Genomic DNA, 71,753 nt, shown 5'->3' on the forward strand with positions numbered 1-71,753 from the left:
GGGAGATGGACTGCTTCATCACAATTGTCACCCATAGTTGGAGACGAAGATGAGATCAGAGGGTCCTCTGCGTCGCAGAAGGGGAAGGAGTACCAGCAAGCTCCAGCAGATGATGGTGGAGTTACTGGGTAATGAACCAACATATCGGTCCCTCAGCTGGTATTGCTGCGACAGCATCGTGGTAAAGTTGATGGACAAAAAGGATTCCTCTGGCTTCTCACCTAAGTATTACTCTACACTAGCAGATGCAAGCCACTGGGAGGAACAATACTGCAGGCCAAGGAAGTAGAGGTGACATTACTGGAGTCTACAGAAATCTATGGTGCCAAGGACTCAGCCATCACCTGTATGAAAAGACGGGGTAAGGAACTCAGAAGGCCTTTGGGGGCAGCACGAGGGTCTCCAGTTCTGCACTGTATTCTGGACAGAAGAGTCAACCTCAGGGCGTTCATGAGGTCGCCTGGTAATGGGTCCTGTGGCCATTCAGAATGAGTCTAAACACTGTGGGCTTCTGGTCAGTGTTAGATTTAATGTTTTATGCTGGGGTCCCTTAGCTTTCAAGTTGAAAGGCAGAGAAATGATCCAGCAGTGCTCTCCTCAGGGGGCGTCCCTGCTCCGTGTGGTACTTTGGGGCTACTGGGGCAAGCTAAGGACTACCCACCACTCTCTCCTGCATGGCATACTTCACCCATTGATGCTGTCTTATTGAAGTAATGTACACAAAAATGTCACACACCATTGTACTTATTAAGCCAATTAAGAGTCTAATAACGATGCTGGATGGTAGTGACATATGCCTTTAATCCCAGAACTCAAGATGCAGAAGCAGGTGGATTTCTGTTTGTTCAATGCCAGTCTGTTTTAAGAAAGTGAGTTCATGACAGCCAAAGCTGTTACACAGAGAAACCTTGTCTCAAAAAAAAGAAGAAAATAATAAGAAAAAATTGTATAAGAAGCCATTTATTTTTGTCTAGCAACCAAGATCAGGCTAATGCCTCAGAAAGACTCTTGGTACAGAAGCTTGGGGGGTACAGAGGTTTTAAAGGCTAAAGACCACACAGACCGTAATTACATCTATCTTAGATGAGGGTCAGGGTAACTTTGCAACATTTGTTTTGTCAGAACATAGTATTGATAACAGATATCATAGTATTTATATTCAGTTATCTTAGTTTATGTTTAGTTTGTACAAACATTAATTATTTGGGTTATACATCTCCTGTAGACAGAAGTTTCTGTCCCGCCCAGTCCTGCAGTCATTCAGTCCCTAAGAAACACACAGAGGCTTATATTAATTATAAGCTGTTTGGACTATTAGTTCAGGCTTACCATTAACTAGCTCTTAAAACTTAAATTATCCATAATTCTTATCTATGTTTAGCCGTGTGGCTTGGTATCTTTTCTCAGTAAGGCATTTTCATCTTGCTTCCTCTGTGTCTGGCTGATGACTATGTCTCTGCCTTTCCTCTGCCCAGAATTCTCCTAGTCTGATCGCCCTGCCTATACTTCTTGCCTGGCTCCTGGTCAATCAGCATTTTATTAAACCAATATGAGTGACAAATCTTTACAGTGTACAAGAGCATTATCACTCGGCAAGTACCACAGTCAGACTTATGGAAAATCCCAAATGAGTTGCCAAGACTGACATGGCTGTTTGGGATGGGGTGGAGTAGAGTGTTGAGACATGTCCAAGCAGTCACAAAAATAGAACCAGGACAAGATGGTGTGACCTTCGTCACTTTGTTTCCCCCATTTATTTTATTTACTTTCAAACTGGCTAGAGGGTAAATATTGGGTCCTGAGGATAAGTAGCTTAGTTGAGTCAATCTTTGTCTTATAATTTTTAAAAAGCAATTTATTAAACTGGCCTCACAGCAAGTCCTACACAAAGGAAGACTATAGCGCTAGCGAGAGCAGTGAGGAGGGTTGTGAGTCATGGGTTCCAATCAATCTGGAGTACCAGGAGTTATTTGACTCATGCACCTATTGTCTTCTATCTAGGTTATCCCTAATCTTTTGTGAAGTCTCTTACATAAGTCCTGATTTGTTAGCATAGAAGCAACAAGCTTCACATAGATCCCACACCACCCCATCTCTTGGCATAAAGATCAAGTCTAAACCTTCCTAGTTTGGGTTTTAATTTTGTTTTTTATTTTGTTTTGTTTTTCCAGTCAAGGTCTCTCTTTGTCGCCCTAGCTGCCCTAGAACACACTATGTAGACCTAGCTGGCTTCAAACTGCCTTTGCCTCCCAAGTGCTGGGATTAAAGGCATATGCCACCCCTTAGTTCTTGCTGGTTTGGGAAGACTACTTCTGCCAAGGACTCTACTTGGGCATGAAGTGAGTATCAACAGAAAACCAAAGATGTCTAATGTCTACATTCATCTGTTTTAGGCCCTCTTCTCCTCTGATTTGGGCCAGAGTGTGTAAGGCAGAGGTTCTTGCCACTTCCGTCCCTACCAATCCTGGGAAGAGGAATGGGGTGGCCCTCCTATGCTTCCAGTAGGGTTGCCTGAAAGGGAATAAAAAAAAAAAACTGGTCCCTTCTAATCCAGAATGCATAATGGTGGTTTCTGGATGAAGACAGGCACAGCAGTTGGAGATCACAGCTGTAGGGTTCTGTTTCCTGACAGAGTAAGAAGAACAGGCCTTTAAAGAGATGCAGCAATCTTAAGCCATTTCAGATTGGATGTAATTTAGGAGGTCGTGGTCAGACACTGCAGGAATCCAAGTAGGGGTGGAGTTAGTTACCATAATCCCAGGAGTTGCTAAACCTGGGTCTGCAGATGCAGAGGATTTAGGCTCCTGTTAGACAGGGATGGTGGGAAGGCAACTAGAGACTTATCCAATTGAGATATCTAACCAAGAGGGCATAGAAGATAAGGTTTTGTGTGCTCTGTAAGATAAGACAACATCCCTTGGCCATTTGCCCCCTGTAGGAGGGTCTCCACATTGTGAGGGACTGTCACTGTCAGACCCTAGCCTAAAGTGAACTTTTCAGTGTCCCTTACTAGTGCAATGGTTTCAGCTATGGCTTTCAAATAGAATGGTCAGTCTAAAGCCACCAGATCCAAACACTTATATGCTATGAGCCTCCATCAAGGTCCCAGGATCTGAGCTGACACCCTTTGTGAGCCCTTGAGTCTCATGAATGAAAAGGTGAGACAGTTGGGGGACATCTCATAGAATGAACCCTGGGGCTAGGGCTAGGATCTGCTTTATTTCTTAAAAACGCAGCTCCTCTGCCTGCCTCTGTCCAGTTTAAAGACTTTAAAGTCTCCTGTGACAGAACAAAGAGGCTGGCTATTTGGACAAACTCTGGAATCCAGAGTTGGAGCCTGCTGGCTCCAGAAATTCCTATACCTGCTAGTTAGTTTGGGATGTAGAGAACTAGAGGATGTCTTCCTTCTGGGTGGCACCGAGTGTTCACCTACCTTGCACAAGCTTGTGCCCCAGATAAGAAACTTCCATCTGGCAAAGCTGGGAATTCTTCACAGAGACTCAATGGCCTAATGTCTAGAGCAGCTGGAGCAGGTTTCTCTCAAACAGGTGGTTGTGTTAGTTACTACCAGAAAGGAATCTTCTGCATACTGGAAAGAGTGGAGCCAGGGTGGGACACTCTGCACCCTATCAAGTCTTTCTGAAACATTTCCCCCCAAAGAGCATACAGGAAGTTTTAAACCCTTGGGGTAGTTGCGTCAGGTTAGCTGACTTACCTCACAGGACATTGGGTATGTTCAAATGCAAATATGGGCTGGTTCACCAGCACCAGGAAAATGGAAAACAAAATATCCTTAATGTCCAGTCCTGTAGAGACCTGGTGATCTGATGGGAGGAGACTGAGCAAAGTTTATGGGTTTGGAATAGTAGGATGAATGGTCTTAGTCTGTTTACTAACCTCCCAGAGATCCTGGACTGGGAGGTCCCAACTTAAGGAGCAGGAAAGGCGTATTTCAGGTTGGCTGGCATAGGGAAGGATGTTTGTTTCCAACAACCTTCTGATAGGAGGAGCAGTTCCTGGTCTAGCCTTTTGGTTCACGAAGTATTGCAGGATGCTTAGGAGTGTAACTGTAGTCAAAAGACTTGCCACAATGGATGGGTGGTGTGCCACCAAGCCCAGAGGATTTGTCTCCGTCCATACCATAGGAAACTGTCGTTGCAGGTTCCAGAGCAGGCTTCCAGGACCTGTGTTTGCCTCTGCTGCGGAGTCTGGAAGGACTAGGAGATATTCTTCAGATAGAAAGGCAGTTAAGCTGGTAGATAGGTGCAAAGGAAATTCTAGTCTCCTGGAGAGTAAAGGTGATGGTTCTACTTATTTTTTTTTTAAATCTCGGGCTAGAGAGATGGCTCAGAAGTTAAGAGCATTGACTGCTCTTCCAAAGGTCCTGAGTTCAATTCCTAGCAACCACATGGTGGCTCCCAGCCATCTATAATGAGATCTGGTTCCCTCTTCTGGTTTGCAAACATACATGGAAGAAATGTTGTATACATAATAATTTTTTTTAAAAAAAAAATCTCTACCCAGAAGGGGAAAGGGACCATCTGGAACCACTACAAAGAAGTGTCTCTTGTTTGTGGCCCAAACTAACTGTCCTTTCAGGTGTAAGGTGGTAGTTCCTAACTGTGCCAGTGGCTCCCTGAAACACTTTCTTTTTATTTGTAAATGGCCGCATCAGAGTTCTTAAAAACAGAAGCCTCTGTCCCTGTATCTACCAAGAACTTAACTGGAGAACCGCCTACTGATGCTTCAACCAAGGGCTCTGGAGGCCTAAGAGAACAGAGCCCTGGTTCCTTCATTCTGATTTGTTGTCCAGCTCCCTTTTGAGATCAGGAAGGTCAGTGCTTTCTTAGGTTTGGAATGGCTCAGATATTGGTTCCTCCAGTGTCCCTTTTCCTTACATGGATCCCTTTCCAGTGCAGGGTTCCCTATTTTCCCCACTTTTTGTTTTGGGGTGTGTCTCTTCTCTGGGTAAGAGCAGTTTGGAGCTCATAGTGTGTTGGCTGGAATGCAGCCATCATGATTTTTTTCTGTCTATGTGTGACTTGATCAGTGGTCATAGCTACTTGTTTTTGTCTCTCAGTATCTCAGTTACAGAAAACCCTTTTGGCCACCTCTGTGAGCTAGGAGGTATTCATTTCAGCTAAGCCCTCTAACTTTTGTAGCAGGTATCAGGAGCAGACTGAGTTACAAAAACCAAATTTAATACCCTGCTATTCTCTGGAGTCAGTGGGTGAAAAGGCGTGAAAATTAATACCCTGCTATTCTCTGGAGTCAGTGGGTGAAAGCCTTCCTGTAATCACTGGAGAAACACCCCCAGGAGATTCCTCCAGTCCACGGAGAATCTCAGTTGCCTTAGACAAATTAGTGGGTGTTCGATCTGAACCCCAAATTCCAGACATAAGATAGCAGCAAAAAGGGATCAAGTCTTGAGAACTGGTGGACATCTTGTAAGTGTTGCAGCTCGGATGGAAAGGTATCCCTGGCCGTCGGGAACCAAGCAATACCATAAAGTCACTGCAAGCATTACCGCTTTGCACCTACGGAAGAGTTATAGCTCTATGCTGCCCTGGCAAAAGTCGTTACAGCTGACACTCCAGGGAGCGTGGCATCACACAACAAACTTCACTCAAGAGATTTATTGGAAGGGAACAATCCAGGAGGGGGGCTGCCTCTGCTATCATGAGAACCAGCAGAAATCTGAACAGAATACAGGGTTTATATGGGGAGGGGAGGCGGCAGAGTTTTCTAGGGTGGTTTGGGATTGGTGAATTTTTTGTGGTCTGTTTCTGGGGCAAGCTCAGGGATTGGTGGTATTCTTTGCCTTGTACCTGGTCTTGGGGTCAAGTCAGGGCCAGGTTGTTCTTTCTCTAGGCATTTTACCCTACGCATATTAGGGTCCCAATCAGGGCATTTGGTTGGTGAGGCTTCTTCAAAACTGTACAGCCTCTCAGCTCCCATCAGTACCAGCAGCCAAGGACAAAAGGCCTTCTATGCCTCTGCCCCTCGTTTGAGGTCCACTGAAGTCAATAGAGTCAATCACCCTAGGTGAGGTAGTGGAAAAAGAGAACAAATTCTAGGAGAAAAGTCAGGGCTTGGGATTTTTTTTTTTTTCAGAGAAAGAAGGGTCGAGGGTTTTGTAGTTATATAGATCTAAAGGAAAAAGGAGACAGATTAGGAAGGGCCATTGCCTCCCTCTCAGTCCCCTCTCTCCTTGAATTTTCCTCTGACTCAGGAAGGAGAGGGCTTCTCCCAATGGAAAGACAAAGGCTGGGTCTAAGGCCTCTAGAGCACAAAGGGACTTCAAGCAGAAGGCCACTGAGGATGAAGTGGAGGAAATGGGGTGTCTTCATCAGAAGGGATAGTGATGGTCGTAGAGAAGAGGTGGAGGAGAAAGGGAGTGGGGGTACAAGAAAGGAGGTGGGGAAGAGGATAGAGGGCGTAGCGGAAATAGAAATGAACAAACTGTGTAGTAAATATAACAATAGGATCTGGCGATTAGATGGTGAGAACCAATAGTTGGTTATATTGATTCTGGCAGATGCAAAAGATGCATTCGCAGGAAATGCACCCACTGAGGTGGGGCTGTTTAGCCATGTTAAATTGGAAGTGGGTAGGTTAGTTCCACAGCAGAAGTGGCTTAACCATGATCCCTTGAGAAACCAACTTTTTTTTAAATAAATGCTGAAGTTTTTTTTTTTTTCTTGCAAAGAACTTACTGCTCAAGTGTGTGGAAACGGGCTCAATATTTTGAATCCTGCTCATATGAGTTTTTAGGATTGCAAATAGTCTCTTGATACAAGACCATGGGAATGAATGAGTGTACAACCAGGATCCTGATCTAAAACTACAGCTTTCATACAGCTTGAAGACAAAGGATGAGTTTGCAGAAGGCAAAACCATGGCTAAATACCATATACGCATGCCTACAGTAAAGAAATTTGGGCTGAAGCTGCACAGAGGTGACTGTACAGACAAGGCGCATAGACAGCCACCGAGCTCGCCTCTCCCAGGTCCCACTTTCGGGTAACTGTGGAACCTAACCACAGACGATGCACCCTTTTCTCTCGCGAGAGAGAGGAATCCCGCTTTGCCGCTGAGCCACGCGTGGTCCCACCTGTCAAGAAACGGGGCGGGGGTCCTGCCTGCGCGCAGGAGCTTCTGGGAGTCGTAGTTTCTGGTCTTGCCCCGCAGAATATCACGCATGCGCGACTCGGAACTAACCCGAGAAGTTCGTAGCCTTTTGTCAGGCCCGGGATGGGAGGTGAGTTGCTTGGTGGGATGCTACTGTCCTCTGTTTGCCTCGGCGGTGGTCCAGTGGTGGATCCACGTCCGATAGAACTGGACTTCACAGTTCTTGAGCTTCGTCCCCTCCCCGCCCCATGCGCCGGCCGGCATCGCTCGCTACTGATCCCCGGGTGCAGACAGGAGCAGCGGGAGGTGCTGGGTGCGAGGCGCGGTTGTCTGTACCCTGTGCCACCTCTCAGGTGCTTGGTCCCGCAAGAACAGCTCCAGGCTCCAGGAATAGGCATGCGAGGACCCTATTCAGGATGCTTTCCCTGGTTTCCAGATCCCAACGTGATCCGAGCGACGCTCTCTGCAGAGCCTCAGAGGGAAGAAGCTCTTCGAGGCTCCGTTGATGCCTGATTGTGAGAACCAGAGACGAGTGAAGCTTGGGGACATTGAAGAGGTGGTGATCGTGGAGATGGATTTGGTTGAAGTGCCCCAGAAAAGAGGTAGAGTTGCTCATGGATTGGTACTGAATCGTGGAAAAAAAGAAAGTTGAATTCTTCCCTTTGAAGGGAAAGCCCACCTTTGCCTCGAGTTAGGTGGTTCTTTGAAAAAGAGGGCGGCTTGTCAACACTGTCTCGAGGATTAGTGGGCTCTGAGAAGTTGCCGCAGTTGTGAGGGTCAGTCCCCATCCACTTAATGGGTGCACAATAGAATGCACTGGGGACAGTGGGGACATTATCGAACTTTAGGCACAAGTTCTTCTAAATTACTGTCCCATCCTGGTTTCCATCATGGATACAAAAATTCAGCTTTGTAATTAACAAAAATATTTTCCACACCAGTTATCCCACTTTATCCACACAGTTAACCGTACGCTCTCACAGATAACTCAGAAAGTGTTTGACAGGCACAGAAGTATGGGGCTGGCATCAACACTACTAGACCAGTGTATCTTGAACTTTAGTCTATGACCTTCTGTGCCAGAATTCCCTTCAAGGGTGCTTGTCGGATTTTGAGATGTCACCTCAAACTCAACCAATCATAATTTAGAGGTGAGATTTAGCAGTCTCCATCTTAAGTAAGTTTTAAGAGAATTAAAAAAAAAAAAAAACATGATTCTGCTTCGAAGATTTTAAGTAGAGTGTGATGGGAACTTACTTATTCTACTTTGTAGTCCAGAGAGTTCTGGTTTCTGGGATGTATAGAGCAACTGGATTTAAGCGCAGAGAAGCCTAGTCCCTGGGCATACCCCACTGTACTGCAAAGTAACAGTTTGTTTGGATCCCTGCAGTCTTTGTTAGCAGGGAGTGCATGTGGTGTGATGAAGGGGATCTTAGATTGTAGTCTAGGTAACGAGATGGGTCTAGACCCTGTCACTGCTGCCTGCTTGCCCTTAGCTCTGTCTTCCCAGGACTCCCTTCTTCCCCACGAGAAGAGTGCAGAAGGAGAAGTGGACGCTCTGAGACTCACAGCCAAGTCCCAGGTGAGTCTCCACGGGTTAAGAGTCAGCTCCATCTTGATTCTCAGAGTACAGGTGCACTCCCCTTTTGATGTGGGATTTCTTTGTCCACAAAGCCCATCTAGAGACCTGAGTTCTAATTCCAAGAGACTAATGCACTCAGTAGGAAACACTTCCTGCTTGCTCATAGGTGCCTCTCTTCTCCATCTCCATTGTCTCTCTAAGGCAGGTGGGCCACATTTCTCCCCGCTTCCCCGCTATGCTAATTTCTATATTTGGTCATGTGGAAAGCTATTTTAAGGGAACAGTACACACATTTCTGTATGGGAAACAGCACACATGTGACGGTAAGTGGGAACTTAGGAAATATGTTAAATGCTGAAGTGATTAGAATAATAATACATACTTAATAATAATACATACTCAGTTGAAACTTATACTGGAAGAAGAAAGGCTCTGAAGACTTCAAAGCTCAGGGTTAGGAAACGGTCCTCCCTGGGGAGGAATCTGGAGCATTAGGTCTAGTTTCCTCCCGCTTTGAAGGAGTAGGTCTCCCGCTTCCTATTATTATTGTGTCCCTCCCACAAAGAGCAAGTGTGTCAAGGGAGAACTACAGGATACACAGTGGGTGGTGGTTACACTAATTACTGTGCTCATTTTGCATTATTCTACAGCCCAGAGATTCCTCTCAGCCTCTGCTGGATGCTAATGCTTATAGAAATGACCTGTGGCCCTGTTTATACGTTTCTCAGCTGCCCTGTGAGTCTCGCAGACTTTACCAACCCAAGAGACTTCAGTGGAGGCAGCAGATTCTCATCTTAAACTGGCTTGTGCAAAGAGAGGTCTTTATTGACCAACACAACTGAGTGCAAGGAAAGGAAAGGATTTAGGCTATAACACGGAGAGCTGGCTTGTCCATTTTGTTAACCTCTCTCGAAAACTCTACAGGGTTTGCTCTTCAACAGGCTTTTCTTCTGGTGCCCTCATCAGACAGGCGTAGGCTTGCATCGTCAGGGTCGAAGGCTAGCTGTTCCCCTAGTGCTGGGATGAGTTCTAGCAGCGTAGGTCTTTCCTACACCATTGCTGGCCTTGGCCAGAAGAAATTGTGGAGTATACCAGTGCACACATAAGTAGACACATTCCAGCCCTGACTCCAACAGATCGGTTCTACCCTGCTCGCCACAGGGTTGAGGGGCTCAGCACAGAGACAGATACGAAAAGAAGGGCGGACAGGTGATGCGTTTCATTATCTTGATACTAGATTAAAGACTGTTGTATCATCAGAGTGGGTTGTCTTTTATGGTTATTTTTTAAGACTTTCTTTTTTATTTTTACTATATTTTATTTAATGCTAATATTGGAACTTTTGTGTTCAGATCTGGGTTGATTAAGTTTTTTAAAACTTTTCTTACTAGGTTTAGAAAATATGTATATTAGTTTTAGCTTAATGAGTAGCACAGAATATAGAAATATATAGTTATGATAACTCTCCTCCCCAAATCAGCCCCTCACCTCTTTCTACAGAAAATCTCTGTGTGATGTGTATTTTTCTATATTTTGCTGAGTTTAGAGTACTGACTCCAGAGGACTCGGGGTGCACTGTATTTTCCCCCTTTCCCTCCCTGTTTCCACCCGTGCGGTGTTCTGGGTAACCTACTTTGTAAATGGGATTTACCGCTCTTAACAATATTAATAGCTTTTAGCAAGATCCTTTTATAAGGAATTTTGCTCCCCTCAGTCAGTATGCAGTGCTGTTTTTCCTGCTGAGCTTTTCCTGTCTTACATAAAACCGTTTTCATTTTTGCTGTTCTGGTTTGTTTTGTTTTGTTTTGTTTTTCCATTGAACTGACGAGTGGTTAATTTCCACTGAGTGTAGTGAGGTGTTGCGGGCTGCGTTCCCACCGCCCGGCTCCCAGCCACCGGCTAGCTTATACCCCGAAACAACAACACACAAATTGTACTCTTTTAAATACTGCCTGGCCCATATTAGTTTCAGCCTCTTTTTGTCTAATTCTCACATCTCTTGCTTTAACCCATATCTAATAATCTGTGTAACACCATGAATGGTGTCTTACCGGGAAATATTCAGCATCTCTGACCTGGCGGCTGGCTTCATCGCATCTCTCTCTGAGAGGAGAGGCAAGGCAGTCTGCCTAACTTAGGAGAGGCGTGGCATCTGACTGAGCCTTCTACCTCAACTGAGTGTTGAGCTCTGTGTACCTAGATTCTAGGATCAAGATCACTTTTTTTATGAAGTCTTTTCTATTTTGTGGCTGTTTGGGGCGGGGGGAGGGGGTCGGGTTTGCCTGTTATGTCCTTTTCAAACATGATTCCTTTATTTCTAAAATCTCGGATTATTTTTGAAAACTTTACTTTGAGAAAAACCTAGAAAAGGTTACAAACAACAAATAACATGGAGATCTCTCATCTCCATTTCATCCAAGCTCCAGAAGTTAACATTTTACTCTTGTATTGATCTCGTTTCTGGAATTGAGACATCAATGTTGGCATAATACAGTGACCTTTGGCCTTTCCCAGATTTCCCAGCTGTCTTATTTTTCTGTATATAAAAGTTCTGCTTCTGTCTTTTAATTCTCTTTCTGAGTTTGTTCGTGTTCTTTATTATGATTTGCATGCTGTTCTCATGTATTTACATATTTTGAAACCACAGGAAACATGTTTAAAATCTAAGACATTTCAGGAGTGCTGTGCATCCCCAGAGTTTCTAGCCATTTAGCATTGGACTTTGCATTTTGTTTCTTTATTTTTTATGTTCCAATAGAGTTTTACAATTTTCATCAGGCATAGCTTTATTCCTATTTGGGAATTTACTAAAATCTACTTTGTTGGTGTTTGCAAATGCTTCATGGATGTTTAAATAGAAGGTGCCTTATGTCCAATTAAGCATTTGTTACACATTCATTTCAGCAAACCTGGAATGTTGTTCCCATTCTCTGTGGCTTTGCTTCAAGGGGCACACTCAATTCCAATATGTAGCCATCACTCTCCCCTTTTTTTGTAATGTCACGGAGATGTAATCTTATGACATTTTTATAACTACTTTTGAATTACATCTGTAACCTTAATCAGTTTATCACATTTCCTAATTGAATGTCCTTTATCTTGAATTAATTGCAAATTTAGCTGGATTTGCTGTTCACTGCCAGTTTTTTTTTTCATTCTCTGACCTCTCTGTTTGCAACCTCTGTATTGTAATTCTTCCGAAGATTATGCCATGTTTTGTGTTTATTAAAGACATAGGGGAAGTATGCAGATATTCTTTTTTTTCTCAGTGCTTATAGCCTAATTTTGACAGGAAAATGTCTCTCAGTGGTGGAAACGGTCTTGTTTCTACTGAGTCTCACGGGGTGCCTGGTATTCAGTGAAAGTGCACAGACTGGGATCTCAGCACCCTTAGAAAGCCCCTCACTTGTCTCAGTGAGCGTATCTTGTCCATCAGGGACAGAATGAAAGGAAGGGGCTCTGTTTAGTCAGCCTTCTCTAGAAGAACAGAACTGATAGAGTGAATATATATAAGGGGGATTTGTTAGCGTGGCTTACAGACTGGTCCAGCTAGTCCAACAATGGCTTCCTCCTGACAGAAAGTCCAAGAATCCAGTAGTTCTTCAGTCCATGAAGATTGGCGTCTCAGCTGGTCTTCAGTAGATGTCAGGGTCCCAAAGAAGTGGACTCTACTACCAGTGAAGGAATGCCTCAGCAGCAGGCCATTTAGCTTGCTGGTGAGAATGAGGACAAGCAGGCGAGAAGCAGAAGCCTCCTTCTCCCTTGTTCTTATGTCGGCCGCCACGAGAAAGCGTGGTCCAGATTTAGGGTGGATCTTCTGACCTGAGAGATCTGGACGTAAGGTGGGGCTTCCTACATCACATGATCCAGTTAACTAAGAATCCCTCACAGGTGTGCCCAGCTGCTTGGGTTTATAGTTAACTCTAGCTGTAGTCAAGTTGACAAGCAAGGAGAGCCATCACAGGTATCAACCACAAGGTGATGAACAAAAGTCTATTTGTGTCTTAGGAAACCATGACATTCAAGGATGTGGCCATGGACTTTACGCCAGAGGAGTGGGGGAAACTGGATCCTGCACACAGGGACGTGATGCTGGAGAACTACAGGAACCTGGTCTCGCTTTGTAAGAACAGCTTCTTCCCGTGGCTCTGAAATCCGCTCATGGGGCTGACATGACTTCGTGAAAATGAAATGCTTTAACGAGCCTTTGGTTTTCATTTAGAAGTCATAAAGTGTTTCTTTTTGGCATAGAGGAAGAAAGTGTATTGTTTTGCTGGAGGCTGAGAATTGAATCTGAGCCTTGCGGAGGCTGAGCGTGCCCACTGCCACTGAGCTTTGTCCCACCCCATTCCTGTCCTAGGTCGTTGATGAGATGTTTGGGCTTCTTATTTGTCAAGATTCAGTGGCAGCCTAATGTACACTGGCTTCACTGGGAGGAACTTAGGGAAACAAAGGTGTCAGTGGGATTTGATTTGTTTGTTTAAAGTCAACTAGCTTGTCTTTGCGGTTGTATCTATTAATTTAGGATACCCCTATGTGGCCGAGATGGCATCAGCAGCTGGGGGCGGAGGGTGGGGGGGACGGTTATGTTATTCTTCCAGTTAGAGAGCTGAGCAAAGTTATACTTTGATTTTGAAAATCCAACTAATGGGCATATATCCATCAGATAAACAGCATAGGGCAAAGAGGCGGTGCTTGTGGCCCATTTTGAATTACAGGCTGTGGTGGCCAATGTCAAACCCTATGTACTAAATCAAAATTTTAGTAATTGAAAAAGAAAGAAAAAAGACTATTAAAAACCTGGGGGGGGGGGGAGGGCTGGAGAGATGGCTCAGAGGTTAAGAGCATTGCCTGCTCTTCCAAAGGTCCTGAGTTCAATTCCCAGCAACCACATGATGGCTCACAACCATCTGTAATGGGGTCTGGTGCCCTCTTCTGGCCAGCAGGCATACACACAGACAGAATATTGTATCCATAATAAATAAATAATTATTTTTTTAAAAAAAGATAAAAACTGTAGTTCAACAGCCACAATTTTGGGGTGCTGCTAAAGTCCCATATTATACATATTCTTTTCTGAAGTGAAGATTAATCTGCAGTGTTGATCTATGACCCCCCCGCAAACAATAAGGAAATTGAGAGACTTTCTGTTCCTTTACCACAGACGAATTTGCCTTTATAAACTCAGTTTAACTTTGCACCAGTCTTAGACTCTTGCAGATATTCTAAGCCCCGTTGAGAGGTCCTTCCTCCCTCACTCCAGATGCGGCATCTTGTCCAGATGAAGGCATGGAACTAAATTCCAGCAGACATCTCTGTACCCACCATATTTCATTCAATTTACTCTCTTCCTCTCCTTTCTAATAAACAGGGCTTCCCGTCTCGAAGCCTGATAACTGTAATTTGGATGATGGAGCAGAACTATTGAAGCTCGAGCAAAAGCCTCCCAAAGGCCGTCACTCAGGTAGGTGAGCCCACAGGGCGCCTCAGTCCCGCAGAAGAGCAACCGAATAGCACTTTGCAGAGCTTGAGAGTGAGTATTAGAGATGCCTACGCACCTTGATTTTCAAAATATTTTAAAATTTGAAGCTTTTAAATATGTAAGTCAAAATAAAATAATACAGCCCCCACCAAAATGAAAATTGTTTTCACTTTCCATTCTTTTCTTCTTTCCTTTTTATTTCAGCAGTAAAATGCATAAAAGCATTATAATGTTTATGTGAATCTTTACAAGTTGAACACATTCACGTCAAGAAAACACTAATCGCCTGAGAAGTGCCATGTGCCCAATGTGTCATCACCATTCTCCCTCGGGTGGCCTTCTCCCAACGTGTAACACCGTAGTTAGTTTTGATTGTTATGGGACCTCATTTAAATGGAATCACCGTACATTCTTTTGAGACGGGCTTCCTTCTCTGAGCTTTCACAGTGAGATCCATCCATGTTGTGGCATGCTGAGATGAGTTTGTTCTCAGTGCTGGGTAGCCTTTCGTTATTGCAGTTTGCCCATTCTTCTAAAGACAGGTATTTGGATAGTGTGCAGTTTCGGTTGTATGAAAACTGCTTCTGTATACATTCTTTCACATGTCTTTTTGTGAACACATATATGTGTTTTGGTGTGTGTGTAATATAGATATTGCCAAAGAGGGTTTACAAAAATCTTTCCAGTTATATTTCCATTGAGAGAAGTTACAATCTCTAGTTTTTCCGTGCACTTACCAACACTTAATATTATCTGTATTTATTCTAGCCATTCCTGAGGCTATGTGATGTCTTTTGCTTTTAAAAAAAAATAAAAAATTTTAGAGATTCAGATAAAGTCCTCTCATCGCCTCATTTTCTAGAAGTAACCACTTTGTCTTGAAGTTGGTGTGACTCTTCTTGTATTTGCATGTACAGGTACATATATGCACACACGCATGAACATTAAAATGTGTATATTTTTACAATTTTTCTTCTGTAATCTATTTGGAAGCTCCAGCATTTCACTTTGTTAACAATATATATTAGTATGTCGTGAATTGTATATATTTCTTTTAAATAGCTTGGCGTAGGTGCGTCGTGTGAATAAACTGGGCAGTTAGTCTCTCCCTTTGGCCCTTGCAGAGTTGCATGACCGTTATTCCTCGTGTTCCTCTTGAGAGCTGACATTAAAGTAGATGTCCACTTTGGGGCCTTCTTAACAAGCCCCAAATTTAGGATATTAAACTTTTAAATTTTAAATTTTAAGGTCAGATTTACTGATTTCTATTTTTCAGTTATGGGGTTGGAGCCCAAAGCCTTGTGGAGGCTAGGCAAGCATCACCATAGGGGCTAGAACGATGGCTCAGCAGCTGAAGTAGGGACCGCTCTTGTTGAGGACCTGGGCAGGATTTTCAGCACCCATCAGGCAGCTGGCAACCGCCTATTACTCCAGCTCCAGGAGATCAAAAGCCTCTGGCCACTGTGGGCATCCAACTCACACATACACGCCACATATATACACACATACATAATTAAAGATAAATTTTTTAAAAATGTTTATTTTTACTTAATGTGTATGAGTGTGGGCCTGGCTAGAGTGTTGGATCCCCTCGTACTGGAGTTATAGCGTGTTAGGAGCCTCCTGTGGGTGTTGGGAACTGAACCTGGGTCTTCTACCACAGCAGCAAGTGCCCTTAACCACTGAGTCCTCTCCAGCCCCAGCAGTTACTAATTCTTTGTTTTATAGACAGGGTTTCTATGTGTAATCGTTCTGTCTTAGAACTCACATTGTAGACCAGGTTGGCCTTGGACTCAAAAAAATCCGCCTGCCTCTGCCCTCTGAGTGCTGGGATTAAAGGCGTGTCCCACCACACCTGGCTAAATCCTCACTAATTTTAAGTTTGTTTTTCGTGACTTGTCATACCAGTGTCAGAAAGATACTCTGAATTTTATTATAAAATAATCAAGTTTTATTGTGCAGGTATTTATTTTTGTAAATGATGTGAAGTGGATTTTTTTCATGCTTACAGCCTATAGTCCAGCATCATTGATTGAGTAATCATTTATCAGCGATTTGTAATGCTACCTTTTGGTAAACCTAATTGTAGTCAGATGTTCCTTTGAGCCACCAGCTCACAAATAATGACATGGAGACTTATTATTAATTATGAAAGCTTGGCCTTAGCTTAGGCTTTTACCCAATTAATGCTTATGACTTAAATTAACCTGTTTTATTAATCGACATTCTGCCACATGACTCTGTTACTTCCCCGCTGTACCATACATCCAACTTCGTCAGTGTCTTGCTGGCCAAGATTCACCCATCATTCCTCTCTCTCCCAGGAAATCCCACCTATTCTCTCAACTAACTACTGGCCATTCCGCTCTTTGTTAAACCAATCACCGTGACATATTGTTGGGAGCTGTGAACCCCCAGATCCTGAATTTCTTGTAAACAACTTGTTTTTCACTGCTCTGAGTGCCTGCAGCTGCTCTGAGCACGAGACCCTCAGGAGTTCCTGATGGCGGGGGAATGGTTTCTGGTGCGTTTGTCTGGGGCGTGGCTAGCCCTATATAAGCTGCCCCTGGACACAATAAAGGGGGCATTCTTGGGGCATTCCTGTTTCAAGGATGACCTGTATCCCTGTCTGTGTGTGTGTGTGTGTTTGTGTGTCTCAAATCTCCAGCCCCTTGCCCAGTTCACTAACTGTATGGAGGCGCATAGAGCGCAGACAGGCGTCGTGCACTACAACACATCGTCACACAGTGTAAGGGAATATTCCACAACACCCAGTTCCCTTATATATGTTTGAATTTCTTTCTAGGCTAATTTGTCAGTATGGTCCAGTATCATACTGTTCTAATCACTCTACTGAATAGTGTTTATGATAGCATAGTATTATACTATTATGCTACATATCATTAAATGAACATATATTTAATTATACATATCTTTGTATGTGGTTTCCTAGATGTTGTGATAGAAGGTATTCTATAACGTGGTTTTTACTCTCCATATCTAATGTACTCATTGCCTGCTCCTTATGGACACATTTTTCATCATTTTCCCTCTTATATTTCTGATCATCTTTCCCCCATCTGATTCTCATGGATAAAGTCTATTAACTTTCATATTTATTTCCCTCATTTTTCAAAAACCATTCAATAAGAGTGTCAGCTCTACTAATTCCACACAAGCATTCTTTCGTCTTCATTAATTCTCACCTGTTATAGACCTGTGTTTTTGTTAAGCCCAGAAAACACAGAAAATTTGCATTTGCAATGTCTTTTCAGATGTGGAAATTAGACCTGAAAGCAAGGATTCAACTTCAGTGCAAGAGTTTTCCACAGAAGAATCAAACCAGGTTACAAGAGCAGAAAAACGGACAGGAAATACCGTTTCTGACTGCAGCTTGGAAACAGCTCGTGATGGAGAACACTGGGTAGAGCGTCAGCAAGGAAGCCAGAAAAAGCACTTACGACAAATGTTCGCTCACCTGAACTCACTCCCTGTGGAAAAGCATCGCGAACAGGATGTCTACTGGGGAAATGACAGTCAGAAGTCTCTCCTGATTGCCGAGGAGAGAGTTCCCCAAGGGCCCTATGACTTTCAGACACTTAGGAAAAGACTGAGGCAGAAATCGAGCTTAATGAAAAAGCAGAGAGCTTCTAAGGAGAAAAAGCCTCATAAATGCAGTGACTGTGGTGAGCTCTTCACGTACCACTCCGTCCTCATTCGACACCAGCGCGTTCACACTGGGGAGAAACCCTACACCTGCGGTGAATGTGCCAAGTCCTTTAGCCACAGAGCCAATCTAACTAAGCACCAGAGAACTCACTCCAGAATTCTCTTCGAGTGCCGTGAATGCAAGAAAACCTTCCTGGAAAGCTCATCCCTCGCTGTCCATCAGCGAGTTCACGTTGGTGAAAGACCGTACGAGTGCAGCGAGTGCGGGAAAGGTTTTAACCGGAGCACACACCTCGCCCAGCATCAGCTGATTCACACTGGGGTGAAGCCTTATGAATGTAACGAATGCGATAAAGCTTTCATTCATTCGTCGGCACTCATCAAACATCAAAGAACTCATACTGGAGAGAAGCCCTATAAGTGTCAGGAGTGTGGGAAAGCCTTTAGTCATTGCTCATCCCTTACGAAGCACCAGAGAGTTCACACGGGAGAAAAGCCCTATGAGTGTAGCGAGTGTGGGAAAACGTTCAGTCAGAGCACGCACCTCGTTCAGCACCAGAGAATTCACACTGGAGAGAAGCCCTATGAATGTCATGAATGTGGGAAAACCTTTAGCCGGAGCTCAAATTTTGCTAAGCATCAAAGAATTCATGTTGGAAAGAAGCCCTACAAGTGTGGAGAGTGCGGGAAAGCCTTCATTCACTCGTCAGCTCTGATTCAACACCAGAGAACTCACACTGGAGAGAGACCATTCAGATGTAACGAATGTGGGAAGAGCTTTAAGTGCAGTTCATCCCTCATACGACATCAAAGAATTCACACTGAAGAGCAACCCTGAAAACTTACTGTCTGTTAAGAAATGTAAGTCGGCTTTATCACTGAGTTTAATATTTGAATATTTAAGTAGAAGGTTCATAATAAGACCCTTGGGAACTTTTGTATATGTAAATGATTTCACATGTCCAGTGTATAAATTTGAACATCAGATAATGAAAACCTCTGGATCCAGGTCTCAAATTTTTTTATTCCCAGTTTTCCAAATACCCAATATTTTAAAAATTCTGGCTATAGATCTCAAATTTTTTATTTCCAAAATTTCAAATACCCTGTTCTTTTTTGATTCAAGACATGTTTGGGAGACAATAATGATGTGGTCCTTAGAAAGAGCAGGGCCTGCTGGAGCCTTTCATTTAGTAAGGAAATCTTATTTTGTAGATTAGGCTTGAGACTTAACAGCCTTATCCTTGGGAAGACACAGTCATTGCTCTGAACTCGGAGAGACACATGCTATAGTTTTCTTAAGAGAGTAATTTCTGTGTTAGAAAGGAAAGGTTGAGAGGTGAAAGTTGCTTAGGATTCCACCCCTTACAAAATGCTGTCTAATTTGATGAACATAACTAAAATGTTTTATAATCGGTTCTAAGTTAGGTTTACATGAAGAATATTGGCCATTGATTCTCATGAATCACAGTGTTATCGCTTTGTTTTGAAGATTCGTTTTCTAGTTCCCTTTGAGTTACCCTAAAGTACTTAATGGATCAGACTCTTCACTCTTGTTTGCCAGAATCCTCTCTGCCCATCTTGGCACTGATGGGGCACTCGTTTTTTATAATCAGATCATCAGGGAGAGTTCGTTCCTCTACCTTATTTAGCTTTCTGTGAACTATGCTCTGTCACTTTTAGAAAACTCCCTCAAGTGTATTGTAATTTGAATATATCTGAAAAGTTGATAGGGGTCAATGCATTATTTTATTTGGGGTCCCAGTCAAGAAGAGAGCTGAAGGAACTGTGAGGCTCCGTGGCGTACTTTCCTGTCAAGTATGGGAAAAGCTCACAGGCCAAGCCTGAAGTGACTGACCTGAAGATAAACATCTTTCTTCCTTCCACTTATCTGGAGTTCATGTTTTACTCGCGTTCTTTTGTTATTCTTCCATACATTGGTTGGTCTTTATTCCTGACCTCTTAAGTAAACATGGCATGACATCGTATTGATCTGTTAGTATGACAGAGGTGACCAAAAGCCAGTGAGAGGATGGGAAACAAACGAAAGCTCAAATAAGTGTTTAGTAAAACAATAACACAATATCAGTTTTTCATTATTCTAGTCTGTATTGCAAGTTATATAAGAAGAAAATATAGAAAAACTATAGGAAAAAAGTAGTCACTGTATCTTAGTGTCTCATCTCTTGGGTCCTCCCCTTCCAGTCCATGCTCTTGCCTCCCCACTATTATGCATTTCACTACACTTTGCATATTATGACTAAGAGAAGCTAGGGGCTACTTTCAAGAAGTGGTAGTAGCGGAAAGAACTGTCTGATGGGTGAATGGAGTATAAATTCGGTAGTGACGGAAATCTCGGGAAGTACGGGGAAAGGGCTCTTCATAAAGACATTTTGGAATGAACAGAAACTCACTTGAGGAGGGTAAGTTGGGTGGAAAGGCTTAGTGTCTGTCTTAGGGTTTCTACTGCTGTGATAAAACACCATGACCAAAAGCAACTTGGGGAGGAAAGGGTTTATTTGGTTTCACTGCCACATCATAGTAGTATCATTGAAGGAAGTCAGGACAGGAGCTCAAAAACAGTAGGATCCTGGAGGCGGGAGCTGATGCAGTTGTCATGGAGGGGGATGCTTACTGGCTTGCTCTCATGGCTTTCTTTGCTCAACCTGCTTTCTTATAGAACCCAGAACCTCCTGTCCAGGGATGGCACCAACCACAGAGAGCTGTGCCCTCCCCCATCGATCACTAATTAAGAAACTTTCTTACAGCTGGATCTTATGGAGGCATTTTCTCAGTTGAGGTTCCCTCCTTTCAGATGACCCTAACTTGTGTCAAGTTGACATAAAACCAGCCAGTGCAGGGTCTGAAGTCAGGAGAATGGCTGACTCAGGAAAGATGCTTGACTCTTTTGTTACTTTAGTTGGTATAGTATCTATAAGAGCACGATTTAGAAAACTAGGTCTGGAATTCTTGACAGAGCCTAGCCACCGCCTATTTTAATAAATCATATTGATTTCTATAAATCAAATTCATTTCTATAAGTCATTCATGTCTATAAATCAAATTCAACTACACTCAGTGTTTCCATGTTGTCTGGCTGCTTTTGTGTGAGACGTCAGAATGGAGTGGCTGCTCAGAGGTTGTCCGCTGTCGCCAATTTCATAAACATGAGGTGCTATAGACAACAGATCTGTACCTTATGACCCAAGAGAAAATTCAAACCCAGGCTTGAAACTTTGTACCAGAGACCAAGGCACCAGCATGTTTGGGTCTGGTGAGGGGCTACTTCCTTGTTCACAGAAGGCACCTCATCCTCACAGGATGAGGGAAGAATTGTTGTCTCCAGCTGCTTCTAAGAATACCGATTCTCTTAACAAGAACTCTGCTGCCATGATCCAGTCATCTCCCAGAGCTAAAATACCAACATTTGAGTTGTGGAAGCACATATTTTGTCCACAGCGGATCATTTCCGAAATCTTGGAGCATTTGCTGTTTGACTCTTTACAAAAATGTTTCCTAGCCCTATACTAGCTCACCCGTGTCAGGGAGTCAGGTAGAGAGTTAAAACCAATAAGAAATCAGATGAAGTAGAGAAGTCGTAATGGTGGCAAATTTGCCCTTCACTCAGGAATGAAGACATTCTACATACCCCCCTAGGCCAGACCAATAAGAGTAGAACAAATGAACACACCCATTGCAACTGCCCAGGAGCTCAGCAGCCCTATCTAGTTGATTTGTACAGGATATTGAGAACAGTAAAATGGGGAAGTAAATGCATTGAAATATTCCCAATCTTAGGATGTTACTATATATCGCTAACAGAATTTTTCCATTATTAAGACATTTTCGGTATCCTCAAAGCGTAAATGAAACAATTCAATGGGTGGCCAAAGTCTGACTAGTGAGATAAGACCAATGTGAGCCTTTCAAAGTCGAGTCTGATTTCTCCCATTCTCAGTTAGCAAATGTGTGATCTCAAAAAACTATATTACATAAACAAGATGACGGTACTTATAAAGGGCCTAGTACACATTAAGTAACTAGACAACCCCACCACCATGTCCTCCCAGTTGCTCATGTGTGCTATCAAGCCCTTTCATTCTTTATTTACATAAACACGACTTATTACATATTTTAAGTACATTTTTTAATGAAGTAGCTGTGTATCAGTCAGAACGAATTGCTTAGTACATCTCATGACTCTTGGTTTGCTGACTTAGGTGTGCCCATGCTGCTCTCTGACCCATCTTACAGTGATGCTTCAATAGCTCTGGTTTTGCTTCCATTCTTGATTTTCTTGAGACATTGCAGAAACCGCCATCTTCCCTTTTGAATATCATTAAGCGGGATCCATCTTATGTTTCCATGGGCTCAAGTGTGCAGCTTAAATCACACTTAGGGGTCTGCTTTAAGTTAGTTCCTTGGAGAACTCTGGTCCTTCGTATTTCAGTGTTTGCCCCTTTTATGCCTTATATTCAGTCTAACTACATATTTGTATTCGAATATGCATCTTGGAAGTTTTATTTATTTCATTTTCAATGTCTTGATACTTATAAACTGAATTTGACTGTTCTAATGCCTGTTGATAAACATGCTGTTTCTATACGTATCGTCAGAAGCTTGTATACGATATTTTAAAGTTTATGTTAAAATGTAAAGGAAGGCCAAGCATAAACATTTTCATATCATTCAAGAAACCAGTTACATTGTTTATTTGAACTTCACAACTTCCGGGGGAATCAAATCAGGATACCCCTCAGCAAGCCATACGTCTGCAAGAAGATCACGGGGTAAAGGAAAGGAGTTTCTACCAAACAGATACAGTGCCACTCACCTAGCGTGAGTAAAGGAAAGGAGAGAGGAGTTTTCTGGAAACCATAGCTACAGTAGGCTTTGCACGGTAAAACCAATTTAGGGAATCAGGCAATCGATGGCCTGACGTCAGTCCCAGCACTCAAACACGTAAAATGTCAACTATGACAGTATACCCGTGTCACCCCAGTGCTGGGGAGACAGGCTGGATAGTTCCTGGGGGGCTGTTGGCTAGCCAGCCCACCCAAATCAGTGAACTCCAGGCTCAGCAAGAGAAAGCCTATCTCAAAAATTAAGGTGGAGAATGACTGAGGAGGACACTTGGCATTGCTCTCTGGCCACCAGCACACATAGATCCGTGCCCACGCCTGTGCCTGAACACACCCAAGGTTTAGTGTTACGGTTTTAATTACATCTAACTTGAGGAAGCTAATGTCACCAATTCAGAATATAAAACTTATCGCATAAAATCACCAGCTGTAACTGGAAGGCCAGGAAGGCTGAGTCTGATGAAGCAGGACTTGGCTGATATACTCCTCCTAGACAAACAGGTGGAGAGAGCAGCCGATCCTGGAGAAAACCACAGGGTTGACCTACGACCCAACATTTTCCAGCACTCTCGGTACTGTTCTTTTTAAATTAAACATCAGTTGAAGAGAAGTGGGTATGCTCTTGCAACACTGTAAAAAAAAAAAAAACTATACATATTTGTCAGGTAACTAGTGTGGTTATCAAGTCTTTCAGAGTTGTTATTTTTTTTCATATGTATTTTTCACTTTTAACAAAACAGAAACTCTCAAGGTGGGAGCTCTATGCCCATGTTTTCTCATTTTCTCTTCTGTCTTAGACTCTACTGCTGTGATAAAACATGACCAAAAGCAACGTGGAGAGGAAAGGGTTTATGTCGGCCTTGGTGTACCAATCACACTCTATCAGAAAGAGAGATCAGATTAGGAACTCAAGGAAGGAACCTGAAGGCAGGAACTGATGCAGAGGCCATGGAGGAGTACTGCTTACTGGCTTCCTCCCCATGCTTTCTTTGCTCGGCCTTCTTTCTTGTGCTGCTCAGGACCACCCACTCCGGGGTGGCACCACTCCCTGTGGGGTGGGCCCACAAGCCATTAGTCAAGAAAATATTCCACAGACCACTCTGGAGGCATTTTCTCAGTTGATTTTCCCTCTTCCCAATGACACTAGCCTGCATCAAGTTGACATTAAAATTAGCCACAATACCTTCTTTATTTAATTCCTTTAAGGATTTACCTGGATCATTTGGAGCCACAGGAGCTACCCTTACCATAAGTTTTATTGGCAAGATGTGGGGAGGGTCTATTCCCTTGTGGTCATACATATAACATGGTATTCATAGGCTTCTGTATAATTTGATTGCTGTTGTCAAGTAATTAGATATTTTCACCATATGATGCCTTTATTCTGAGATAATCTGCCTTAAGATTATGCTGATTTATATCCACCCACTTGGGACTCAGCCTTTTGGTGTGGGTCCAGGATTCCCATAATTTTTCCCTGCTGCCCCTTTCAGCTTTTCCTGCAGGCCCATCTCCATTCCTATGTGACTCTCACTCAACTGCAGAACCACACTCTGCCAGGGACTCACAAGTGCCTGGGACCCAGACAGGTGACCTTTGCCATCCTTCCTCTTCTCCATTCTAGTCTCTCTGGACTTAGCATTCTCCCTACCTGAAGTCTGCCCACCTGAGCCCCTCTTCCTAGCTCCATCCCCTTGGACCCTGGCCTCTTGATGCAGACCCAGGGTCTCTCTAGTCCTTCCCTGACACCCCTTTCAGCCTTTCCTCTTAGCCCATTTCCATTCTTTTGTAATGTACATAACGGCTCTTTACCAGAGAACCCACAGCCCCCACACTTGCCTAGGACCCAGAGTGGACAGCAGCAACCAAATAGCAGAACACCCACCTAACAAAGAAAAGACTAGATATCTACATCAAGAAATACTTCAGACATAACTCCACATGCCTAGATGCCAACGCAAAAACAATACCATGAACAACCAATACAATACGCCTCCTCCAGGCTGAAAAGAGGAGGACCCAGAGGACCAGGTTCAATTCCCAGCACCCACATGGCAATTTACAAATGTAACTCCAGTTCTGGGGGCTCTGAAACCTTTACACTAATGCACATAAAATAAATAGGTTAGGCAATATACCTCCCTCAGTGGCCAGCAATATATTGTAATATCCTGAAGAAAGTAATTTAGCTAAGCAATAGACAAGGACTTCAGAGTATCAATTATGAATACATTGAAGGACCTCAAAGAAGGGATAAATAAATGCCTGAATGAAGAACATTAAAACACAAAGATTTCAATGAAATAATGAAAAAAATTTAAGACATGAAAGTAGAATTCCACAAATTAAAATCCTTAAAGAAGACACAACTGAAATAAAACTGGAAATGAAAAATGCAGAAGTCAAATAAAAATCAAGAAGTAAGGCTCACTGGCAGATTAAAAGACAGGCAAGAGAAAATTTCTGGTCTTGAAGACAAAGTAAAAGGAATGGATAGCTCAGTCAAAGAAAGTGTTATATGTAGAAAAAAAAATCCAGGCACAAAACATCCAGCAAATCTGGGACACTATGAAAAAAAACCTGCAAATAATATCTATAGAGAAAGAAGCAGCCCAGCCCAAAGGCACAGAAAATATATTTAACAAAACCAAGAAAATGTCTCCAATCCCAGGAAAGAGATGCTTTCCAAAGTATAAGAGGCTTATAGAACACCAAATAGATGGGACCAAAAAGAAATTTCTACAAAGCAATATATTACTAAATATACAGAACAAAGACTATTAAGAGCTTCAAGAGAAATGACCAACTCACATGAAAATTCAAGCAACACAACTTTTCAGTGGAGACTCTGAAAACCAGAAGGGTCTGGATGCTCTGAGAAACCACAGATGCCATCTCAGACTAATATACCCAGCCAAACTATCAATCACAACTGATGGAGAGAAAAAAAACTTTCATAGCTGTGTGGTAGCAGCACACGCCCTTAATCCCAGCACCCAGGAGGCAGAGGTAGGTGGATATCTGAGTTTGAGGCCAGCCTGGTCTACAGAGTTCCAGGACAGCCAGGGCTGTTACACAGAGAAACATCTTCAGAGAGTAGTGCTTGCTAAACAATAGCTGCTTGTAGAAGAATTTAAATAGATCTGCAACTGTACTCCGCACAAAAGCAACTACAAATGTCTCAAGAGCCTCAACATAGTACCAGATACCCTGAATCTGGTAGGAGAGAAATAGGGAATAGGCTTGAGCTAACTGGCACAGCAGGAATTTCTGAACAGGATACCAATAATCACAGTCATTAACGGTTAATAAATGGGACCTCATAAAGCTAAAAACAAGTCTGTACAGCAAAGGATACGATCATCTGGACAAAGAGGCAGCCTGAAGAATTGGAAAAACCTTACCAATTTATACATCAGATATTTAGCATTGAGAATATATAAAGAATTTTTTTAAAAAAAATCAGGCAAATTTTAAAATGGGGTGTAGAACTAGACAGTTCTCTAAAGACTGAAACATAAATGGCTGAGTGTGATAGTTTGGGTAAGAATGGCCCACATAGGCTCTTGTATTTGAAGAGTTGGCCACCAGTTGTTGAAACTGGAAAGGATTAGGAGGTGGGACCTTGATGGAGGAGGTTTGTCATTGGATTGTGCTTTGAGATTTCATCATTCATGAGATTCTCAGTTCTCTCTCTCTCTCTCTCTCTCTCTCTCTCTCTCTCTCTCTCTCTCTCTCTCTCTCTCTGCCTCCTACTTGTAGATCAAACATAAACTCACAGCTGTCCTCACCACCACCTCTTTGCTCATGCGCTCTAACCCCTGAAACTGTAAACCCACTTTATTTTTTTTTAATGTAAGTTACCGCGGTCCTGCTGTCTTATCACGGCAGTAGAAAGTAATACTAAGAAACACCTTAAAATTTTTAACATCCTTCGCTATCAGAGAAATGCAAATGAAAACTGCTTGGAGATTTAATCTTACCCCAATCAGAACGGCCAAGATCAATTAAACGGATGACAGCTCGTGCCGGTGAATATGTGTGGAAAATGAGACACCTTTTACTGCTTTTGTGGGAGTGCAAACTGGTGCAGTTACTATGAAAGTCAGTGCAGAGGTTCCACAAAAAGCTGAAAATTGTTCTATCACAAGGTCCATCTATGCTATGCTTGGGCATATGCCCAAGGGATGTTACATGTTACTCCAGAGGTACTTGCTCATCCATGTTCGTGACTGGTCTACTCATAACAGGCAGAAGTTTGAAAGAGCCCAGATGTCCATCAACTAAAGAGTGGATAATGAAAAGGTGGCACACTGATGTAGTGGAATATTATCCAGTCATGGAGAAAAATGAAATTATAAATTTTCAGGTAAATTAATGGAGCTAAAACCAACCATCCTGAGTGAGATAACCCAGACCCAAAAGGACAAATATTTCATGTTTTCTCTGATATATGTGTGTTAGCTTTTAAGCTTTAGATATATGTGTTTCAGTCCAAATAACTGCAGTTTAGGTAGATAGTAAGGAAAAGAGGAAAGAAGAGATCTTCCAAAGAAGGGGAAATATGGTGTTATAAAGAGATAACAGGGAAATAAATAGGAGGATAAAATGGGAAGGGGGATGGACAGGCAGGTAAATGAGGGAATATGGTGAGGGATAGATAACATTAAAGGCCTTTTGAAAAGCCATATGGAAACCTACCACTGTGTAAGTTTCCTAAAATATATGTATTATATATGAAAGAAATTTAGATGGAGTGGCCATATCATAGAGAGACAGTGTCTCGGGTGGACATTTTATGACACCAAGTAAAACCTCCAGTGCTAGGAATGAGGTACATCTTGTTGAGTCATTGGCCAGAAGGATGCTTTAGACAACCCCAAACATTATTGAACATGAAGATATGAAGCCGGTACCCAATTAGAAGAAGATTTACCTCTACTGTTCATGATGCTAGAAGGTACTTGGCTTGCTACAGGAGGGGAAAAGTTATCATCAATATCATCCAGCTACAAACTCTGTGACCTATAACAATGAACTACCTGGAAGATTTACTGGTGCAATGGTGGCACAAATGTTATAAGAATAACCAACTACTTTTTTTTAATGGCCAGCTTCATGAGATTGAACCCATACCTGACACTGATAAAAAGTGACCAAGAACTTGAGACTAGATGGGGCATGGGTGCTAGGAGAAAACCTATTATCATTCTGCTAAAGGAACATAGCAATAAAATAACTCCTAATAACATAAGAGCTATCCCCATAGATCAAAACATCACTCCCCTCATCAGAGAAGCTTTTTCTTACAGCAGTTGGTAATTAACAGAGATCCACAGCTGAACAACATATAGAGAGTGAGAGACTTTGGAGCCCTCAGCCTTACTCAGAATGTGTTTGATTTTCCTTCTTATTGAGGGGAATCTGATTGAGAGAGAGAGCATATGAAGTTGGGTGGGAGGATCTGGAAGGAGTTGAGGAACAGGAAGGAATATGATCAAATGTATTGTATGACAAAGCTTTGAATTGTGCTAACTATGCATCATGTGCACAGATCTTACTTCCCTCCCATCTTCTCAGCTTGCCCACAATGTGTTATTGACATATCAGAAAAGTTCATGTCTGTGAAAGAGGCAAATCTGTGAACCCAGAGATTCGGGCATTGTTAAATCAGGGACTGTTTACTCTCTGCTATTGTTTCCTCTGTATTGGTTATATTTCCCTCAGTCTCAATAGCAGGTATTATGGGAAAGTTTTCCATAACTCCCTGTATCAATGAGAATCCATTCTAGAGAGAGCCACATATATGTCATGAACTGCCAGGGAACAAATCTCCACCAAGTGCTGAGCAGGCCTGGGAGTCTGGAAAGATTTCTGAAGCTCACAATCCCCTTAACTCACCGAGGCCTAGAGGAGCAAGTAAGTCTAACTTCGGGGCAGGACAGGAGCTGCCCTCAGCCCAACTGAGTCCACCACCAAAGAACAACTCGGGAATCTACAGACACAGCTCCAGAGAAAGGGATAAGGAACCCTGGAATTGAGAAACTGGCCCTACTCATCATCCTCCCACTCCCAATATTGCCCGTGGAACAAAAGCTCTATCTGAACCCTGGCAAGAAGGCAGCAGAATGTGGAATGTGGAACAGCACCTGGATCCAAGCAACAGAGCACAAGCTAAACAAACCGTGGGTCTGGCAGCAGAAGTGAGGTGGAAGAGTCAAGCTAAGAGAGTCTCAGCATCTCTCACTCTGGCCTTAGCAGGAAGGTGCTATCCGGGTCTTTGGAAGTTTGCGGCAGAACTTTATACAGTATCCTGACACACAAAACTAAGGAGAACACAGTGTGAGCTCTCTCAATGATGAAGCATTGACTGAATCCACAATACCTTTTCTTTCATTGGTGTGCACACACATATGTATGTGTTTTACAGAGTGTCCAGCTGGGCTGGCCTTGAACTCCCGGAGACCCATCTGCCTTTGACTCCTAAGTACTGGGATGTATTCTAAGGCATGCGGTGCAATACCTGTCCTTAAAAACTTCATTTTCATTTTTTTGTTGTTTTGTATATACCTTTTTGCATTTTTCATTCTTTTCTCAGTATGTATGCTTTCACACTTTAAGTGTTTAACTTGCGTCCTGCTAGAAAAGTCTCTGTCCTCTCCAAGGCTAATTAATATCCAATATCCTCCCTGTTGTTTCTTTCCACCAACCCCATATAAACACTCTCCTCATGCTCAGCTGTGACTCCCTCCCACATTCCCCTGTCAAAACACTGATGTTCCTAGCTCAGGAAAAAAGAAGAAAAAGCAAACTATAAACTATATTTTGGGCAACTGGGTTTCCTGTCTCCAAACCTTCTAAGGGACACAGTACAAAAGCATAGTGTTTCCTCTTGCAGCTAACACTGGGACTCCAGCCAAAATGACAGTTACTGTGACAGCCGCTTTTCTGATGCACACAAATCCAGGTGAAGCCACCGGGGCGACTCACACATCAAACAACAGGAAAGGGGAGACCTGGAATACGTGTACCCTCCAACAGTTGTGCAAAACATAAGAAACAAAAACCATAAGACTCAGCAAGGGCTCTCTGGGGAGATTAAGGCACTTTCAGGATGTGGGGTGGGCGTTGAGAGATTTAGCTTTTTTCCACGTTCTCTTCACTCTCTTGTAATCAGCCAGCTTTGGGCTCTAGCTCCCTTCTGCCCTACCTTCCTCTCCATTATAGAATCTCTCTCCGCAAATGTAAGACAAAATATTTTAATCCTTCCACGGGTTTCTTTTGCTCATGTGTTTTATTACAGCAACTGCTGCTGGGAGACAGTCTCCTTGACCAAGAACTCCTTCTGGGGTTATCCACCTCTGATACTGGATTGTTGCCCAACCATTTTTATGAGTCATAGAAGTACCCCTTTCTACTCATGCAGGGCGCTGTCATTTAAACTTTTATCTGCTGTCTTTACTGTTTCTCCCAATGTTTTTACATCTCTAAGATGCTCGGGGGTTAGCATTATGGAAAGAAACCTATTTATAGAGAGTTGGCAGCTTCTCTGCGGGCTCACCATAATCCACATCAGTGTCAGTTGATCTTAGCTACAGAGATACTAAAAAAGAAACATCAGCAAGATCCAATGCAGTATGTGTAAGCATTATAGCTCTAGTGGAAAGGGATCCTGGCAGCCGGGAGCCAAGAAATGCCACAATGTTACACTGCACAACAAACCTCGCACAAGAGATTTATTGGGAGGGAAAAACCCAGGAGGGTGGCTGCCTCTGCTTGGGTGATAAACAGCAGCAAACTGACAGTTTCTTGGGAAGGGGGTGGAGCTTTCCAGAGTGAAGACCGGTGGGATCTCTCGGCCATAGATTGGGCTCTTCACTCTGTAGGATGGGGGCAGGGTCCAGCAGTTAGGGCAGTTAGAGTATTCTGTGTGTGGAACCTGGCAGTTAGCGGTCCTGGGGGGAGGGGCCTGGCCACTCCCGTGCCTTGAGGGGCTTACAGTATAGAACTACCCACATCACTTTTCTCAGTTGTTCCATCAAAAGAGCAATGTCAGGTACAGTGACACAGTTGGCGGCTATTACCTCCTCATCTGGCATGCTTTAATCCACGGATAGCTCCCTTTTATCCACCTGGCTGCATCCTTATCAGCTAATATTTCTGTGGACTCACTGTGCACTTCCCACCCCAGTCAGTCTCTGAGTCGGTCTTGCTGAAGTCTAAGGGCTATGCTCCAGCCAGCTTGCCGGCCGCAGAGCCAGTTCCTTAGGTGTGGCAGGCTCCAGACTAGCGCCGTGGCTCTCACCTCTCTGTTGAGCACATCTAGCTGCTGAAAGGTCTCAGAATAGCCAGACAATCCCCACCCCTACTGGGGGATATCTGTACACTGTGTGAAGATGTATTGCTGTGATTGGTATAATAAAAAAAAAAAAGCTGAATGGCCAATAGCTAGGCAGGAGGTATGAGCGGGACTTCTGGAAACAGAGAGAGACACAGGGAAGAAGAAAGGCCGAGTTGCCAGCCAGAGTCAAAGAGGAAGCAGGAAGTGCGAGACGGAAGAAAAGTAATGAATACCAGGTTGCAGGACATAGATTAATATAAGTGGGCTAGTTTGAGTTGTAAGAGCTAGTTGAGAACAAGCCTAAGCTAAAGGCCAAACTTTCATACTTAATAATAAGTCTCCATGTCATTATTTGTGAGCTGGCGGTCTAAAGAAAAGTCAGACCACATACCCCAGTACCCACCTCTAGGACCTGAGTAACCTTTTCTTTTTTAAACTTGTATTGCTTTATCAGTTATGTCCCCTGTGGACTTCTCAGGCTTTAAAACTTCCAGAAGCTCACAAGCACATCATTGGGCTTTCTGGGTTTCCCCTATGAATGCTAAGGTGACACAAATCTTGCTACATTTGCCATCAGGTAACCTAGAAGGTTGCCCTTCTCTTATCTCCTCTAAATTGTTTTATGGTTTTTGTAAGTCCAATTTAGAAGCCAGCATAGATCACTTAGATCCACCAAAGCCCATCCTACAGAATAAAGATAGTATATCCCACCACAGGCCTTAACAAAACCAATAAAGTCTCATACTATGTCCAAGGTCCCTGACCTCTTAAATCTCTGGTGAACATAAGCCTGATGAACATTCTGCTACAAGTAGAGATGCAGTTTTCCCAACACCATTTATTGTAGAGGCTATCCTTTCTCCAATATGTATCTTTGGCATGTATATGATTTATCATAGAGAAAAGTCCATGGGCTGTGAAAAAAATGTATATTCTGAGGTATTTGGATGGAATGTTCCATAGATGTCTGTTAGGTTCAGTTGATCTATAATGTCATTAAATTCCAATATTTCTCTGTTTTCTGTCTGGGTAGTTTGTCAGTTTTTGAGAGTGGGGTACTGTGTCACCTATTGCTCTTATTAATCTTTGACTTTACCTCTGTTATTTATTTCGTGAAGCTCGGTGCAGCTGTTTGTGGCAGATAGGTTTAGCATAGTAATGTCCTCTTGATGGACTGTCCTTAATCAGTATGAGGTGACCTTTACCTCTTCTCACAATTTTGATTTGAAGTCTGTTTTGGCAGATATTAGAACAATTGCCCCTCCTTATTTTCCAGTTCATGTGTGTGGAATACCTTTTTCCCATCCTTCCACACGAAGGAAATCTACCTCTTTTATGGTGAGGTAGGTTTATTAGAATCAACAAAGGCATGATTTCTGCTTCTTGACCCAGTCTCCAGTCCGTCTTTGAACTGTGAAATTCAGACCATTGATATTCAGAATCATTGTTAAAAGATGTGCATTGGTCCCTGCCATTTCTTAACTTTGTGATGATTGGCTTTTTCTTCTTCATCTCATGCTTAATTATTATTCTACCATGTTTAATCTTTTCCTGTGACCTCATGGATGGATTGGTTTTTCTCAGCAGTCTGAAGGATGTCTAAGTTTCTTCTGAACATATGATTTAATGGTTATGAGGACATCTGCCTATTTTTACCATGAAAACGTTTTGCTTCTCCTTCAGTATGACAGATAGCTTTTCTGGTTTGAAGTTGTCTTTGAGAACCTGAAAAACATCCTTCCAGGCTTTTAAAATTTTTGTTGACCAATCTACGGCTGCTCTGATGGCTCTGCCTTTCTATGTGATTTAATGTTTCTCTCTTGCTATTTGAAATTAATTTGTCTGGTGTATTTAGTGCTTGAGTTACAATGTGATGAGAGGAGCTTGCTTTCTGGGCATTTCCATTCAGTGTCTTTAATGCCCCCTGTATCTGGGATTGGCACCTCTTTTCCTAACTTATATTAGTATGATTCTTTTGAAAATATTTTTATGCCTTCAGAATGAGATTCTTCTTCTATGTCCCTACCTTTAATCATTAACTAAACTCTGAGTATGCTCCACTCAATGTCTATCCCCCAACATACTCAGCTGTTTACCCTTCAACAGTTATTGAAGCTAAAGGGCCAACTGTCATTAACTGGCTAGTACAGCATTGCACGGTGGTGACACCCAGCAGCTGTGTGTTCCTGCAGTTACTATTTTCTCAGGGACTAACAGAGAGTGCACACCAGCCGACCTGAGTGTCTGGACTGAGGAGCTATTGGCTGAACTACGTACATCAACTCTACCATAACGAAGTCTCACAAATGCTTCCATTGACAGAACCTATGAAAGGAGGGTGGATGAGGGTCGTCTGCTAAAAAAAAAAAAAAGTGAGAAGTGTAGCTAGGAGGGGAAGCTTGGATGCTTTTGGACAGATTTCTGGACCTGTCTGAGCTACAGGAGGTTATAAATTAGAAGGTATGAGAGAAAGAAAAGACCTGGAAATAAGAGAAGTACATGAGATGTGAGTGAAAAATACCTTATAGTAGACCGCATAGAGAAACGAAAAACAATCCTAAAACCTAACCACAATATACCAACAAAAGCAAAATCATCATGAGATTTATATATGCCAAACTGGAGATTAAATAATAAAAAATTTAAATGAATACTTATGGAATGGATTGCTGCACAGCTATGGTGAATAGAAAGATGAAATTCTCAGAGGCCTCTGGCTCCAGCCAGCCCCGTTTGAAGCTGTGGTGGGGGAAGGCCACTGGGACCTATTCAATGCGGTCATACTGAGAACAAATAAAGAGGTCTAGCGACATCCCCACAACATACACACACAGTGTGACCATGTTGGGAAAAGGAACAGAAGTTCAATGAGACCTCCACCCCAAGACCATCTTCACAGCCCCGACATGAGGTTTGGGTCTTGGTCAAGGAGTGGTCCTGTCTGTCACCTTTTCAGGATCCAGTCATTCCGCTGTAGAGAGTGGACTGGTATGTTGCCAGAACTGTGCAAAATCTCTTTCGGGGACACAAGTTTCCACACTGGCTGGCACCAGGCCCCTTTAGCATATTTTCATTCCTTTCGGGAAGGTTACAGAACCAGAAATTATAGTGTAGGTAGGTGTCGCCAATCTTTTCCAGCCAGAAACTCCAAGTCAAACAAAAGCTTGGACATTCACCAGCTCTGTTGGCTTCAGAGCTTTAAGTTATAGGCGGCCTCTCTGTTCTCTGGGTGGCTTTCTTTAGCTCCACAGAAGTGACCTGAGGGTACCTAATGCTAGTGAGTGACACGGCCATAGACTCTAGATGCAAAATTTCCAAGACGACTGAATTCTTAGAGAGCCTCTAGGGTTGATAATTGTTCCTAAACTCTAGGAGGAACGAAGGGGATTCTGGGTGCTGTAGTCCGAGGGTTGCGCAGGCGCATTTGCCTCCCCGTCGTGGGCAGCCGCGAGGAGCCGTTGCTGTGCGGGTTCCCTCTGTGCGAGCGCCCTCCGCCGTCCACCGAGCGACCGCCAGGTACTGCCTGCCCCGTGCCGGCCCGGTGCGCGCGCCCTTCGTGGGAGCGGGGCTGGGGCGGTGTGCGGGGAGCGGCCGACCTGGAGCTAGCCTGGCGGACCCGCCCATCCCGGAGGCGAGCGTGCTGGGCCAGTGTCCACCGAGTCAGCAGCGGCCTCCTGTGGAGCCCGGGCGCCTGGCGAGGGGCTGGGAGCGCGGGGACTGCGGCTCCACCAGGACGCCAACCCTGCCACGCCCGAGCAGCGGACTCGCGTGGACCTGCGTCCGAGTGGAGAGCGGTTAATCCAAGGCCGGCCGCACGGGAGCTGGGCTTGGGCTGAGAGCTGCGCTGATTCCTTCATCTGGCTGCTCTCACTGGCTGGATGATTTTAAGGCATTTAAAACGATCGCTTTTTAAGCCACTTGTCCTTCCCTGGCACGATCTTGGTATAAAGTAGCGTCGTGCTGGGCTGGTCCGAGGTGCTGAAGTTCTCAACCAGAGCCTAAATCCTTTTTTTCTTTTTCTTTTTTGTTTTGTTTGTGAGGTTTCTCCTTTAGTCTGATGATAATTGTGCAGTAGATGAAAGAAAAGTTTATTACAAAAGGATTTACCTAACAGTTACAGGGTAGACGCTAAGTCAAACTCAGGTAGGCAGAGTAGCTATTGCGAGGGCTAAAGACAGTCCACGACAGTTTGGCCCCATACCAGCAACATTCTAGTTCTCCATAATCACCAAAGTTTGTATTTGTCCACCAGCCTTTAACACGGTGTGCCCCCCCCCCCCCCCCCCCCCGCCACCCAGGCTGGCCTCGAACTCACAGAAATCTGCCTGCCTCCCGAGTGCTGGGATTAAAGGCGTGCGCCACCACAGCCCAGCGATACTCTCATTTTTTTTTTTTTTCAAAACTCACTAGCAATTGTTTTGGAGTTTTATCTTGACCCTATCCCTACTAAGAAGGGTTGACACCTCTCCCCTTTTAGAATTACATCTAACTCTACTAGGGATAAGTCAGTTTCTTTCTCAGTAAAATAGAACAGCAGGATCCACGCCAGGCGTGCGGGAACAATGTCTGCCACACCAGGTCTCCACCTATTTACTGATCATCTTTCAGTATAAAAGGACTAGTGTTTAATCTTCACCATGATTCTCGATTTTTATTTAGGTTTGCCTCATATAAGAAGGGCAAGTTAAAACCTATTTGAACATGATGAGATTGGAGGGCAACATGTCAACACCTCTGACTTAAAATTGTAATGCTTCCCTTACAAGAAGTTGAAGCCCCTGAAAATGTCAGTCAGTTCACTTATCACAGGGAGACAGGAGAACAGAGAGCATGGAGCATTTGATAGATATGGCAAAGAAAGATGGATTATTTTCCCTCGCTCTGGAAACGGATCTAGCAGGAAAGGTGTAAACTTAGGAATTAAATTGACTTAGAGTCGTGTATCTGCAAGGCCTTGAGTAGTGGTTTGAATTTTCTAAGCCTTCATTTCCTCATTTGTGGATTAGAACAATAATGCCCATCAGATTGATTTAAAGATTAGATGAGAATGTGTTTTTAAAGATGCTTGCACAGTATCTGAGTTACCAGCTATAGCTACACTTAATAATATTATGAACTCCAAGTTGCAGAAAGAAAGAAAGAAAGAAAGAAAGAAAGAAAGAAAGAAAGAAAGAAAGAAAGAGAAAGGAAGGAAGGAAGGAAGGAAGGAAGGAAGGAAGGAAGGAAGGAAGAAAAAGAAAGAAGAAAAAAGGAAAAAAAGAAAAGAAAGTTGGTTTCTCACTGATCTTGCGATCTTCCCTGTAGCCCTCACTGGGTTCATCCTTGTGTTCCTTTTGCTGGGTCCTCATTGAGCTCATCCCTGTGGTCATTCATGGGCTCATCCCTCGTGGGGGTGCTCCCTGTGTCCCCTCATGGGGTGCTCCCTGTGTTCCCTCGCAGGGCTCTTGTGTGTTTTCTTGTGGGGGGTCCCACAAACTTATATCAGGGTTCCAGCTTGATGAGTCTGAAATTCCCAAGGCAGGACTGGTGTTCATGGCTTCCTTCTCTTCCCTTCACACCTCTTGGCAGGACAGCCTCCCTTCCAGAAAGCAGATCACAGTGGCAGACATTATGGATGCTGTGCTGTCTGCGCGTGGACCTCCGGTAAGTCCAGTCTTCTGTTCCTGACCTGCCACACTGGCTGAGAACATGTCTGCTGGTCCTGAAACAGTGGCGCTTCTCTGCCTCATCCATGCACCTTCAGCTGAGAGCAGAACCAAATTTCTTGACCCATAAAAAGTGGAGTCATCACAATAAATGTTATAATCTAGCAGATGATTCACTCTATGTTGGGGGCACAAAGGTCCTTGTACCCACAGAGCACTAGGAAATCAGGATGGTAAATACACGGAGTCCTTTCCTCAATGGACCACCTCTTTTCCTGCCCAGAAGGCTGGGGATGGATATCGTTAATGACCTGGTGACCTTTTTGCTTTTTTGTGGTGGCAACCTCCAGAATGTTTATCCCAGGCTCTCCCTCCCTAGACCTTATCCTTAGCTCACAGTTTAGCCTATCCTTAGGGGCGATGTGCTCTATAGCCTGCTGACCTCTATCTATACCTATCTCAGTCAGAGACTTCACTAGATTCTAGGCCTTCTAGCTGTAGAACCCACTCACGTCATCCCATGTCAAGGAGTTTCTCAGTAGTTTGTTGTGTACCTGGAATTGGGGTGAATGGAAACCACTCCCAAATTATACTGTTTGAAATATGCTAATGAACCATCTGGCACCAGGTGCCCATGTCTATCCAGGTTGGCAGAGCCAATCAGAGCAGTTTCAGTCTCACCTCTATGTGGTTTGCTTCCCTACCTGGACACCTACAGGGCCCCTCACTCTACATATTAAATAAAGTACCAGGATACCTGGTCTTTCCAAAATTCTGGGTTATTTTTAAATATTGTGCCAGTCTTGAAATTTTATTTTGGAATGTCTTAGAGGAAATTGATTTTAAGGTAGTAGGATAGCATATTCTTCAACTGACAAGGAAATTGGGGAGGGGAGGTATATATATACATGCACACACGTACACACATGCACACATATGTGTGTTCCCCTAACTCACAGTTTCTCCTGCCCATGCTTAGTGATCTCTATTTTCTACCCATTAAGATGCTCTTAAGCTTAGTAGATGACGTAGAAAGGTGTGTAAGACACAGTGCTTGGCCGTCAGGCATTACAATCTCATAAGAGAAAACAATAACTAAAAAGGTTATATAATGTGCTTAGGCAAATAGTATATTGCAGACGGATGCTGTATGAGGAAAGAAGTGGAATATTGACGTTATCTAAGTTGGTTATGGAATCTCGTGAGGATTGGTAGATTTAGGTTGCACTCACTCACAAGTGGAATTTGGAAGTCAGCTTCCCCTTGAGAAGATGCTGCCGTGAGAAGGGGACACAAGGGGGAGGCCCTAGGACGGAAAGAATGGCAGTGTTGGACTTCAGTGGGGAGTTGTAAAAGATAGGTCGGAAACTCAGATAAAACTGGATATCTTAGTGTTCCCCGAAGATGTGTGTGTCAAGTGTGTCTGGGATGAGTATTGACGGGGTGGCAACTGTTACACCAGTCACTGTGAAGGGCAATTCGGGAGAAAGGTAATATGGGCAAGTATAGAGTTGTCCACATGACGAACCTGTCCTCGTGATTATTAATCTTTGTCGTCAGACTGTGTAGTGCATGTGTGCTTGTTGAAAGCATGAATGAACACCAAAGCGCTGTACCTGGACGGCAGGTCCAACTCTGTGTAGTGATAGATCGTGGATCATCACACCCTTCCTGTCTCCTGAGCTGTGACTCACACTGTCACCCGTTTTCTGGAAGCTGGGTATTGCTAGGTTTTTAGGCAAAGACTTAAAGAGAACATAGCTAGGATAACATTTTCTCATGAAATGTTTTTATTATCCAGATTTTAAACAATGGCCTAAAATATAAAATGGATAAGCACTACTAGAAAATATGGTTTTAATGATAGTCACGAAAATCAAGCCCTTGTAAGGATATAGTATCTCAGGTTTGGAAGAAAACAGTGTTATGAGATGCCCTGAAATTTTCCTTGAATAATAACTGAGACATATTCATCCTTACTAGTACCCACCCCCAACACTGTACTGGATTTTCTTTTAATTTTTTTTATTTTTAAAATTATTTTATGTGTGTACATGTGTTCAGGTGCACATGAAAATGTGGGTGCATGTAGAGGCCAGAAGATAACCTTGGGTCTTGGTGTCATCCTCAGGAATTCTGTCCACCTCCCTTGAGACTGGGGCTCTCTGTCTCCCTTTCCCTCTTCCTCTCCCTCTCCCTCTCCCTCTCCCTTTCCCTCTCCCCCCTCTTAATTATATGTATACTTGCATGTCTGTGTAGGGATACTTGCAGGTGAGTGCATTTGCTCACAGGGCCTGGAAGAGGGTTTCAGATCCCCTGGAGCTAGAGGTGTAGGTGGCTGCTACCCAGTGTAGGTGCTGAGAACCAACTCAGTCCTCTAAAGAGCAGTGTGTGCTCTTAACTGCTGAGCCGCCTCTCCAGCCCAAGAGACACAGGGTCTCTTGTTGGCATGAAGCTCACCAACTAAGGCTACAGTGGATCGTGAGCACCAGGATCTTCCTTTCCCTGAGCATGGGGACTGAAGCGCACTACCACACCAGCATTTTCTCTGGGAGTGTCAGATCAAACTCAGCTTTTGAGACAGCACTCGACAGCTGCGCTGTCTACCCAGACCTGGACTGACTTTCCCGTTGTAGAAAACAAGTGGTATTCACAGATTTTGGAAATAGCTAAATAATAATTCCTGCACAAGACAGATGCATTCTTTTGTTTTTGATTTTGTGTTTTCAAGATGGTTTTGCTGTAATTTTGGAGCCTGTCCTGGAACTAGCTCTTGTAAACCAGGCTGGCCTCAAACTCACAGAGATCCGCCTGCCTCTGCCTCCTGAGTGCTGGGATTAAAGGCGTGCGCCACCACCGCGCGGCAACAGATAAATTCTAAGAAATAGATCTAGTCCCCTTATGAAAGAAAGAGATGCATGTAGTATCTAAAGACCCTATTATTACGAGGCTTTTATTTTGATAGGCTTATTGTTTAAAAACTTTTAAAATATCCAGTTATCTTTCTCCATTATGTGTGTTTGTCACCATCTCAAACAAAGTGAAAAAAGATGATGATTGGACATTAGGCCCTAATCTCAGCCCTAAGTAAATGAGTGAAGAGCTCATCCACCACTTCCACTCCAGCTGCAGCGGCCTGGTGGTGCCCACTGAGGCTCTGCCGGGGGTCCTAGGCAGTGACTGAGTGTTCCTTCCCTGTGTCCCTTCAGAGTTCTGAGGTTACACAGCAGGTGAAGGTGATATCTGCCATCATTTGTGAGGGGTATAAAGAGCAAGCACCTTACTGCCTCTGGGTCTGTCCTTACATTTCTAGCTCATTGGAAGTTCACAGTGAATGCTTGGAGAGGTATGGAAGCATAGAGCTGGCAGCATCCACTGGGAGATTTCTGTTGGTAGTGGCAGCCCTAAATTTGGCAGGTGGTCACACTATAATCATTAATGGTAAAGTATCCTTTAGTCACGTACTCTGAACCTTGCTTTGCATAAAACCTAATGCAACTTAAAATACCAGGAATGTAGTAACATCCATAGTACTAGACTTACAACAAATTTAAGTAGGTTTACATTTTTAATGGGGAGCTGACTCTGAAGGCAGGGCACTTGCTGCACAGGTGTGAGGACTGAAGTTGGGGTCCCCAGAACCATGTGTGCTACAAGGGTATGCTGGTCTGCCTGTACTCCCAGCATCCTCAGAGCTTAACCAAATTGGCAAAATTTGATTCAAGTGAGAGACCCTGTCTCAGTATAGATGGTAGAAAGTCTTTACATCCATCATAGTTTGGTCCTGGAAACCTGACTGGGGCAATCAAGGAATGAAGAAAGGTCACACGGAAAATCTGGGTAGAGTGGACTTGTACACTCTGATGGAGATGGATCAACTACTGCACAGCGACCTGAAACTCAGCACTTGTATTATGTACAGAACAGAAGGAAGGATTAGCTAGTCGGATAGACAGTAGACAGTCTCAGGCTACAGTCACTAGGGAGGAGGAAGCTGCAGTTGCTAATTTTTGCACACACTGCCAACAACCAGACATGAAGCAGAGAAGGCATGGCCAATTCCCTGGGCCTGACCCGAGAAGAGCTTGCCTGTTGCCGTGGATCTGATCCTTGGCATGGCTTCATTCCTTCCAGATTCCATCAGGGCTTCCTCAGCTCCCCACAGAAAGTAGTTAGGAAGACACCCAAGATCAACCTCTGGGCTACACATGTACACACACACATACACACAAAATTTTTTATTATATTTATTAAACTATCTTATTAGTAAATGTAGAATCCACATGGGTTTTTCCAGGAAGAAGAAAAATCAAACCTAGAAATTTATTATTTGGAAAAACTACCTGGAGCCAGCAAGACAGCTCAGCAGGCTAAGGTACTTGGTGCTCATCCTATGACCTGGGTTTAATTCCCAGGATCTGCATAGTGGAAGCAGAGAACTAACTTCTGGAAATTTTTCTCTGGCTTCTACATGTGCAGTGTGCCATTTGTGCTCACGTGGAAAAATAACTAAATTTCTTTCTGAAAGAGAAATTAGTGAAAGCTTAGAACTCTTGATCTTTCTGCCTCCACCTCCCAAGTGCTGGGATTTCGCCTTGGTGGTGGCAATCAAACCCAGGTCTCCGTAAACACTAAGCAAATACTCTGATGACTGAGCCCCACCCCCAGCCCCCAGACTTTTAAAATTAAAGGTTTATCTAGTGTACGTGAGGCCCACTCTAAGTGTGGGTGGCACCATTCTATGGGCTGGAGTCTCGGACTGAATAAAAGGAGAAAGCCAGTTGAGCACGAGCGTCCATTCTCTCTGCTTCCTGAATGCAGGTGGGATGGACCAGCTGCCTTGTATTCCTTCTGGGATGACCTCCCCACCACAGTAGATGGACCAAAGCAAACTCCCCTTCCTTAATATGCTTCCATCTGGCATTTTGTTATAATAATGAGAAAAGTAACCAATACAATTTAGACTTGGAATCTTGAACCTTAGGAAAATAGAAAATCTTTGACCTGGTGAATAATTTATAAAATTCATACTGTAGAAGCCAGGATTTTGAGAAAACAAAGACAACTTGGGTGGAAACTAATATTATCAAATATTTAAGAGACCCTGAGAAAAGAGGTAAGAACATGAAATTTGATGCCAGGTAATAGCATAGAACCAATATTTAGAATTTATATGCCCAGATATATATGGTAGTGTATATCCCTTAATCCCAGCAGTTGGGAGGCAGAGGCAAGCAGATCTGCAGATCTCTGAGTTCAAGGCCAGCCTAGTCTACAGCTCTAGTTCCAGGACTGTCAGGGCTACACACACACACACACTCTCTCTCTCTCTCTCTCTATATATATATATATATATATGTGTGTGTGTGTGTGTGTGTGTGTGTGTGTGTGTGTGTGTGTGTGTGTATACAAAGAGAGAGAGAGAGAGAGAGAGAGAGAGAGAGAGAGAGAGAGAGAGAGAGAGAGACTGAAAAGAATCCTCCTATCAGGTAAAACTCTAAAACTCTTAAGAATGGATTATGCTTCTTGTCGACATTTTAAACTCTTGTTATGTGTGCTGTAAGCATCAGATAGGCTGATCTTCATAATAATATAGTGGTTGTGGTGTCCGGAGTTTTCCACAGCTCCATATTTACTATTTGCCTAACAGGTCTGGGCGATTGTTTGTTTGTTAGGAATCAGTGACATTTAAGGATGTGGCTGCGGACTTCACCCTGGAAGAATGGAGACCCATGGACCCCACCCAGAGGAAGCTGCACAAGGACGTGATGCTGGAGAATTACAGGAATCTGCTCTACCTGGGTAAGTGGACTGATGGACTCGCTCATTCGACCACATTTGCCGAGGACACGGACTCTCCAAAGTGCTTCCCTAAGTTTTGGTTCAGGGGTTTGTCTTCAGAATTTCTTGATCTGGGCACTGGGGAAGGCTCAGTCAGTAAGGTACTTGACAGGAAGACCTGAGTTCACCAGATATAGTGACACACACTTGTGATCCCAGCACTGGCGTGCGATCCCAGCACACACTTGTGATCCCAGCACTGGCGTGCAATCCCAGCACACACTTGTGATCACAGCACTGGTGTGAGATCCCAGCACTCACTTGTGATCCCAGCACTGGGGAGGCAGGTGCAGGAGGATGCCGTCCCTGAGGCCCACTGTCCAGCTAGTCTAGCCTGACTCATGAGCTCCAGGCGAGTGAAGAAAGGGGACAGACATTGTTCCTGAGAAATATCCCCAAAGTTGTCCTCCAGCTTACACACGCACAGGCACACTCATGCAGGTTATCTGCACACACACACACACACACACACACACACACACACACACGAACTCGCATGCACACGAGCATATGCACATTTGAAAAACATGGTCTTAGCCGGGCGGCGGTGGCGCACGCCTTTAATCCCAGCACTCGGGAGGCAGAAGCAGGCGTATCTCTGTGAGTTCGAGGCCAGCCTGGTCTACAAGAGCTAGTTCCAGGACAGGCTCCAAAGCCACAGAGAAACCCTGTCTCGAAAAACCAAAAAAAAAAAAAAAAAAAAAAGAAAAGAAAAACATGGTCTTAGAGCCAGATTATTTTATGCTGTTTCTTATTCTTAACTAGATGATCTTCTCATTGTAGATTAAGAAACACATAGTTCTTTGGAATCTTGAAAATTGTTGAAGTCTCATAGATTTTAGACCCGTTTTTTTTCTGTCATTTCCATAAAGGGAAATTGCTTTTGTGTCTAGAAAGAACAGAATGAGTGTGTTCGTTTTTCTTCTGGACTCAGATCATCCCATGGTCTGTCATCCCCCACCCAACCAGGTCCAGAACCCCCAGAGGCCATCTGTGCTCCGTCTGTGCAGAGCACCGCATGGCGTGGACATTGCGCTGTGCTTTCCCATTCCACGTATCTTACCCACTTGTGCATATGAAACGTGGCCAGCCCGCCTGAATAACTGAACTTTACAATTTCCTTGATTATAACTAATTTTAGTTTTAATTTAAACAATCATGTGGGTCTGCTGGCAACTGTATTGGATGATGAAATTTCCTATAATGGGCACCCCAGGCAGAGGCTAAACATTGAGACTGAATTTATCAGTATTTGTTTATAGCTCCAATAATCTTCTCGTTTTTCTCTCTGACCAGGGCTTGTAGTTTCTAAACCAGACATGATATCTCATTTGGAAAGTGGGAAAGGTCCATGGGCAGTGAGAGAAATTTCGAGAACTTCCTTTGGAAGTAAGTGAATGTAACCAGGAAGATGGGTTCGTTTCCAGTAACAGTCATTGGAGGATACAGAACAAAGATATGAAATATTTTTCCAAAGCTTTCTCAAAGAAAAACATCCCCAGTCCCTTCCTCAGCCCGTGTCCATCACTCCCCTCACTCTCTGCGTTCTCCAACTCCTCTGTTCTCTGCTTTTGATTCTGTCCCAACCCTGTCCAACCCTGTTTTCTTGGGAGCATAATTTTCACAGTTATTCCTTCTGTGGGAAGGCATTCTGGAACATGCCCCTTTCTGCTCTTTCCAGTTAGTTCTGTGCTCTTCCTCGCTTTCCTTATCTCACCGCCGTCTGATAGTGCTTTTTCTCTTCTGCAGGTGCGGTGAGGGCATTTCCTTCTGAGCTGAGCTGTTTGCTGATGATTTATGTGTTCTTCACCTGCAGGGTCCCCAACAAGGCTCTTTTTATCCTTCTCTGGGTTCTTAATTAATTGAGATTTTAAACAAGGAATCAGCTAGAATCAAAATAATATTTAATATTTATTATACACCTGAGTACTATGACTTAGGTTAGATACTAAGGCAACAAAAATGAATAAGATGTCATTGTAAACGTTTAATTTAATGACTAGATAGTTGACAAGTAGACAGAAAGCCAGCCTGGGTGATGAATCCCAGGTGAATGGGATGTGAAAGGTAACAGTGGTGAGAACGGGGCGGGGAGGGGGCTCCGTGGGTGAAGTGCTGCCTGTGCCGGCCTGAGGACTTGAAGCTAGGTCCCCAGCATCAGTAAATGAAACAGTGTGTGCTCATAATCCCAGTGTGGCAAGCTGGAGACAGAGGATTCCTGGGACTAGCTGGCCAGCTTATCTGTTCAAATCAGTGAGCTCCAGGTTCAGTGAGAGACTGGCTCAAAAAAAAGAGATGGAGAGCATTTGAGGATGGCACTCCACACACACACACATACACACACACACACACACATACACACACACCCATACACACATACAACACACACATACACACACACCCATACACACATACACACACATACACATACATACACACACATACACACACATACACACACACCCATACACACATACACACACACACCCATACACACATACACACATACATACACACACATATACACACATACACATACACACCCATACACACATACACATATACAACACACACATACACATACACACATACACACACATACACACATACACACACATACACACACACACACATACACACACATACACACACATACACACACACACACCATCTCCTTAAAATAGAGTGGCCACTGTGGGGAAACATTTGAGTCCTGAGGGATCAGAACAGTGTCCACTGAGGTGAATAATTGGCAACATATAAAGATAATATCATAAAATCAGATGCTCATGTCATGAAATACCTTATCTCTGGCCCTTCTCCTGAATGATTTGTAATAGAAAAATACCTCACTGAATTGGCCATTCTAAAACTAAAATAAAATTGAAATATAAGGGTATAACTTGCACCTCGGATGGTCGAGTACATACCTAGCATGCATGAATCCTGGTTTCAATCCCAACAACATATCACCTAGATGTGGTGGTACATGGCTATCAGCCCAGCATTCTGGAAGTGGAGGCAGGAAGATTCAAGGTCATCTTTGGCTCCATATTTTAAGGCCAACTTGAGATCCATGTCTCATACATATATATACACATGCATATATACAAGCATTTCATTATTCTGGTCCTTTATTCAACTCCACCCTCTCATCGGTTCTACTTTCTATTTTCCTAGAAAATAAAATTAAATATCAAGCAATGAAACTATATGTTCACTATATGCCCATTTTTTACTTTTTTTTAATCCTGTTTAGTCAGAGTTCCCCAGCTTAGGAAATAAAAGCAATTTGATTTATTTTTCTTTCTTCCCTCAGACTTGGAAACCAATTCTTCAACTAAGGGTGCTATACTATCAGAGAATGTTTTTGAAAAAGACTTGTCACAGAAGATCACTGTAAAGAAACTGACAGAGAATCGCCTATGGAGCTCCAAAATGGAAAGGTTTGGGAAATGGAATAACAGCATATTAAGACTCCAAAATATTCAGAAGAGTCGTCTGAGCCAGAGACTCACAGAAGAGAAGAAAACTATTGCTGATCAAAGGGGCTTTAGACTTGGATCTGCTCCTTTTCCAGAACTAGGAATTGTCGCAGAAGAACTGCTCAGAAAATGCCAAATACGTGAGAAAAATTTCACAGAGAATTTAGATTTGATTACAGATACCCGTTTGGGGAAGATGATTTGCAAGGATACCGAAGACCACAAAACCATAAAGCAGACTTCAGAATTAATTTTGACAAAAAAATTCAGTACTGAAGAAAAACCCAATAAATGTGACAGATGTGAGAAGGCCTTCTGTTATAAGTCACTGCTCACTCAGCATCAGAGAACTCACACTAAAGAAATGCCTTATGAATGCAATGAATGTGGGAAAATGTTTGGCCAACTCTCATATCTCAGTCAGCATAAAAAAGTCCACACTGGGGAAAAGCCCTATAAATGTCATGAGTGTGGAAAAACCTTCATTGCTTTTTTGTCACTGATGGTACATCAGAGGACTCACACTAGGGAGAAACCTTACGAGTGTAATGTCTGTGGAAAATCCTTTAGCCGGTGTGCCCGCCTTAATCAGCATCAAAGAGTCCAAACTGGAGAGAAAGCCTGTAAGCGCATCCAGCATAGGAAAGCATTTAGCCATAAATCCAAACCTGCACGACACCAGCAAGCACACAAGGATGAGAAGGCCTACAAGTGTGGTGACTGTGGGAAAGTCTTCAGAAATGAATCCTATCTTAGTGCCCACCAGAAGATCCACACTGAGGAGAAGCCATACAAGTGCAGTGAGTGTGGAAAATCTTTCAAGAATACCACAGTTTTTAATGTCCACCAAAGAGTCCACACCGGAGAGAAACCCTTTCCATGTAACGAATGTGGGCAGGCCTATAGGAGCAATTCAAGCCTCGTCGTGCACATCAGAACTCACACTGGGGAAAGACCATGTGCATGTAGTGAGTGTGGGAAAGCCTTCAGCTGGATAACAAGTCCCACAGAGCATCAGAGAATCCATATAGGGGAGAAGCCCTATAAATGTCGTGAGTGTGGAAGAGCATGTATTAACTATTCCTGCCTCGCTGTCCACCACAGGATGCACGCAGGAGAGAAGCCCTATGAACGCAGCGAGTGTGGACAGGCCTTCACGCGGTCTCCATCGCTCCTTATACACCAGCCTGTTCACACTGACGAGAAACCTTGCCTGTGTAATGAGTGGGGGGAGTCTTTCGGGATGCAGTCACACCTAACCGTGCATCAGAGGGCTCATACTGGGGAGAAGCCGAACAAATGCACTGACTGTGAGAGAGCGGGCTCCAAAATGACAGATCTCAGGGAGCGTCAGAAAATTCACACCGGAGTGAAGCCCTGTAAGTGTTACGACTGTGGGAAGTCCTTCCGGACCAAGTCCTACCTGATTGTGCATCAGAGACGGCACACTGGGGAAAGGCTCTATAGATGTGAGGGATGTGGAAAGGCCTTTAGAACCAGCTCAGACTTGACTGCGCACCTGAGGATGCACACCGGAGAAAAGCCCCATAAGTGTAATGACTGTGGGAAAACCTTCAGGAGCAGCCTGAGCCTCACCGCTCACAGAAACGACATCAGAGAGGAACTCAGCCAATATAGGAATATTCCATGACGAAGTCTTGTGAGCTGTATTTAAGAACTTTAGGGAACTTATCAGTAGAAATTAATTAGCTCCTGTACACTAAATTAAAAGCTCTAAATATGAATGTTAGAAGAATTTAATTATATTCTTAGAAATAATTCAAATGAGATTAAAAATAGACAAATGAAACTTTCATCCATAGTTCATACGTTACTCATTCAGCAAATTAAAGTTAATTGCCTTTATATATTTCTGCCTGTTTTTCTATGGGTTTGTATTTTCTTAAATGCTTTGTATATTTTTCTATATTCTTTGTCACATATGTAACAAATGTTTCTCTTAATTTAACATTTGTCTTTAAACTCCTATATAGTAAAGTCACAACATTTTCATTTTACAGTGAAATTTTTCATCTTCTTAGGTTCTTGATTTTTTTTTATTTGAAAGCCTATCTTTGGTGCCTAAGTTATACATAATCTAGATTTGTTTGACATTTTTGATAAATTAGTATTTAAGTCTTTAAATGTAAGTCTAGACTGAATATCTGTTAAATGAGACTCAAAATGGCTATGAGCCTATGAAAAGATTTTAACCTACGTAGTACTCAGGGAAATTCAAATTTAAACTAATAAACTGAAACTTCTACTTTACAGAGTTGGAAAAGTTTAACCTTTCACTGAGGGCAGGGTTTCAGGAAGCTATGTACTCTTACTTAAAGGGTGTGTAGCTTATGTTTCTGCCGGCCACCCAGCGGTCATACACTATTTAAATTACCCATTCTTACTCGAAATCTGATCCATAGAAATAAGCATCCTCAAGTGTAAAAATACAAACAAGGATCTTTGTTGAAGCATTGATTTTTTAAGGCAGAAAAATCACAACTAGAAAATGCCAATTAATAGAAAAATAGATAAATGTTGATAAATCCATATTTTGGAACAGCCTGGGTAACTTTTAAGATGAGTTATAGATATGATAATTTCAGAATTTCCCCCAATTTTTATGAGTAATTGCTTATTATAACAAATGTGTATACATATGATGTAACTATTACCATGCACTCACATGAGTAACTAGCTTTCCATGAAGACAGATATAGAAGAAAGCACATCAGGCTATAAATATTAGCTACCTTGAGGGAAGGCGGAAAAGGAGAAAGGATTACAGGGTGAAGAGACTATAAACATAGAAAATTTGAATATAGCATGTGTGTTATAAAACTACATGTGATAGTGGTACTTCTATAAATTTCTGAGAGAGATAAATGAAGAAATAGTCTCTAAAAAGTTGGTGGTTGTTACAGAGTTACCAGCCCAGCAGGTGTTATTTGATGTTTCTGTAATTTTCTGTACCTTAATGTGTCTGCAATGAACATGTAATGTTTACATAAAAAGAAAAAATCTTCTTTCTTTTAAAAAAAATTTACTGTACAACTACTGTGTGCCGTGAAGTACATTTTAGGCACTGGACCTGAGGACACAGAGCAGGTTGTGATGCTGCATAGATTTTAGGTAAGTTACTCACCAACTTGTTCTCTAACCTGTTTCCATTGAGGTAGTGATAGAAGTTTCAGATGAAAAATAAATCTGTACAATGTCCCAAACTTGTGTATCAGATGTGTATCAGATGTGCGCCGGATGTGCACGCCAGATGTGTACCCCAGCTGTGTACCAGATGTGCGCGCCAGCTGTGCACCCCAGCTGTGTACCAGATGTGCACGCCAGCTGTGCACGCCAGATGAGTGCCCCAGCTGTGTACCAGATGTGTGCCCCAGCTGTGTACCAGATGTGTACTCCAGCTGTGTACCAGATGTGCGCACCAGCTGTGTACCAGATGTGCGCCCCAGCTGTGTACCAGATGTGTGCTCCAGCTGTGTACCAGATGTGTACTCCAGCTGTGTACCAGATGTGTACTCCAGCTGTGTACCAGATGTGCGCACCAGCTGTGTACCAGATGTGCGCACCAGCTGTGCACCAGATGTGCGCCAGCTGTGTACGCACCAGATGTGCGCCAGCTGTGTACGCACCAGATGTGCGCCAGATGTTACCAGATGTGTGCCGGATGTGCGCCAGATGTGTATCGGATGGTCACAACCTCAAAAAGTTGTTCCACTTTTGGTGTCGTGTGAAAGTAGAACAACTTTCTGAGGTTGTGACCATCTGAGACACCAAAAGTGGTTACAATAGATGGTTCATTGCATATTCTCAGACCTCCTTGGTCAAGCATGGAGAGGAAACAGTCAGAAACTTGCACATCCCTACATCAGTACTCTCTGAGAATACTAGAAAATGCCTGGAGCCAAAAGAGAACCTAGAGGCTCTACCCCAGGTACCAGAAGCTCTAATAAACCATGGGCTTGATACCCCAAAAAATCAAGACATGATATGCTACACTTCATTTGGAAGTGGTGGAGCCTTTGAGTGATGGTGCCTCATGGGGGCCTGCAAAGGGATTATGGTATCATAGACCCTGCCCCTGAAAGGGATTATGGTATCATAGACCCTGCCCCTGAAAGGGATTATGGTATCATAGACCCTGCCCCTGAAAGGGATTATGGTATCATAGACCCTGCCCCTGAAAGGGATTATGGTATCATAGACCCTGCCCCTGAAAGGGATTATGGTATCATAGACCCTGCCCCTGAAAGGGATTATGGTATCATAGACCCTGCCCCTGAAAGGGATTATGGTATCATAGACCCTGCCCCTGAAAGGGATTATGGTATCATAGACCCTGCCCCTGAAAGGGATTATGGTATCATAGACCCTGCCCCTGAAAGGGATTATGGTATCATAGACCCTGCCCCTGAAAGGGATTGTGGTATCATAGACCCTGCCCCTGAAAGGGATTATGGTATCATAGACCCTGCCCCTGAAAGGGATTATGGTATCATAGACCCTGCCCCTGAAAGGGGTTATGGTATCATAGACCCTGCCCCTGAAAGGGATTATGGTATCATAGACCCTGCCCCTGAAAGGGATTATGGTATCATAGACCCTGCCCCTGAAAGGGATTATGGTATCATAGACCCTGCCCCTGAAAGGGATTATGGTATCATAGACCCTGCCCCTGAAAGGGATTGTGGTATCATAGACCCTGCCCCTGAAAGGGATTATGGTATCATAGACCCTGCCCCTGAAAGGGGTTGTGGTATCATAGACCCTGCCCCTGAAAGGGGTTGTGGTATCATAGACCCTGCCCCTGAAAGGGGTTGTGGTATCATAGACCCTGCCCCTGAAAGGGGTTATGGTATCATAGACCCTGCCCCTGAAAGGGATTATGGTATCATAGACCCTGCCCCTGAAAGGGATTATGGTATCATAGACCCTGCCCCTGAAAGGGATTATGGTATCATAGACCCTGCCCCTGAAAGGGATTATGGTATCATAGACCCTGCCCCTGAAAGGGGTTATGGTATCATAGACCCTGCCCCTGAAAGGGATTATGGTATCATAGACCCTGCCCCTGAAAGGGATTATGGTATCATAGACCCTGCCCCTGAAAGGGATTATGGTATCATAGACCCTGCCCCTGAAAGGGATTATGGTATCATAGACCCTGCCCCTGAAAGGGATTATGGTATCATAGACCCTGCCCCTGAAAGGGATTATGGTATCATAGACCCTGCCCCTGAAAGGGATTATGGTATCATAGACCCTGCCCATTTTTTTTCTTACTCCCTCAACTGTAATGTGGATCTGGGCCACACCTGCCATAATGCACTTCTTTCTCATCACACACCAGTGCAAGAAGGCCATCTTGTCCCAGATCTACCAAGTCTTTGAGCCAAAACAAGCCTCTCTCCTTGTAAGAGACTGACTCAGTAAGCTGACTGACTCAAGCTTTTTGTCACAGTAACTGGATGCATGGGTTAAACACATTATGGAATCACATGGAACAAAAAACCAAGTACTTTCCCTCTATATTAGTTTGACAAAGACTAGGCCCCTGTTTGAATTTTCCAGTTCTCTCTGTGTCTTCTGTCTGACTATCACATGATTTCTTGGTAGTCTGTAGTCTTTTGTGTGTCTGTTGATGCCTGCCTGATTTCTGACTGTCTGCCTCTGTGTCAGTAACAAGGGATGTTGTTCTATATTTAACAGCATGGAAAACATCACAGGGGAAGGATTGAGGGATGCTTTGCAGAGTTTTACAAGAGGTCAGGTACTGACTCCAACTGACCCAGATAGCAAATAGTATTGCCAACACACCATTTGTCAAACAGTAGCTACGTGTTGCTTCCAGCACGCATGGCAGATGGATGTTTGCTGTATAAGATCACTTTTGACCTGTTTGTTGTTTGCAGCAAATGATTATAACATCCACACATGCAATTGTCTCTCCCTGCAAATGCCACAGCCAGCAGACCCACATGAGACAAGAAGGCAGTCTGGTTCAACATGACTTAGCCAGTGTTGGCTGAACTTCTGAGTCTGACCCTGGTCAGTTAACTTTTGATATATTTAAACACAATACAACTTTGGAGAAAAGTTTTCTGGTGACAGTTATCACAATAATGCTTAAGGTATGACTACACCAAAACTCTTTTGCAAAGTGCATGTGACCACGTCCATAAAAATGGATTTTATTGACTGCTTGGATAAAGGTCTGTGGGGAAAGAGTCTGGGATAAACATAGTGATCTGGGGGTTCGGGTAAGGCCTGGCCCTACAGGTAGCATAGATTACTAGTGATGAACTTCATTCATTCGCAGCTTTCTGGGTGGAAGCAGGTATACATCTCTTGTACTGAAGAGACAAGCCTATATTTTAACACTCTTGGCTTCCCTAGTGTTTATCTGTGTGCACCAGGACCTGATGCCCTCCACACTAGGTCAATGGCATGAAAACCTATATAATTTAAGATTAGAGCTATATGTTAGCTTTCATTGTTAAAACTGATCACATGGAAAATCCAAGACATGACCTTATAAAGCTTAAAAAAAATCAAAGGATGACCCTTTAAAATCAAATGTTCTGTCTCTTAGAGCACTTGAAGGGGAAAAAGGACCTTCTGTCTGTTCTCAGTCCCTGGTTCCAATACCACATGCTGTTTATGTTCCCTGAGGAGCAGGCTCTGGAGATGGGATTCGGCTCTCTTACTTGTGGCCCAAGTGTGTTTGTTTTGGTGTCCTCCAAAGCCCCTGTCCCAAGTCAGGATGGTCCAAGGAAAAAGAAAATAAAATTGCCCAAGAGTAAAGGCATTGTGTCAGTAAGGACCACTAAAGGATGAACCATTTCTAATAGAGGCTATTGGAAAGCTGTTGTTTATCTCATGACACAAAGATGACTATAGTAAGATCAGTTAACGGAATGTTCATCTACAGAGAAGATGGGGAAGACTTCCTACCCAGAAGCCTCTCAGCCAGTAACTCCAACATAATAGACCTAACAAGGCCTGGTTGATTTGAGGGATGTTGTAGACATCATTTGAGGATATTTTATTTGTTTTCTCTACATGCTATGTTCACTAATTCAAAACCAAAACACTGCTAGCATAGAGCCTTCTCTGGGCTGTACAAACTACAAATGAAAGGACAGGAAGACCTGGAAGCAGCTTCTGGGGAACTGATCATGAATAAATGGAGAATAAAAAGGAGGAATCCCACAAGCCCTCTCTGCCCTATTTTGATCTAGGGAAGGAATCAAAACAATGTAAAAAAAAAAAAAGCATACAGGTTTTTTTATCCTAAAATAGTTAACAAATGTCACAAAGGAAAAAAAAAACACTTTTAAAAAGAATGCCCAGCCAGGAAATGGTGGTGCACACCTTTAATCCCAGCACTTGGGAGGCAGAAGCAGGCAGATCTCTGTGAGTTCAAGGCCAGCTTGACCTACAGAGTTAGTTCCAAGGCTACACAGAGAAACTACATCTTGAAAAAAATAAAAATAAAAAAGAATGCCCAACATAATAAAAAAGAACATGAGGCTAGAAAGATTACTTGACAGTTAAGACTGTGCCTCCAGAGGACCTAGGTTTTATTCCCAGCATATACATGGCAACTCACAACCATTTGTAACAACCAGTTCAGGAGATCCAATGCACCTTGGGCATTGCACATATTTGTTACCTTATACATGCAGGCAGGCAAAATACATGAAAGTAAATACATTTTTAGATATCTGAACAGGTAGGTGTCTTAGTTACTTTTCTATTGCTATGATAAAGCACTGTGACCACAGCAACTTATAGAAGAAAGGGAGCATCTGGGCTTACAGTTCCATCTGTGGGAGTTTGAATGAGAATTGCCCTCCCCCCCCCCCCCGTGGGCTTGTATATTTGAGTGCCTGGTCCCCAGGTGGTGGAACTGTTTAAGAAGAACCAGGACAGCCAGAACTACACAAGAAACCCCATCTTGAAAAACAAAAACAAACAGAAAAAAAGAATTAGAACTATGGCCTTGTTGGAAGAGGTGTGTCACTGAGGGCAGGCTTTGAAGGTTTCAAAAGCCAAGACCATTCCAGTTAGAACGCGTGCATGGTCTCTCTCTCTCTCTCTCTCTCTCTCTCTCTCTCTCTCTCTCTCTCTCTCTCTGTGTGTGTGTGTGTGTGTGTGTGTGTGTGTCTGTGTCTCTCTCTGTCTCTGTCTCTGTCTCTGTCTCTCTGTCTCTCTGTCTCTCTCTGTCTCTCTGTCTCTCTCTCTCTGTCTGTCTCTCTCTCTGTCTCTCTCTCTGTCTCTCTCTCTCTCTCTCTCTCTCTCTCTCTCTCTCTCTCTCTCTCTCTCTCTCTCTTTCTCTCTCTCTCTTTCTCTGTTGTAGATTGAGATGTAAGCTCCCAGCTACTGCTCCAGCACCATGCCTGCCTGTAGTTTTACTTCCCACATGATGGTCAGGGACACACCCTCTGAAACTGTAAGGCCCAATAAACTTTCTGTTCTATATGTTTCCATGGTCATATGATGGTATCTTAGCACAGCAATAGAAAGTAACTGGACACCATCACATAGGGCACCATGACAGCAAGCTGAGAGCTCACATCTCAAACCTAAAACAGGAAGCAGAGAGAGTAAATGGAGAAAGACTTTTGAAACCCCAAAGCCCACCTGCAGGGATACACTTCAGCAAGGCCATTGGAGACCTCTGGAGTATTCAAATGTCCGGGACTATGGGGGACATCATTTAAAGCACCACAATAGGTCATCTTAATTTCCTGCAATGTGTTGTATAATTTGGTTTCAACTCATTTAAGGATATTTAAAAAAAGAAAAAATACAGTGATAGTGAGTTGTTTAAAAGAATATAAAAATAAAATATTTTAAAATTATCTGTTCAGGAGCTGGAGAGATGGCTCAGAGGTTAAGAGCATTGCCTGCTCTTCCAAAGGTTCTGAGTTCAATTCCCAGCAACCACATGGTGGCTCACAACCATCTGTAATGGGGTCTGGTGCCCTCTTCTGGCCTGCAGACATACAGACAGAACACCCTCCCCCAAAACTCCAGCAAGAGTTAGGGTGACCTCTGAGAGGGTGGAAATGAGAGCCCAGGAGCCACACAGATAGAAAGGCCGCTAATAATAACAAGATAGCAAACTTCTGGCTTGTTCTTCACTCTCCTTGCCTGAAGACAACGGCCTTCTCCAAGAGCAGCCCCTCCCCCTTCCAACTGACTGTTTAGGCTGGTTGGGTAAATTCAAGGTCCGTCCTGGAACTGTTTACTTGAAGGTGTGAACCTATTAACTCCCCCTTTCTTTGTCTCAGCTAACCAATACAAAATGAGCAGGAGGGTACCCATTCCAGGTCCCCAACTTAATACATTTTCTGTTACAGATGTGTGATAACTATGCCAAAGGGCATCAGCATGCCAGAATAAAGTGCTTCCCGGTCCATCCTGGTGAGAACCATTTCACACATGCATTCCAAAAACTTCTGTTCTTCACATTCACTGGTAGTTCTGAATACTAGGGTATTTTTCCTGCTGGGATTAAAAAAAAAAAAACTACGTGTGTGTGTGTGTATTTTATATATATGTAATTTTAAGTGGAAAAACAGGAGGTAGGAATCAAGTATTGATCATTTTCCTCTTTCCTCTGTGTTTGCAAGGCAGTGTTTCATTGAGCCAGCTTCAGCAGCTCAACTTTAAGACCTTTGTAAACAAGCCGGGTGGTAGTGGTGCACACCTTTAGTTCCAGTACTTGGGGAAGCAGAGGCAGGCTGATCTCTGTGAGTTTGAGACCAGCCTGATCTACAGAATGAGTTCCAGGACAGGCTCCAAAGCTACAGAAAAACCCTACCTTGAAAAACAAAACCAAAACAAACAAATCTAAAAGACCACTGTAAACAAACCTGCCAAACTCCTGGACTTTCAACTTTTGTGTTGGAAAAGAAAAAAAGAAAATTTCTTATTGACAGCAGTTGTGGGTGTCTGCAGCATTTTTATCACAGTAGATTCCACCCGCTCGCTGCTTTTCCTGCTTGTCTACATGTGAGCGCCTGTTGCTAGCATCTGTCTCTTGTGCTGTTCCTGCGAGTGTGCCATTCAAACGAGGAGATTCTATGGAGGTGGCAGCAGAGATGCAGAAGATGCTGCCCCTAAGAAGAGGAGCATCCAGGATGGGGAAGAGTTTGCACCCCTCTGTCCTGACAAAGGGAATACATTCTTAGACGCTAATGAGAAGACACTGCAGTTAAACAGAGACTGCGCCAGAACAAGCTTGGGTTGGATGCTCAAAGAAACTGCAAATCGCTTATTGTGAAGAAAATTTATAGTGTAAATTTAGAAAAGAAAAGGATATCCAAAACATAAAATACATTGAACTGTTTTTTAGTCAGAAGGTGGTGGTATACCGGAAGGACAAGAGCCCACCTGAAGGGGCTTATAATGGCTGGAGTTAAACATTTTCAGCATCTGAATGAAGAATAAAACTCTATGAATTAACAATATCCATGGGTCTGTATGCTGCAAATAAGTAATTGAATTGCTGCCTTAGTTAGGGTTTCTGTTGCTGCAAAACACCATGACCAAAAAGCGAGTAGCTGGGAAGGAAAGGGTTTATTTGGCTTACACTTCCACATGCTAGTCCATCACTGAGGAAAGCCAAGATAGGAGCTCAAACAGGGCAGGCACCTGGAGACAGGAGCTGATGCAGTGGCCGTGGAGGGTGCTGCTTACCCACACTGCTATAAACCGTTTTTCTTATAGAACCCAGGACCACCACCCAGGGGCGGCACCACCCACAATGGAAAATGCTCTACAGGCTGGTGCGCAGCCGATCTTATGGAGGCATTCTCTCAGATGGCTAAAGACTGTATTAAGTTGACATAAATCTAGCCAGTGCAAATACATACAAAGCCAGCTTTCTCTCAAAGGAGAAATATAATAACTGCAAATGAAAATCGCCATTAGTCAAACACCACGGTAATATTACAGGCAAAATGGATACTAAAATCCGTGGCGGCGAGAGTGCGAAGAAACGTGCGCGGTCGATAGTATGCCCACCCCCAGCTCTTTATTATTATAAAAAGGAGGAGAGTGGCTTTACAATGCAGAAACTCAACCGGACCCTTTGCAACCACGCAATCAAAGTGGTAAAGCCTGCTAACGGCATGCACCTCCTCCGCCTCGGGATGGCGGATGCTGAGAAGGGCACGCCATTCCCTTAGAGCATGAGAGGGGGGGGGGTGTGGGGGAAAGCAGACGGATAGTAAACCTTCCGAAGACTAAAAGTGAGCAACGTCTCAGACAAAGCCACGACGTTTAGGAGTGCACCTGGGGCGGTAAAACCACGCCCTACGAGGTGGCTGCGCCTGGCAGGCAGGGCTGAGACTGCAGAGCTGGCTCCGCCCCTTCTCCTGGCTGTCAGCAGCGGACCGCTTACGGCGGTGGGTGCGGTTACTATTTTTTATGATGCTACCCTTTCCCATGACATCCAATTTTCAGCACGTTTAAGTTGTATAGCTAGAGAAGGAAGAGGGAAAAAATGGCACAACTCGGAGCGTTCTGTTCCAGTGCTGTTTCAGAGTCATCTGGGGCGGTTTTTCTTGTCCCCCGCCCTAGGGACAGGACCTGCCTCGCGGCTGCCTCCGCGACTCTCCGCGCAGGTCCCGGAAGAGGAGGAGGAGGAGTTGCACGAGGAAGCTGCCAGAATGTTGGAGCGTAAGAGGATCAAAAATCTCCTTGCGTCCGGGACCTCGTGGCGCAATGGTAGCGCGTCTGACTCCAGATCAGAAGGTTGCGTGTTCAAATCACGTCGGGGTCATATGTACCTGTTTTCCCGTGATAGTTTGTTGTTTCAGTGAACTAGAAAGGCCTCGGTGGTGACATTTTCAAATATATAGAAAAGACTTACCCAAAGTTTCTCTATCTTGACAGAGAACTTGACTCCTTAAAGGCAAAACCACCTCCCCCACTGCTATGGGAATTAAGCCAAAGACCAAATCAGTTCACAGAACGTGAAAGAAAGACACGTAGCTCAGTTGGCAGAGTGACTGTATAAGTCATTTAATAAATATATGAACAGAAACAACAGAATGAAAGTTAAATTTTAAATTAAACTCTGAATTTTGTTTGATTGGCTGGTTAGGTTTATTCCGGGTGTTGGGGCTTAATACGTTTAAGCTGAGGTTGGGGACCAAGTTTTTCGCTGAAGTCTTTTTCAAGTCCTCCACATTCCAAGCTGTGGAGTACAGCGGAGACTAAAACCCAGGAATAAAAGGAATTAAAATGATGACAAAAGAATTTTTTTTTCACTCAGCTGGCTTAGGGAGGTTTTCCGGCCTGTTCCTGACGCTGTTGTTTTCTTTTAGCATATCTAAAGTAGCAGATTTTAAATGGATTCTAAGTCTTGGTCCCCCTAAGACAGGAAATAGCTTTGCATTCGTTCACAACTCCTATAATTCATGTTTAATTCAGTGCTAAATATAAACTCTGAATTCATTAGACTCTTCAACCTTTCAAAATTTTTATAGTCAGTGAGCTTCAGCATTCTACCCTAAGGATTAATTCTGTGGAAACACTTTTAATATCTAATGTTCAAGATTGTGAATTGATAAAAAAAATTTCCCCTTCTAATATAAATAAATGAGATTCTAGCCGGGCGGTGGTGGCGCACGCCTTTAATCCCAGCACTCGGGAGGCAGAGGCAGGCGGATCTCTGAGTTCGAGGCCAGCCTGGTCTACAAGAGCTAGTTCCAGGACAGGCTCTAGAAACTACAGGGAAACCCTGTCTCGAAAAACAAAACAAAAACAAAAAAAAAAATGAGATTCTAGAAGGCCTAGTTGTCAGATAATATTCTATCTTTGCAATTTCCTCTTTATTACAAAAGCAGATTTTGCTGGTATGTGTGTGTGTACAGGTTTTCAGTAGTCAGTTTTAAACTTGAACTCATTTAAAATTAGCAAGGATTTGTTTCCCGGTTATACAAATATCAAAATAATCATACATTTTATAAAAGTCGAGACAAAAATGTGTATTTACACACACGCACACTAGTCAGCTTCATCACTACAATAAGGGGTTAATTTCATAAAGAAAAAAAAACCGACGTTTTAACTCACAGTACAAACTCTGACAGAGGTCCCAGAATTATGTGGGGGAGAAATGGCCACTTCCTGAGAACTAAGCTCAGAGAGATCGAGAGAGACAGGCTCACTCCTTTCATAACAAGGCCATCATGAGAACTAGGAAGAGACCTGGTCAGTTGTCCTCATCAACCTAGACTATGAAACCCAATATGGAAAAGTTCAACAGAACCGCCATATACAGGCTACCCATGCATCCTTCAGCATTGCCAGGGCAGTCATGAGAACTAACTACCCAGGGCTTGTAGGACAGTTCCCATCTCCAGTGACTGCCGGACCTCCAAGGCCCCTTCTCCTAAGGTTCTGTCCCTGCTCCAATCACGCATTCTGCAAGGCGCGTTCCGTTCTGCCCCTCCGATCCCACCACACTGAGGACGAGATAACACCCGCGCAGGAACACGTTTTAGGTGACTTGCTCATGTCTCTGAGCCAGGGCAGCCGCCTCAGCGGATGTCCAGTGAGTGGTTAACATTATGAGCCTTTAATTGGAGGGGTTTCGAGCTTCCAGCTTATACTAAAGGGGGGAAACTACTGAATATTTCCAAGTGAATTTCTCCAAGGTTTCAGACATAAATTGAAGAGATCCCAATTTGCAGTCTAGCACTGCCCTCTGGTGGCTAATGGGAAAATGACATGAACTCTAGGCTTGCCCTCGGTTTTACCAACAAACCCAGCCAACATGCCCACCAGGGTATCTTCACATGCCTGCTGGTACGTCTTATCCAAGTCTGTAAGATTCAGTGTCTTAGAAATGCTTTCTAGAAGAAGCCACTGTTCCAAAGTAGTCTATCACAGTGAATTTATGAAGACCAGAGTCAAGACCTGGGTCATATGATTAGCGGGACCTGCTTACCATCACAGCTGTGTGAGGTTACACCTTATATGGTCCACTTTGCTTGTCTCGTTCCATTCCGGGCAGGGCATAAGCTGATCTCTCAGGTGCAAGGCATTCCCCTGAGCCACACTGTGCCTGATAGCATGAGGCTGTAGCCCACTGTTCTGTTTTTCCAGGAAAAGCCCCACAAAAATAAAAGTCAAAATTAACAAGCAAAAGATCAATAAGATAAGAGAGAGAGTGAACCAAAAAGAAAAAAGAAAAATGAAACAAAAAATCCACTGAATTGATTTGTTCATTTTGTGTTAACCCATTAATTACTCCTCGGCATAGCACCTGCCCTGCAGTGTGGTTGACACGCCCAGGGATGCTCCACTGGAGAATACTGGTTTTCCCTTGGTCAGTAGGTGTCAGTTGCAGGTAGCATCCTGGTTCAGAGTGTGAGTCCTATCGACCTCCCTCTCAGTGTTAGGACCCGGTTTAACCTGAACCTGTGCCGGCCGTGTGCGTGCTGCCAGTCTCTGTGAGTTCATGTGAACATTACTTCTGCTGTGTCTGGAAGCCTGTTTCCTCGGAATCATCCATTGCCTCTGGCTTTCACAATCTTTCTGTAGCTGCCTGAGTCTTGTAGGGCGGGATTTGATGAAAACATCCCATTTAGGACTGAGGGCTCCAAAGTCCGTCTTTGCACGTTACCCAATTGTGAGTCTCTGTGTTAATTCCCATCTACAGCAAGGAAAAGCTTCTCTAATGTGAACTGAGCAAGGCACTGATCTACAGGTACGGCAGTGTGTCTTCAGGAGTCATTTTATTGCTATGTTCCTTTAACAGAATTTAACAGTACTTGCTTTTCCCCTAGGCCCGGGGCTTATCTAGTCTCAGGCTCCTGGACACTCTAATAGTGTCAGGTATGGGTTTTTTTCTCATGGAGTGGGTCTTAAATTCAATCAGAGTGGTTGGTGACCCCCATAATCTAAATCTAGATAATCTAGATAATCTAAATCTAAATCTAGATAATCTCTCACAAGCATGGGTCAGAGTTTGTCTTGTGAGTCTAGATCCTGTCCAGTTGTCAGTAAGTTGACGTCCCATGTCCACCCCTTGTCAACTTAACACCCAAACAATATGGTATTTAAACAATCGCCTTCCACCCTTGTCCCCATAGGCTCCTGTCCACCTCACAATGCAAAACGTAGTCACCAAAAGTCCCCACGATCTTTAAGGCCAACACTCTTCAAAAGTCCCCTTTCACCTGAGAGCTAAGGCTGTCTCTGAACTGTGAGTACCTTATAGTCAAAAGCAAGCTACAGAGTTATAATACACACTGGTATAAAATAAGCATTCCATCCCAAAAGGGAAGGATGGAGGCAGAGCAAGGAACGATCACGTCAAAGCAAGACCCAAACCGGTAAGGGAAAAGTCAGATCCTCCAGGTTCGGGTCTGGAAAGAGAGAATAATTCCCCAAAGCTCCTCTGATCTTCACTTATACGCTATAGGTGTGTGTGCGACATGTACACACAGACGCGCATGCATATGCACACACACATGCACGCATACACGCATACCATACACACACGTGTGTGTATATGTATATGTGTGTATATGTATGGTATGCGTGTGTGTATAATCATACACATACAAAAATAAAGAAATGTAAAGAAAGGCACAGCCCAGATAGACTGCAAAATCTGACCATGCTCTTAGAAAGAACTAACACAGAAAAGGAAGGACCTACTTCCAAACTCTTTTCAGCAGTATCCTGATACCAAAGGCAGATAAAAGCACAGTAAAAAAGAAGATTACACAACAATCTGCCCTGATAAGCAGAGATTAAAAACAGACCCAATAAAATACAATTGAACTCAAGAACACATCAAAACGAGCATTCACCACAATCAATTTGGCTTCATTTCAGGGTTGCAGGGACAGCCTAACTAATTAGTAACTATAATAAATAACATAGATTCAAAGATGAAAGTCATACAATCATTTCAACAGATGCAGAAAAGGCCTTTGACAAACTCTAACATCCCTTCATCTTAAAAAAAAAAAAGACGCTGGGAATAGAAGGAGCACATATAAACATAATAAAGGCTATTTACGACAATTCTATAGGCAGAAAAGCTGGAAGTATTTCCACCAGAACTAAGAACAAGACAAGGGTATCCAAACTTTCCACCCCTGTTCAAAGTAGTTCTTAAAGTCTGAGAGCAAAAAGGCATGAGGAAAACATAAAGAGAATACACCCAGGAAAGGGCGAGGTTCAAGGACACTTATAGACTGTGGTGGTTTGACTGTTATTGGCCCCCAGAAGCTCATACAGAGTGACACTATTAGGAGGTGTGGCATTGTTGGTGACAGTGCATCATTGTGGGGGTGGACTTTGAGGTCTCATATATGCTCAAGCCATACCTAGAGTCTCAGACTACTTTATGTTGTCTGCAGGATCAAGAGGTAGCCCCTCCTCTCTCAGCTCCCTCTTCAGCACCATGTCTGCCTGTGCCCTACCATGCTTCCCATCGTGATGACAATGAACTAAACCTCTGAGCTATAAGCCAGCCCTAACTAAATGCTTTCCTTTATAAGCGTTGCCATGGTCACAGTGTCTCTTCACAGCAGTAGAAACCCTAAGACACAGATGATATGATTCTATATGTAAAAGACTAAATACTCCACCAGTAAACTGTTAAGAGTCAATAAACATTTTTAGTACACTGACAGGACACAAATTTAACATACAAAATCAGAAGCCTTAATATACACCAATGCTAAGCATACAGAAGCAGAAATCAGAGAAACGATAATATTCTCAAAAACAATAAAACACCTTGGAATAAACCTAACCAAGGAAGTGAAGAATTTATACAAAGCAAACTTTAAAATGGCAAAGAAAGAAATTGGGGAAAACACTGGAAAGACCCATAGTCATGGATTGGAAGAACTAATACTCTAAAAATGACGTCCTACCAAAATCAATCTACAGATTTACAGTAACACCCATCAAAATCCTGGGGCCAGTTTTCACAGAATCAGAGAAAGCAATCTTAAAGTCCATACAGAGTATCAGGTGTGGAGATGTATACCTTTAATCCCAGCACTCAGGAGTCAGAAGCAAGGGAATCTTTTTTAGTCCAAGGCCAGGCTGCTCTACACAGCAAGTTCCTGGATATCTAGAGCCCCATGGTGAGACCCTGTATCCAAGAAAAGCATCAAATGAAAACATAAAATAATCTAGACAGCCAAAACCACCATGAGCAAAAACAATAAAGCTAGAAGAAGCATAATAACTGATTTCAAGCCATACTGCAGTCGTAAGAGAAACAGCTTAGTACTTACCAGAAACAGACAGGTAGGTCTGTGGGCTAGAACAGAGGAGCCAAGCACAAGCCCACACATCTACAGCCACCTGATTTTTTAATTAAAATATAATTAAATAATTCCCCCTCTTACCTTTCCTCTAATTCCTTTCATGACCCCCACTCCCTTTCAAATGCTTGGCCTCCTGTTTTTTAATTGCTATTGTTATATACACACAACATACAAACACACACACACACACATAAAACCTTCTGAGTTGTTCTAGTGTTGCTTGTATGTATATGATTCCAGGGCTAACCACTTGATATCTGATAACCAATTAAAGGGGAAGATCCCTGGGTAAGACGAATGCTCCCTTTCTCAGCATTCCCTGGTTGTCTGTAGTTCTTTAAGAGTGAGTACCCATGATGTTTACCCCTTCTCTGTTAGCTTGTCTATTGGTGTTGTCCTTGTTCAGGTCTTGTTTAGGTAAGCCATGTTGTTGGATGTCACGTGTGAAGCTTTCTTGTCATTTAGAAATAGCATGCTCTCACAGAAGATGTCCTGGTCTCTAGCTCCTGCAGTCTGTCCACCCCACCTTTCTGCAATGTTCCCTGAGCCTTGGGGTCAGGAGTTGTGTTGTAGATGGATCCATTGGGGCTGGACACCCCATAATCAGTTGTTCTCTGCATTTTGATCAGTTGTGGTTTGCTGTAATCATTCATCGATTCAAAACTAAAGCTTCTTTTATGAGTGGTGGGGACTATGCTTATCCCTGGGTATAAGAATAAGTATTTAGTATGCAGTTAGGAATTTCTGAAAAAAAATAAGGCTAGTTGCACAAAAATTAAGGCCAGCCATCAACAAATGGGACCTTATGAGGTTAGAAGACCTCTGTAGAGCAAAGTAAAGTTAATTGAGAGAAAGGACTAGGACAGAGTCTTCACCATCTGATGGAGAACTAGTATACAGAATATACAAAGAACTCAAGAATCTAAACATCAGAAAAGCAACCAACCCAATCAGAAAATTAATTATAGAATTAAACAGATTTTTCCCCCAAATAAGAAATACAAATCGATAGCAAACATTTTGAAAAGTGTTCAGACCCTTAGTCAATCTAGAAAAGCAAATTATAGCTACTCTGAGCTTCTGTCTTACGCCAATCAGAATGGTTATAATCAAGGTAAGCAAAAGACAAAACAATTATCAGAGACGCTGTAGAAAAACAGGCGCACCGGTGTCAGTCCTGCTGGCAGAACACTTTTCAGAATGTGTGCTGTCAGTGTGTGTTGACACGCAAACTAGAGCTCTCTGAAAGGAGAGGATCTTAACTGAGAAGATGCTTCCAGAAGATCCAGCTGTAAGGCCTTTTCTTAGTGATTGAAGGGGAGGAGCCAGTCCACTGTGGGTTGTTCTATCCCTGGGCTGGTGGTCCTATATTCTAATAGAAGGCAGGCTGAGCAAGCCACGGGAAGTAAGCCAGTAAGCAGCTCCCCTCCATGGCCTCTGCATCAGCTCCCGCCTCCAGGTCCCCGCCCTGTCTGAGTTCCTGTCGTGACTTCCTCCGATGGTGAGCAGTGCTGTAGAGGTGTGAGCTGAATAAACCCTTCTTCCCCAGCTTGATTTCTGGTCATGCTCACTCATCACAGCAATAGCAACCCTAACTAAGGCAGTGGGAGTAGAAACTGGTACAATAACTATGAAAATTACCATAGAATTTCCTCAAAAAAAAAACCCTCCCATCCTCATAGATCAGCAGAATTAATATTGTGGAAATGGCCATATTACCAAAACTAATCTACAAATGAAACGCAATCCTTACTGAAATACCAATGGCATTCTCCACAGAAATGGGGAGGATCATAAAGTTCATATGGAAACGCAAATACCATGGATACCCTGATCAATTTTAAGCAGGAAGATATAGTTATCACGTGACCTAGTTTCAAAATATTTTACAGAGCCATAATGACAAAAACAGACATGTAGATCAATGAAATATAATAGAGGGACACAGGCTCAGGCACCCGATTCAATAAACGATGCTGGTAAAACTAGATATTCATCTTCAGAAGAATGAAACTCGATCACTATCTAATCATCACAGGCCAAATCATCAGTTCAAACTGGATCAAGGACCCTACCTTGAAATCATAAATGTTGAAAGTGATAAAGGAAAATATAGGGGAAACTCTTTGGTTTTTTTTTTTTTGTTTTTTGTTTTTTGTTTTTTTTTTTTTTTTTTGGTTTTTCGAGACAGGGTTTCTCTGCAGCTTTAAAGCCTGTCCTGGAGCTAGCTCTTGTAGACCAGGCTGGTCTCGAACTCACAGAGATCCGCCTGCCTCTGCCTCCCGAGTGCTGGGATTAAAGGCGTGCGCCACCACCACCCGGCTTGGGGAAACTCTTTGGAATACAGGTTTGTGCAAGGAATTTCTAACTAGCACAGCAATTAGGCCCAGTAATTGGCAAACTGAATTACTTTAAAGCAGTGGTTTTCAATCTTCCTAATGCTGTGACCCTTTAATACAGTTCCTCATGTTGTGGCGACCCTGAGCCATAAAATTATTTTTGTTGCTACTTTCTAACTGTAATTTTGCTGCCATTATGAATCATAATGTAAATATCTATGCTCTCTGATGGTCTTAGGTGACCCCTGTGAAAGGCTCTTTAGAGGCTGAATACCCCCTACTACTTTCTGGGGGGCCCAGCCTCCAGCAGCACAGAGCTTTCATGGGAACCCACAGAGTTGGCGATGTTAAACTTTTCTATCTGAGGGGGTTAGAGAAAAAGGCACTCACACGCTCTCTTGATGGTTTCCTTCTTTATTCTTTCTCTATAGTCTCTCTTTTTATTCTCTCTCTCCTCTCACATTGTTTTACAGCTTTTATACCCCAAAAGAATCTTCCAGACAGCAGGGTCAAAACGATTGCAATCCATTTTTCAAGTGAATGATTATAAGTAAAAACATGTTTTTCATCTTCCTCACATGATTAAACATTTTATGCATTACAAGTGAAAAACAAATTATCCCAAGAACTTATGGACATTCATACCCAAGCAACTTGTTAGAGATTAACCATGGGGGCAAGCAAGGTGTTCTTGTCAGGTTTTTTACTGGAAGACTGCATTTTGCAGTTACAAAGAAAGAGCCAATTACTTTATTACTTATCTTGAAAGGTAATCTTATAAGGAATATTAAAGGAATCACAAACCTAAACTTTTATATATGAAAAAGAATCAGTCAGCCCTACTTTAAATCTTTAGGGTGCATATTCATTCACTAATAATATATATGTGTGTGTATACACATCAGGAGACTGAGGGGAGAAATGGGTATAAGGAATTAATCATCAAGTTTGGTCATTAACCAAATTTTACAAGGAGAGTACAGCAGCCAGTAATAATTGGGCTGCTTTGTTCTTGTTCCCTGACCTTATAGAGTTCCGCATTCAGCTAGGTGCCTTTCTAAGACTTTAGATTGTCTTCTTGGGGCTTTCACCTCAAAGTTATTTAACAAAGGCATCTTAGTCTAACTTTATTATTTTCAGAGCTTTGTTTTAGCTGTGACGCTCTCTGAGACCCGTGAACACATCCTGACATTAATGTTAAAAGAATTGAAACTACTGTCCCTTCCTAGCTTGCACCCAGAACCCCCCACCCCGCCTCATCCTCCCGTCTTTGGGGCCACAAAATCCCACAGCTCAGCCTGTTTGGGCGCTGGGGACCTGGAATTGAGTGCACCCAGGCCGGTGGGAGGTCCCCTCCTTCATTAGCCTGCCTGCTGCAAGGCAGGCCCTTTGTCAGCGAGCTGCTTGGCCTGCAAGGAGACCTGACAGTCTGCCAGAGGATCCATCATTCATTGGGCTTGCACCCAGAACCCCCCACCCCGCCTCATCCTCCCGTCTTTGGGGCCACAAAATCCCACAGCTCAGCCTGTTTGGGCACTGGGGACCTGGAATTGAGTGCACCCAGGCTGGTGGGAGGTCCCCTCCTTCATTAGCCTGCCTACAGCAAGGCAGGCCCTTTGTCAGTGAGCTGCTTGGCCTGCAAAGAGACCTGACAGTCAGCCAGAGGATCCATCATTCATTGGGGTGAGTGAGGAGTGAGTGCCTGAACCGTGGCAGCTGCCCGGAGAGGGACCACCGACATTCCCCAACTCTCCCCCCCACCACCTGCACACTTCCTGCTCTTCCTGCAGGGGTTATTCTCCCCGATACTGCCTCTCTCTTCCTGTCCCTTCCCAGCTTGCACCCAGAACCCCCCACCCCGCCTCATCCTCCCGTCTTTGGGGCCACAAAATCCCACAGCTCAGCCTGTTTGGGCGCTGGGGACCTGGAATTGAGTGCACCCAGGCCGGTGGGAGGTCCCCTCCTTCATTAGCCTGCCTGCTGCAAGGTAGGCCCTTTGTCAGCGAGCTGCTTGGCCTGCAAGGAGACCTGACAGTCTGCCAGAGGATCCATCATTCATTGGGGTGAGTGAATTGAATTCATTGGGGGGAATTGAACTTCTAAAAGAAGACCCAAAGGGGATTATTCAGAGGAAGAAATGGGCAGGCGCCAATGCAAGAATTCCTCCAACAATTTGAAAAACAACATGAAAGCACCAGAACCCAGCGAACTTATAACAGGAGGACTTGAACACCCTAATCAAGAAGAAATAGAAAAAATTGACTTTATGAAAGTAATGGAGTCCCTTAAACAGGAGGTGAAAAACTCCCTTAAGGAAATGGACGAGAAGAATAACAAAAAGTTTGAAGAATTGAGTAAATCCGTAAATGATATCCTAGGAAACCAAGAAAAAACAATCAAACAGATAATGGAAACAGTGCAAGACTTGAAAACTGAAATGGAGGCAAGGAAGAAAACACAACCCGAGGGCCAGCCGGATATGGAAAATCTATGTAAATGAACAGAGACTACAGAAACAAGCATAACCAACAGAATACAAGAGATAGAAGAAAGAATCTCAGATTCTGAAGATACCATAGAGAAAATAAACGCACTGATCAAAGAAAACAGCAAATCCAACAAATTCTCATCACAAAACATTCAGGAAATCTGGGACACAATAAAAAGACCAAACCTAAGAATAATAGGCGTAGAAGAAGGAGAAGAATTACAGCTCAATGGTCCAGAAAATATATTTAATAAAATTATAGAAGAAAACTTCCCAAACCTAAAGAAAGATATTCCTATTAAGGTTCAAGAAGCTTACAGAACACCAAATAGACTGGATCAAAAAAAAATCCCCTCGCCATATTATAATCAAAACACAAAACATACAGAATAAAGAAAGAATATTAAGAGCTGCAAAGGAAAAAGGTCAAGTAACATATAAAGGAAAACCTATCAGACTAACACCTGACTTCTCTATGGAAACCATGAAAGCCAGAAGGTCCTGGATAGATGTTTTGCAGAAACTAAGAGACCATGGATGCAAGCCCAGATTACTATACCCAGCCAAGCTTTCATTCACTATAAATGGAGAAAACAAAATATTCCAGGATAAAAACAAATTTAAACAATACATAGCCACAAATCCAGCCTTACAGAAAGTAATAGAAGGAAATTCACAAACAAATGAGTCCAGCATTGCCCAAAATAACTCAGACATCTAGTGACCCTTCACCAGCACATCTCAAAGAAAGGAAACACACAGTCTCTACTACCAAATAAAAAATGACAACCGGAGTTAACATCCACTGGTCATTAATATTACTTAATATCAATGGACTCAATTCACCTATAAAAAGGCACAGGCTAAGAGATTGGATATGAAAACAGGATCCAACATTCTGCTGTTTACAAGAAACACACCTCAACCACAAAGATAGACATCTACTCAGAGTAAAGGATTGGGAAAAGGTTTATCAAGCAAATGGACCTAAGAAACAAGCGGGTGTGGCCATACTAATTTCTAACAAAGTTGACTTCAAACTAAAATCAATCAGAAGAGATGGAAATGGACACTTTATACTCATTACAGGAAAAATCTATCAGAATGAAGTCTCAATCCTGAATATCTATGCCCCTAATACAAAAGCACCCACTTATATAAAAGAAACATTACTAGAACTCAAGGCAGCCATCAAACCAAACACACTGAGAGTGGGAGACTTCAACACTCCTCTCTCACCAATGGACAGGCCAATTCGACAGAAACCTAACAGAGAATTAAGAGACTTAATAGAGGTAATGAACCAAATGGACTTAACAGACATCTATAGAACATTCCACCCAAACAGGAAAGAATATACATTCTTCTCTACAGCTCATGGAACCTTTTCGAAAATTGACCACATACTCGGTAACAAAGCAAACTTCCACAGTTACAAAAACATATTAGTAACCACCTGCATCTTATCGGATCACCATGTATTAAAATTAGAATTCAACAACAATGCTACCCCCAGAAAGCCTACAAACTCATGGAAACTGAACAGTCAACTACTGAACCACACCTGGGTCAAGGAAGAAATAAAGAAAGAAATTAAAGTCTTTCTTGAATTTAATGAAAATAAAGACACAACATACTCAAACTTATGGGACACTATGAAAGCAGTGCTAAGAGGAAAATTCATAGCACTAAGTGCCCACTTAAAAAAAACGGAGAAGGCACACATTGGAGACTAAACAGCACACCTGAAAGCTTTAGAAAAGAAAGAAGCAGACTCACCTAGGAGGAGTAGAAGACTGGAAATTATCAAACTGAGGGCAGAAATCAACAAAATAGAAACACAGAAAACAATCCAAAGAATCAATGAAACAAAAAGCTGGTTCTTGGAGAAAATCAACAAGATTGACAAACCCCTAGCCAAACTAATCAAACGGCAGAGAGAGAACACACAAATTAATAAGATCAGAAATGAAAAAGGGGACATAACCACAGACACAGAGGAAATTCAGAGAATCATTAGATCTTACTACAAAAGCCTGTATGCCACAAAATTGGAAAATGTAAAAGAAATGGACACTTTTTTAGATAAGTATCATATACCAAAGTTAAACCAGGACCAGGTAAATGCTCTAAATAGTCCTGTTAGTTGCGAAGAATTAGAAACTGTTATCAGAAACCTCCCTACCAAAAAGAGCCCAGGACCTGATGGGTTCAATGCAGAATTCTACCAGAACTTCCAAGAAGACCTAATACCTATACTCCTTAAGGTATTTCATAATATAGAAAGAGAACAGTCATTGCCAAATTCCTTTTATGAAGCTACAATTACCCTGATACCTAAACCACACAAAGACTCAACCAAGAAAGAGAATTACAGGCTAATCTCACTCATGAACATCAATGCAAAAATTCTCAATAAAATACTGGCAAACAGAATCCAAGAACACATTAGAAAAATTATCCACTATGATCAAATAGGCTTCATCCCAGAGATGCAGGGCTGGTTCAACATACGAAAATCTATCAATGTAATCCATCATATAAATAAACTGAAGGATAAAAACCATATGATCATCTCATTAGATGCAGAAAAAGCATTTGACAAAATTCAGCACCCCTTTATGATAAAGGTCTTGGAGAGATTAGGGATACAGGGGTCATTCCTAAATATAATAAAGGCTATTTACAGCAAGCCGACAGCTAACATCAAATTAAATGGAGAGAAACTCAAGGCCATCCCACTAAATTCAGGAACGCGACAAGGCTGTCCACTCTCTCCTTATCTCTTCAATATACTGCTTGAAGTTCTAGCAATAGCAATAAGACAAAACAAGGGGATCAAGGGGATTCGAATTGAAAAGGAAGAAGTTAACTTTCGTTATTTGCTGATGATATGATAGTGTACATAAGCGACCTGAAAAACTCCACCAAAGAACTCCTACAGCTGATAAACTCCTTTAGTATCGTGGCAGGATACAAGATCAACTCCAAAAAATCAGTCGCCCTCCTATATACAAAGGATAAGGAAGCAGAGAGGGAAATCAGAGAAGCATCACCTTTCACGATAGCCACAAATAGCATAAAATATCTTGGGGTAACTCTAACCAAGGAAGTGAAAGACCTATTTGACAAGAACTTTAAGTCTTTGAAGAAAGAAATTGAAGAGGATACCAGAAAATGGAAGGATCTCCCTTGCTCTTGGATTGGGAGGATCAACATAGTAAAAATGGTAATACTACCAAAGGCAATCTATAGATTTAATGCAATCCCCTTAAAGATCCCATCAAAATTCTTCACAGATCTTGAGAGGACAATAATCAACTTTATATGGAAGAACAGGAAACCCAGGATAGCCAAAACAATCTTATACAATAAAGGAACTTCTGGAGGCATTACCATCCCTGACTTCAAACTCTATTACAGAGCTACAGTATTGAAAACAGCTTGGCATTGGCATAAAAATAGAGAAGTCGACCAATGGAATCGAATAGAAGACCCAGATCTTAACCCACAAATCTATGAACACCTGATTTTTGATAAAGGAGCTAA

General features: G+C 43.1%; 2 protein-coding genes and 2 non-coding genes across 6 annotated transcripts; all 4 read left to right on the forward strand.

The window, feature by feature from the left end:
* The first annotated feature begins 7,130 nt into the window (after nucleotides 1-7,130).
* Nucleotides 7,131-20,425, forward strand: Znf286a (zinc finger protein 286A). 2 transcript variants are annotated; one of them, XM_038327649.1, is made up of 6 exons: nucleotides 7,131-7,261; nucleotides 7,568-7,733; nucleotides 8,628-8,713; nucleotides 12,722-12,836; nucleotides 14,085-14,177; nucleotides 17,471-20,425. In XM_038327649.1, exons 2-6 carry the CDS (start codon nucleotides 7,637-7,639, stop codon nucleotides 18,700-18,702), a joined length of 1,623 nt encoding a protein of 540 aa, XP_038183577.1. In that variant the 5' UTR covers nucleotides 7,131-7,261; nucleotides 7,568-7,636; the 3' UTR covers nucleotides 18,703-20,425. The 2 variants fall into 2 exon arrangements, with proteins under 2 accessions (XP_038183577.1, XP_038183578.1); XM_038327650.1 differs by lacking the exon at nucleotides 7,131-7,261 and having other exon boundaries at nucleotides 7,605-7,733; nucleotides 8,642-8,713.
* Znf624 (zinc finger protein 624) lies at nucleotides 14,147-48,896 on the forward strand. Of its 2 annotated transcripts, none has more exons than XM_038327648.1 (5): nucleotides 14,147-14,177; nucleotides 36,636-36,710; nucleotides 42,388-42,514; nucleotides 43,850-43,942; nucleotides 45,873-48,896. In XM_038327648.1, the coding sequence occupies exons 2-5, from the start codon at nucleotides 36,678-36,680 to the stop codon at nucleotides 47,687-47,689; spliced, it is 2,070 nt and encodes a 689-aa protein (XP_038183576.1). In that variant the 5' UTR covers nucleotides 14,147-14,177; nucleotides 36,636-36,677; the 3' UTR covers nucleotides 47,690-48,896. The 2 variants fall into 2 exon arrangements, with proteins under 2 accessions (XP_038183576.1, XP_038183575.1); XM_038327647.1 differs by lacking the exon at nucleotides 14,147-14,177 and adding an exon at nucleotides 18,681-18,725.
* On the forward strand, nucleotides 23,159-23,285 carry LOC119813843. Its single transcript, XR_005285289.1, has one exon.
* An 8,882-nt stretch (nucleotides 48,897-57,778) lies between the features above and the next one.
* Nucleotides 57,779-57,850, forward strand: Trnaw-cca. The gene has a single exon. It is a non-coding gene; the product is annotated as a tRNA-Trp (tRNA).
* The last annotated feature ends 13,903 nt before the right edge of the window (nucleotides 57,851-71,753 follow it).

This window comes from Arvicola amphibius, chromosome 4 (assembly GCF_903992535.2).
Source record: "Arvicola amphibius chromosome 4, mArvAmp1.2, whole genome shotgun sequence".
In the NCBI taxonomy this organism is placed as follows: Eukaryota; Metazoa; Chordata; class Mammalia; order Rodentia; family Cricetidae; genus Arvicola; species Arvicola amphibius.

Excerpts from the sequence above, each read along its gene's own strand:
- Znf286a (XM_038327649.1), top strand. The coding sequence starts at position 7,637 with ATGCCTGATTGTGAGAACCAGAGACGAGTGAAGCTTGGGGACATTGAA. Across the intron at positions 7,734-8,627 it reads TGAAGTGCCCCAGAAAAGAG|CTCTGTCTTCCCAGGACTCC; the intron begins GTAGAGTTGCTC and ends GCTTGCCCTTAG. Across the intron at positions 12,837-14,084 it reads CAGGAACCTGGTCTCGCTTT|GGCTTCCCGTCTCGAAGCCT; the intron begins GTAAGAACAGCT and ends TCTAATAAACAG.
- Znf624 (XM_038327648.1), top strand. The coding sequence starts at position 36,678 with ATGGATGCTGTGCTGTCTGCGCGTGGACCTCCG. Across the intron at positions 36,711-42,387 it reads TGTCTGCGCGTGGACCTCCG|GAATCAGTGACATTTAAGGA; the intron begins GTAAGTCCAGTC and ends TTTGTTTGTTAG. Across the intron at positions 43,943-45,872 it reads TTCGAGAACTTCCTTTGGAA|ACTTGGAAACCAATTCTTCA; the intron begins GTAAGTGAATGT and ends TTCTTCCCTCAG.